Source organism: Salmo trutta, chromosome 5 (genome assembly GCF_901001165.1).
Source record: "Salmo trutta chromosome 5, fSalTru1.1, whole genome shotgun sequence".
Lineage (NCBI taxonomy): Eukaryota > Metazoa > Chordata > Actinopteri > Salmoniformes > Salmonidae > Salmo > Salmo trutta.
The window spans coordinates 61,932,730-62,004,818 of record NC_042961.1 but is presented as its reverse complement, the minus strand read 5'-3'; the positions used below and the strand labels follow the sequence as shown (position 1 = coordinate 62,004,818).

At 43.2% G+C, this 72,089-nt stretch overlaps 3 protein-coding genes across 3 annotated transcripts in view; 2 read left to right on the top strand and 1 right to left on the bottom strand.

Moving 5' to 3' along the window:
* Positions 1 to 15,348, bottom strand: part of LOC115194728 (protein phosphatase methylesterase 1) — a 17,380-nt gene extending 2,032 nt beyond the window's left edge. Inside the window, exons 1-10 of the mRNA XM_029754634.1 lie at positions 14,617 to 15,348; positions 13,698 to 13,866; positions 13,269 to 13,326; positions 12,738 to 12,789; positions 12,483 to 12,637; positions 11,892 to 11,982; positions 11,471 to 11,536; positions 8,254 to 8,407; positions 2,824 to 2,941; positions 1,951 to 1,995 (exon numbers count right to left, since the gene is read on the bottom strand). Of these exons, the coding sequence (XP_029610494.1) occupies positions 1,951 to 1,995; positions 2,824 to 2,941; positions 8,254 to 8,407; positions 11,471 to 11,536; positions 11,892 to 11,982; positions 12,483 to 12,637; positions 12,738 to 12,789; positions 13,269 to 13,326; positions 13,698 to 13,866; positions 14,617 to 14,858 (1,150 nt within the window). The 5' untranslated portion in view covers positions 14,859 to 15,348. The remainder of the gene's footprint in view (positions 1 to 1,950; positions 1,996 to 2,823; positions 2,942 to 8,253; positions 8,408 to 11,470; positions 11,537 to 11,891; positions 11,983 to 12,482; positions 12,638 to 12,737; positions 12,790 to 13,268; positions 13,327 to 13,697; positions 13,867 to 14,616) is intronic.
* An 11,142-nt stretch (positions 15,349 to 26,490) lies between these two features.
* On the top strand, positions 26,491 to 31,164 carry gprin3a (GPRIN family member 3a). Its single transcript, XM_029754905.1, has 2 exons — positions 26,491 to 27,098; positions 27,859 to 31,164. The coding sequence occupies exon 2, from the start codon at positions 27,948 to 27,950 to the stop codon at positions 30,318 to 30,320; it is 2,373 nt and encodes a 790-aa protein (XP_029610765.1). The 5' UTR covers positions 26,491 to 27,098; positions 27,859 to 27,947; the 3' UTR covers positions 30,321 to 31,164.
* A 12,301-nt stretch (positions 31,165 to 43,465) lies between these two features.
* Positions 43,466 to 64,867, top strand: ppm1ka (protein phosphatase, Mg2+/Mn2+ dependent 1Ka). The gene is made up of 8 exons (XM_029754633.1): positions 43,466 to 43,660; positions 44,404 to 44,711; positions 46,625 to 46,797; positions 48,486 to 48,586; positions 58,606 to 58,771; positions 62,297 to 62,441; positions 64,121 to 64,255; positions 64,545 to 64,867. The coding sequence occupies exons 1-8, from the start codon at positions 43,525 to 43,527 to the stop codon at positions 64,674 to 64,676; spliced, it is 1,296 nt and encodes a 431-aa protein (XP_029610493.1). The 5' UTR covers positions 43,466 to 43,524; the 3' UTR covers positions 64,677 to 64,867.
* The last annotated feature ends 7,222 nt before the right edge of the window (positions 64,868 to 72,089 follow it).

Genomic DNA, 72,089 nt, shown 5'->3' with positions numbered 1-72,089 from the left:
AGCTCCTAACCCTAGCTCCTAACCCTAAAACTACCCCTAGCTCCTAACCCTAGCTCCTAACCCTAGCTCCTAACCCTAAAACTAACCCTAGCTCCTAACCCTAGCTCCTAACCCTAGCTCCTAACCTTAGCTCCTAACCCTAAAACTAACCCTAGCTCCTAACCCTAAAACTAACCCTAGCTCCTAACCCTAAAACTAACCCTAGCTCCTAACTCTAGCTCCTAACACTAGCTCCTAACCCTAAAACTAACCCCAGCTCCTAACCCTAGCTCCTAACCCTAGCTCCTAACCCTAAAACTAACCCTAGCTCCTAACCCTATCTCCTAACTCTAAAACTAACCCTAGCTCCTAACCCTAGCTCCTAACCCTAGCTCCTAACCCAAAAACTAACCCTAGCTCCTAACCCAAAAACTAACCCTAGCTCCTAACCCTAAAACTAACCCTAGCTCCTAGCCCTAAAACTAACCCTAGCTCCTAACCCTAACACTAACCCTAGCTCCTAACCCTAGCTCCTAACCCTAACCCTAACCCTAGCTCCTAACCCTAGCTCCTAACTCTAGCTCCTAACCCTAGCTCCTAACCCTAAAACTAACCCTAGCTCCTAACCCTAATTCTAACCCTAAAACTAACCCTAGCTCCTAACCCTAGCTCCTAACCCTAGCTCCTAACCCTAGCTCCTAACTCTAAAACTAACCCTAGCTCCTAACCCTAAAACTAACCCTAGCTCCTAACCCTGAAACTAACCCTAGCTCCTAACCCTAGCTCCTAACCCTAGCTCCTAACTCTAAAACTAACCCTAGCTCCTAACCCTAAAACTAACCCTAGCTCCTAACCCTAAAACTAACCCTAGCTCCTAACCCTAACCCTAACCCTAGCTCCTAACCCTAGCTCCTAACTCTAGCTCCTAACCCTAGCTCCTAACCCTAAAACTAACCCTAGCTCCTAACCCTAAAACTAACCCTAGCTCCTAACCCTAAATCTAACCCTAGCTCCTAACCCTAAAACTAACCCTAAAACTAACCCTAGCTCCTAACCCTAGCTCCTAACCCTAGCTCCTAACCCTAGCTCCTAACCCTAAAACTAACCTTAAATCTAACCCTAGCTCCTAACCCTAAAACTAACCCTAAAACTAACCCTAGCTCCTAACCCTAGCTCCTAACCCTAGCTCCTAACTCTAAATCTAACCCTAGCTCCTAACCCTAGCTCCTAACCCTAAAACTAACCCTAGCTCCTAACCCTAAAACTAACCCTAGCTCCTAACCCTAGCTCCTAACCCTAAAACTAACCCTAGCTCCTAACCCTGAAACTAACCCTAGCTCCTAACCCTAGCTCCTAACCCTAGCTCCTAACCCTAGCTCCTAACTCTAAAACTAACCCTAGCTCCTAACCCTAAAACTAACCCTAGCTCCTAACCCTAAAACTAACCCTAGCTCCTAACCCTAAAACTAACCCTAGCTCCTAACCCTAACCCTAACCCTAGCTCCTAACCCTAGCTCCTAACCCTAGCTCCTAACCCTAAAACTTACCCTAGCTCCTAACCCTAAAACTAACCCTAGCTCCTAACCCTAAATCTAACCCTAGCTCCTAACCCTAAAACTAACCCTAGCTCCTAACCCTAGCTCCTAACTCTAAATCTAACCCTAGCTCCTAACCCTAGCTCCTAACACTAGCTCCTAACCCTAGCTCCTAAGCCTAAAACTAACCCTAGCTCTTCTGGTCTTCAAGTATAGTTTAAACACACACACACACACACACACACACACACACACACACACACACACACACACACCACACACACACACACACACACACACACACACACACACACACACACACACACACACACACAGTCGTTTGGTTGTACACTGTGGGGCAATCTGTATAAGGCTGTGTAGACCCACCTTGTACACTGTGTTGCTCTACAGTCTGTTTAATGCTGTTTAGACCTACCTTGCATTTGGCCTATAGTCAGGTCCCTGTCCAGACGATCTACACCTGGTGACAAACACACATCCTTCGTCATTATTTTACCTCACAGGTTTCTTTTAAAGGGAAACACACTCCAGACATACAAACTACCTCTAACTTCCTTCATACTGGACACAGAGATATACAAACTGTTGGTATCCAACAGTTCGTCTGACTCTCTGGGAATCAGACGTTGCACTATCGTTTTAAGATTACAGCTCTATGACGTATGGCCAAGGTGCAGCCAAAATGGACAACAAATGAGATATACAGGCACGATTCCTGCCTATGGAGTAGGATGTACCCAGTAGGTTACCTGGGGTAAAGACGGATTAGACTGTAGAGTCATGTACCTGGTTACCCGGGGTAAAGACGGATTAGACTGTAGTGTCATGTACCTGGTTACCTGGGGTAAAGACGGATTAGACTGTAGTGTCATGTACCTGGGTTACCTGGGGTAAAGACGGATTAGACTGTAGTGTCATGTACCTGGTTACCTGGGGTAAAGACGGATTAGACTGTAGTGTCATGTACCTGGTTACCTGGGGTAAAGACGGATTAGACTGTAGTGTCATGTACCTGGTTACCTGGGGTAAAGACGGATTAGACTGTAGTGTCATGTACCTGGGTTACCTGGGGTAAAGACAGATTAGACTGTAGTGTCATGTACCTGGGTTACCTGGGGTAAAGACGGATTAGACTGTAGTGTCATGTACCTGGTTACCTGGGGTAAAGACGGATTAGACTAGTGTCATGTACCTGGTTACCTGGGGTAAAGACGGATTAGACTGTAGTGTCGTGTACCTGGGTTACCTGGGGTAAAGTAAAAATGGATTAGACTGTATTGTGACATACCTGCTAACAGGAGGAGTTTGGGCAGGTTACATCCTAGGAACAGATTAGAGATTCCTCTGAACCATCCGTCCCAGTACTTCTCTGCTTTGGACAGGTCTATACGCCAGCTATACACCCCCTGATAACACACCAAAGGGTTAAAACCGTCACCAGGTTAACTAGAAGAACGCACTGAATGCATCGGTCACTTCTGCTTATCCTGGAGTGCGTAAACTGAACAAAAAATCGAAATACTGGTCACACTCAAATGTGAGACCAGCGACATACATGTTCACAGGAGGGAGGATTTTACGGACCTTGTAATAAGTATACACAACGCTGTGTTGAGAATGGATCATTGAACTGTAAAGAGAATATCACGTCCCTTAAAAGAACGTCTCACTCTGAACAAGGAGGACTTTAAAGCTGAATGCTGCTTTTGATGCCACACTGCTAAACTATCAAAGGGGACCGTCACTGGTGCTCGACGAGACTGGAGTCCTCTACATTAGCTGCTGTGGATTCTACCATGAATATGGACCAGGAGACTGGAGGATCTACATTAGCTGCTGTGGATTCTATCATGAATATGGACCAGGAGACTGGAGTCCTCTTTCAGTAGCTGCTGTGGATTCTTCCATGAATATGGACCAGGAGACTGGAGTCCTCTTTCTGTAACTGCTGTGGATTCTTCCATGAATATGGACCAGGAGACTGGAGTCCTCTTTCTGTAGCTGCTGTGGATTCTATCATGAATATGGACCAGGAGACTGGAGTCCTCTTTCTGTAGCTGCTGTGGATTCTATCATGAATATGGACCAGGAGACTGGAGTCCTCTTTCTGTAGCTGCTGTGGATTCTATCATGAATATGGACCAGGAGACTGGAGTCCTCTTCTGTAGCTGCTGTGGATTGTATCATGAATATGGACCAGGAGACTGGAGTCCTCTTTCTGTAGCTGCTGTGGATTCTATCATGAATATGGACCAGGAGACTGGAGTCCTCTTTCTGTAGCTGCTGTGGATTCTATCATGAATATGGACCAGGAGACTGGAGTCCTCTTCTTTAGCTGCTGTGGATTGTATCATGAATATGGACCAGGAGACTGGAGTCCTCTTTCTGTAGCTGCTGTGGATTTTATCATGAATATGGACCAGGAGACTGGAGTCCTCTTTCTGTAGCTGCTGTGGATTCTATCATGAATATGGACCAGGAGACTGGAGTCCTCTTTCTGTAGCTGCTGTGGATTCTATCATCAATATGGACCAGGAGACTGGAGTCCTCTTTCAGTAGCTGCTGTGGATTCTATCATGAATATGGACCAGGAGACTGGAGTCCTCTTTCAGTAGCTGCTGTGGATTCTATCATGAATATGGACCAGGAGACTGGAGTCCTCTTTCTGTAGCTGCTGTGGATTCTATCATGAATATGGACCAGGAGACTGGAGTCCTCTTCTTTAGCTGCTGTGGATTGTATCATGAATATGGACCAGGAGACTGGAGTCCTCTTTCTGTAGCTGCTGTGGATTTTATCATGAATATGGACCAGGAGACTGGAGTCCTCTTTCTGTAGCTGCTGTGGATTCTATCATGAATATGGACCAGGAGACTGGAGTCCTCTTTCAGTAGCTGCTGTGGATTCTATCATCAATATGGACCAGGAGACTGGAGTCCTCTTTCAGTAGCTGCTGTGGATTCTATCATGAATATGGACCAGGAGACTGGAGTCCTCTTTCAGTAGCTGCTGTGGATTCTATCATGAATATGGACCAGGAGACTGGAGTCCTCCTTCTGTAGCTGCTGTGGATTCTACCATGAATATGGACCAGGAGACTGGAGTCCTCTTTTTGTAGCTGCTGTGGATTCTACCATGAATATGGACCAGGAGACTGGAGTCCTCTTTCAGTAGCTGCTGTTGATTCTATCATGAATATGGACCAGGAGACTGGAGTCCTCTTTTTGTAGCTGCTGTGGATTCTTCCATGAATATGGACCATTTTCCCGGGTTGACACTTCCATCCGACGAGAGCTGGAGATCTCCTGCATTTTACTCTACTCCATTGGAGTCGAGTTGGAATCGAGATGGAGGTAGGAGAGTAAGACACTCCCAAAGCATCCTCCACCTGCCTTCTCGTACAGACCTGAGGCTATCAAACCATTTTGCGGGCCCAGACCCCTCTGTCTTTTGGGGCAGCAGGTAGCCTAGTGTTTAGAGTGGTTGCTGGATCGAGCTGAAAGGTTGCTGGATCGAGCTGACAAGGTAAAAATCTGTCATCTGTTCCTGAACAAGGCAGTTAACCCACTGTAGACTGCATCTCGCTGTAGTAGGTTGCATCTCACTGTAGTAGGCAGTAGACTGTATCTCACTGTAGTAGGCTGTAGGCTGCATCTCACTGTAGTAGGCTGTAGGCTGCATCTCACTGTAGTAGGCTGCATCTCACTGTAGTAGGCTGTATCTCACTCTAGTACGCTGCATCTCACTGTAGTAGACTGCATCTCACTGTAGTAGACTGCATCTCACTGTAGTAGTCTGCATCTCACTGTAGTAGGCTGCATCTCACTGTAGTAGGCTGCATCTCACTGTAGTAGACTGCATCTCACTGTAGTAGGCTGCATCTCACTGTAGTAGGCTGCATCTCACTGTAGTAGGCTGCATCTCACTGTAGTAGACTGCATCTCACTGTAGTAGACTGCATCTCACTGTAGTAGACTGCATCTCACTGTAGTAGGCTGCATCTCACTGTAGTAGGCTGCATCTCACTGTAGTAGGCTGCATCTCACTGTAGTAGGCTGCATCTCACTGTAGTAGGCTGCATCTCACTCTAGTAGGCTGTATCTCACTGTAGTAGTCTGCATCTCACTGTAGTAGGCTGCATCTCACTGTAGTAGGCTGCATCTCACTGTAGTAGTCTGCATCTCACTGTAGTAGGCTGCATCTCACTGTAGTAGGCTGCATCTCACTGTAGTAGGCTGCATCTCACTGTAGTAGGCTGCATCTCACTGTAGTAGGCTGCATCTCACTGTAGTAGGCTGCATCTCACTGTAGTAGGCTGCATCTCACTGTAGTAGGCTGTAGGCTGCATCTCACTATAGTAGGCTGTAGGCTGCATCTCACTGTAGTAGGCTGTAGGCTGCATCTCACTGTAGTAGGCCGCATCTCACTGTAGTAGGCTGCATCTCACTGTAGTAGTCTGCATCTCACTGTAGTAGACTGTATCTCACTGTAGTAGGCTGCATCTCACTGTAGTAGGCTGCATCTCACTGTAGTAGACTGCATCTCACTGTAGTAGACTGCATCTCACTGTAGTAGGCTGCATCTCACTGTAGTAGGCTGTATCTCACTGTAGTAGGCTGCATCTCACTGTAGTAGACTGCATCTCACTGTAGCAGGCTGTAGGCTGCATCTCACTGTAGTAGGCTGCATCTCACTGTAGTAGGCTGCGTCTCGCATCTCGCTGAGTCTCATGTTTCAGTTATCTGGATCTCCATTAGCCTTTTGTTTATAGTGTTTGTTTACTGTTAATGTAACTAGCCTAAATATAGATTGATAAAGACATGACACAATCTGATATTTTCTCTACTAAACCTGCTACTTGGTACTGCTGTTTAGTTCTGTTCTCAGTCATTCACATTATTAGTTGTATCGGTATTCTAAGCCAAACTGCTATTCAGTAGTTTTGTTGAAAAACTAGGCTACTACTTTCAGCATTTAGCCTAATTTATTTAGCCTAAAGAGCTGTGTGTACAGCTGAATTCACATAGACTGTTTGTAATAGGTGAATTACCCTATTATTGCTATCTTGTAGCCCAGTGGTCATCAACCGGTCGATCGCCGAACATTTCTGTAAAAAACCTTGCGTATATGTAAATGTTTACATATAGGCTACCGGTAATGTTACCACGGCTACGTTCAGTAGGCTATTGGTAATGTTACCACGGCTACGTTCAGTAGGCTACCGGTAATGTTACCACGGCTACGTTCAGTAGGATACAGGTAATGTTACCACGGCTACGTTCAGTAGGTTACCGGTAATGTTACCTCGGCTACGTTCAGTAGGCTACCGGTAATGTTACCACGGCTACGTTCAGTAGGCTAACGGTAATGTTACCACGGCTACATTAAGTTGCAAAAACTTTCTCGAACATTGCTGATAGAAATTCTATGAATAGAGCCGACGTTATTCCTTATTCAACATGTCAGAGAGGCATGTTTGTTCTACATAGCATTTTCTGTCTGAATGTTCCAAAACATTGCGTCCTGCTGAATGCGGCCCCCAGGTTGTTAGCTAGAACTTGCTAGTGAGGTAACATGGTGTAGCTTAACCGTTTTGTTTAACGGTCCAGTCCGTATGGTGGCCTATAAGGGCCAGAATCAAGCAGTTTTCTCTGAGGAAAAGAGGGAGACTTGGCTTACATTGGTTACACAACCTGTATATGAAATGTAGTAGGAAAAGTGGGAGGGTTGAGAGAGACTGCAAATTCAAAGACCACCTACTTTTCTAGAGCCTACTCAAGAGAAATAAAAACAGACTGTCGTTTTACTATTAAACTCAAGAGAAATAAAAACAGACTGTCGTTTTACTATTAAACTCAAGAGAAATAAAAACAGACTGTCGTTTTACTATTAAACTCAAGAGAAATAAAAACAGACTGTCGTTTCACTATTAAACTCAAGAGAAATAAAAACAGACTGTCGTTTTACTATTAAACTCAAGAGAAATAAAAACAGACTGTCGTTTTACTATTAAACTCAAGAGAAATAAAAACAGACTGTCGTTTTACTATTAAACTCAAGAGAAATAAAAACAGACTGTCGTTTTACTATTAAACTCAAGAGAAATAAAAACAGACTGTCGTTTTACTATTAAACTCAAGAGAAATAAAAACAGACTGTCGTTTTACTATTAAACTCAAGAGAAATAAAAACAGACTGTCGTTTCACTATTAAACTCAAGAGAAATAAAAACAGACTGTCGTTTTCATTTTGCTATAGTTTTTTTCTGGATCTATTCAGTCAGTTAATAGTATCATCAAATATTTTTGTCTACGAAATTAACACGAACTACGTAAGTAAATCCTCTTTCAGTTTTAAAGCACTTCATTGCTGGATCCAACTACACAATACAATGTTTTGGCAATTAAAAATATTGACTGGGGACCTTTTTACTTGTTGAATAGTGGGTTGTAATTTACTGGTTTTCTATTAGATTCTATATTTTGGTTTGATTTTGCCTTTTGATAATGTATATGATAGTGTAGATTTGCTCCCTTGTGAAAGATACCCTCGTCTCAATGGTGAGTCCCCTGCTTAAATAAAGGTAAAATAACAAACAAAATGGTGGTTAGTGTGTGTGTGTGTGTGTGTGTGTGTGTGTGTGTGTGTGTGTGTGTGTGTGTGTGTGTGTGTGTGTGTGTGTGTGTGTGTGTGTGTGTAAAGGACGTTGGTTTCTTACCTCGGGTTCTGGGATGCTCACCTCTGGCGTACCGTCTGGCTTGTCGCTAACGTAGCTCGGGTCAACGTAGATCTCCTCGTTGCCCTCGACGACTGCGTCACTAACAGGGATGGCCTGCTCAGGTGATTCAACAACATCCTCCACCTCTACATGCCTACAGAGTACAGGTGTGACATTTTTGAGACGTCTAAATTGGATCCTTGGCATGTCCAACTCTGATGTCACCCCGTTGAAGTTTAAATTTGAAATGGTTAAAGTGGAACTTCGAGTCTCTTTTTAACCTCGTTTAACTCCTGATTTACTTAATAGAAGGCACATCTCAATAGGTGGTCCAGGTAAGTCATGATACAGATCACAAATTCCCTATGGGAAGTTTGCAGTTGTGCCAAAAAAATAAAAAAAACTATTTTGTTCAGAGTTTTTTAAAATTGTATTTTACCCTTTAGTCTACTTATACTTGGAATATCGCTTTTCAACAGTAAAAGTTCCAAAATCGCTGGAGGACGTCTTTAAGGTTAGGGTTAGGGTAATCTTGTTCCCAGACAATTCTGCCCAAATGCATGAAGAGTCTGGTAGAGCAACGCGTAAAACTTGGCCTTCGTTAGCCAATACAGAAAGACTGGGAGAAAACTCATAGGCATTGGCTTAATCTACCAACCATTATAAAATGGCGTGTTCGGATACTGGAAGCTGATTGGTTAATAGCAGGGAGTTATAGCACTACAATCTCCGTATTCCCCCGGGGTATTCCCAGTTCAAAGTTCCATTAGATGTATCAATGCACATCCACTAGCCCACAGCCCAGCCAGTCAATTTATAAACTTCATCTCCCATGTAAAAACGTGTCTAGACATTATTTCCTCAAGCTACTAGGCTAGCATTCGGATTGCGACAGTTAGGGTTTGTCTAAACCTTGCTGGGTTTCTTTTTCAATCTCCACTGTGCCATGAATATGAACGTGACGAGACTGACAGCTTCTGTGAGCCAATTTATAAGGATCGTTATAATGGATAATTAAATGTCGATAGAGAAAAAAGGTAAAAGAAAGGAAAGCGCACGTAGTTTGCTGTAATTTCAGATGCTTGATGTGATCATGTGTTAGCTTTAGTTGGCTAGCTAGAAAATTAGTAACTAGCCTCTATAGCTACATGCCGATTATTTTTATTTGCATAGCAACCATTGCAGATAGAATGGATAGAATGAACTTCCGAATCTCAGAACTAATGACTGGCTTTTGTTAAAATGTATATACAATTTATTAAAAAGAAAAAACTGAAATATCACATTTACATTAGTATTCAGAACCTTTACTCAGTACTTTGTTGATGTACATTTAGCAGCGATTACAGCCTTGAGTCTTCTTGGGTATGACGCTACAAGCTTGGCACACCTGTATTTGGGTAGTTTCTCCCATTCTTCTCTGCAGACCCTCTCGTGCTCTGTCAGGTTGGATGTGGAGCATCTCTGCACAGCTATTTTCAGGTCTCTCCAGAAATGTTTGATCGGGTTCAAGTCCAGGCTCTGGCTGGGCCACTCAAGGACATTTAGAGACTTGTCCCGAAGCCACTCCTGCATTGTCTTGGCTGTGTGCTTAGGGTCGTTGTTCTGTTGGAAGGTGAACCTTCGCTCCAGTCTGGGGTCCTGAGCACTCTGGAGCAGGTTTTCATCAAGGATCTCCCTGTACTTTGCTCCATTCATCTTTCCGTCGATCCTGACGAGTCTCCCAGTCCATTCTGCTGAAAAACTTCCTTACAGCATGATGCTGCCACCACCATGCTGCACCGTTAGGATGGTGCCAGGTCCTTTAGGTGCATTTTGGCAAACTCCAAGCAGGCTGTCATGTTCCTTTTACTTAGTGGCTTCTGTCTGGCAACTCTACTATAAAGGCCTGATTGGTGGAGTGCTGCAGAGGTGGAAGGTCTCCCATCTCTACAGAGGAACTCTGGAGCTCCTTCAGAGTGACTGTTGGGTTCTTGGTCACCTCCCTGACCAAGGCCCTTCTCCCCCGATTGCTCAGTTTGGCCGGGCGGCCAGCTCTAGGAAGAGTCTTGGTGGTTCCAAACTTCTTCCATTGAAGGATGATGGAGGCCACTCTGTTCTTGGGGACCTTCAATGCTGTAGAAATGTTTTGGTGCCTTTCCACAGATCTGTGCCTCGTCACAATCCTCTCTCGGAGCACTACCGGCAATTCCTTCGACCTCATGGCTTAGATTTTTGCTCTGACATGAACTGTCAACTGTGGGATCCTTATATAGACAGGTGTGCCTTTCCAAATCATGTCCAATCAATTGAATTTACCACAGGTGGACTCCATTAAGTTGTAGAAACATCTCAAGGATGATCAATGGAAACAGGATGCACCTGAGCTCAATTTCAAATTCTCATAGCAAAGGGTCTGAATACTTATGGAAATAAGTTATTTTTGTTTCTTATTTTTAACAAATTTGCAAAACAAAATAATGAAACCTGTTTTCACTTTGTCATTTATGGGGTATCGTGTGTAGATTGATGAGGGAAAAAAAATATTTAATACATTTTAGAATACGTCTGTAACGTAACAAAATGTGGAAAAAGTCCGCGGACGAGGGTAGAAGTTATATTTTAGGGAAGTTTACATTGAATATGAACGCTGTGTTATTTCGTATACTGCTTTTAACAACAACCAGCAACGACAAGAGGGGTTTACTTCTTCAAAGCGGTATCAATAAATTAGCCAGCTAACATTGATAAACAGATGTTCTGGTTCATTAGGAAAGATATATAAATTAAGATATGTGTTTGGGTCAATCAGATTTTGTAAAGTTATTTCTCCGAATATTTAGGCGGCTGTGCAGTATACCCCTCAGGTTCCAGTAAACTAGGATTAGCATGGTTCCATTAGCATGGTTCCATTAGCATGGTTCCATTAAACTAGGATTAGCATGGTTCCATTAGCATGGTTCCATTAAACTAGGATTAGCATGCCTCCATTAAACTAGGATTAGCATGGTTCCATTAGCATGGTTCCATTAAACTAGGATTAGCATGGTTCAATTAGCATGGTTCCATTAGCATGGTTCCATTAAACTAGGATTAGCATGGTTCCATTAAACTAGGATTAGCATGGTTCCATTAGCATGGTTCCATTAGCATGGTTCCATTAAACTAGGATTAGCATGGTTCCATTAGCATGGTTCCATTAGCATGGTTCCATTAAACTAGGATTAACATGGTTTACCTCTTGATCTGTCCCACCATGGATACTCTTGCTGATTCCCGGTTCCTGATCTGACCGCTCTTAACACTGAAGGAGAGAGAGCACACACACACACACACACACAACACACACACACACACACACACAGACAGACAGACAGACAGACAGACAGACAGACAGACAGACAGACAGACAGACAGACAGACAGACAGACAGACAGACAGACAGACAGACAGACAGACAGACAGACAGACAGACAGACAGACAGGAACTGTTGAAAAACAGCACTACCAACACTGTGAAACACTGAAACGTAGCGTAGCATAGCACTCTATGGAACAGACAGATAATAATAATAATAACAATATATGATATTTCTATAGACTGCCTTTTGAAATGCTACCTAACGTTAAGGAGTGGTGCATTGCTGAACGCTCCTCACCTCCACTCTATGGCATGGGCAATAGACTCAAAAGACTTGGGTCGTCCTTTCAGGAAGTTCTGCATGCTGTGTAGCATCTCCATTGCACTGCCTGGAGAGAGAGGGAGAGAGAGAGAGACCCCACAGAGCCCCAGGGCAGCAACACAATTAAACCCAACCAAATCATTAGAAAACAAAATTATAATTACTTGACACATTGGAAAGAATTTATAAAAAACTGAGCAAACTATACTGCTATTTGGCCCTAAACAGAGAGTACACAGTGGCAGAATACCTGACCACTGTGACTGACCCAAACTTAAGGAAAGCTTTGACTATGTACAAACTCAGTGAGCATAGCCTTGCTATTGAGAAAGGCCGCTGTAGGCAGACCTGGCTCTCAAGAGAAGACAGGTTATGTGCAACACTGCCCACAAAATGAGGTGGAAACTGAGCTGCACTTCCTAACCTCCTGTCAAATGTATGACCATATTAGAGACACATATTTCCCTCAGATTACACAGATCCACGAAGGTCTTGAAAACAAATCCAATTTTGTCCCTACCAGTAGTGGGGAGGAGCCTGCTGCTAACAGTATGGACTGGTTCTTACCTTCCACCACGTCTATCACCACCAGTCCTACAGTAGTGGGGAGGAGCATGCTGGAGGCGGTGTGAACAGCGATTGCCCCGCCCATACTGTGACCAACCAGGACGATGGGGGGAGGGGCCTCTCCGTAGCACGCTCGCACCACATTGGCCACATCCCTAAGAGTGGCGGGACAAGAGAGACAGGTGATGTACAGGTAGAGAGGTAGAGGGCACAGGAAGTTATTTCTTTATGTTTTACAGGTGTGTTTCTTCTTACCTAGACATGGTCTGTGTGGAGAGGTCGTCTGACTGACGTACCTGAGTGGAACCTGGAGAGAAGGAGAGGTAAAATACGTCCCGTAAACATTGGGTTTTGAAGTCTTTATGATGTGACTATACAAAATGTGACTGTACAAAAAAAAATATTAAAAAAAAAAAATGTTTTGGTAAAATACGTCCCGTAAACATTGGGTTTTGAAGTCTTTATGATGTGACTATACAAAATGTGACTGTACAAAAAAAAAAAAAAATGTAAAAAAAAAAATTGTACAAAAATTTTATACAAAATGTGACTGTACAATTATACTTTTTTTAAATGCATGAAATGAAATGTATGAAATGTATGCATTCACTACTGTAAGTCGCTCTGGATAAGAGCGTCTGCTAAATGACTAAAATGTAAAATGTAAAATGTGACTATATAAAACACTATGGACGGATCTGAAATGGCACCCTTATTGCCATGACTAGTCCACTACAATCAAATAGAGTGGCATTCTGAGATGACCTTTTTGCTCTCTGAACTCACCGTGACCCCTTAGGTCCATGGCCAGCACCCTGCAGGTCACCCTGCTTGCTATGGCTGTCTGGAGACCCGAGGAGATGGAGCGACAGATAAAACAAGAAAAACGGGTATTATAACAGGAATGGAAATCTGAAATGCTGGTCAGGTGATGAGCCCAGAGTTTATAGATGATGTGGTGATGTGGACAGTTTAGACAGAAACAACAACAAAAAACAGACGTAATTTTTTTTTTACAAGAATGGAAAGTGTATAAGCAGTTTCAAATACTGGTCAGTAAAAACACACACAAAAAAATGATGGATTTATTGTGTAGACAGTTTAGATTAACGGGCCAGGAAGGACTGAACCCTGTGGAACACCATGTAACCTTACAGAGTTGTGAACATTGTTCACCAAGCTGTAGATAGTATTGTAAAGATAGTAAAGACTCACAGTAAAAACAGCCCAGGACAGGGCAGAGTGTCCTCCTCCGTGCAGCAGAACCAGTAGAGGTCCATCAGTTCCGTTCCTGTAGACCCTGAACACATCTCTGGTCTCTGATGGTCCTACTGGGATGTCCTCCGACTGGTCAAAATACTGCCTCCACGACACCGCTGAGTAACTGGTGGAGGACAATACACAGAGTTAGTGTGTGTGTGTGTGTGTGTGGGGGGGGTGTAATGTGTGTGTGTGTGTGTTCAAAATGGGCAACATTAAAAAGCTAATAGTAACACATTGCCTGTGTGTGTGTGTGTGTGTGTGTGTGTGTGTATGTGTGTGTGTGTGTGTGTGTGTGTGTGTGTGTGTGTGTGTGTAGCCTGTCTGTGAAATGTGGATCTGATATGATCGATTATCAATAACTCTTACAAGAACCAATTTTAACGACGGTGAAATATATCATTTATCAGCTTTCTGCCGGTGATTCTATCCCATCCTAGAATGCAGACAGACCCCTCTAGATTAGAACACTAGACTACAACACAGACAGAACCCTCGATAACTCAGAACATTAGAACACAGACAGAACACTTAATCTTAAACACAGAAGACTAGACTATTACACCGACAGAACCCTCTAGAACACAGAACACTAGACTATAATATAGACAGAACCCTCTAGAACACTAGACTAGAACACAGAACACTAGACTAGAATATAGACAGAACCCTCTAGAACACAGAACACTAGACTAGAATATAGACAGAACCCTCTAGAACACAGAACACTAGACTAGAACAGAGACAGAACACTCAAGATTAAAACAACTGAACACTCTAGAACACAAAACCCCCAAGACTAAAACATTTGACAGAATACTCAGGAAACAGAACACTTTAGAACACAGACGGAACCCTCTAGAATATAACTCACTTCTCTGTGTCGAAGCTGTCCTCCCACATCCTCCTGGGTGGCAGTGGACAGGTGTCAGGCTCAGCCTGGGTCTCTGGCTGGGGGTCCTCAGGTACCTTCAGGGGCTCTTCTCCAGGTAGCTGGGGCTCTGCTACAGGCAGCGTAGGGTCTGCAGCAGGGTGTGGTAGCTGGGGGTAATCTGCCAGCTGTGGGGCTCCTAGACCTAGAGAACTAGTCTCCACCTCACTGCGTACCTCTGCCATCGACCAAATGACATCTAACCGTGTGGCACGAAGCCTAAGTACCCACCAAGTACACTACAAGTACCTGACTGGACAATGCGTGGGATTCGTCCCAAATGGCACCCTTTTCCCTATATAGTGCACTACTTTTGACCAGGGTCATCGGGTCAAGCAGCGCATTATTTAAGAAAGAAGTGCACTACATAGGGAATATGCTACCATTTGAGATACAGACCTAGACAGATGGTGCAGACAGGTAGCATCTGGGATAGAGCGTCCTATTGGTTAAGGGCCCTGGGCAGTGTGTGACTTAGCTGACTGCTGACCAATGGTGTACCTCCAGAGAAGGCTGTGCGAGACGGTGTGATGGGCTGGGAGAGAATTCTAGAACTAAGGGATGATTTTAGAATCTAACGTTTGGGAATTAAAGGGGAAATGGGCAGTTGTTACACTTATAACTTCATTTTATATATATCCATTGATTGTTGAAGAATATAACTTATAAATGCCTCATGAGCTTAGTTCAACTGTCACACTTCATGACAACCTGAAATATAAACTTGTTTTACTCCAATGTTTGTAAACAAAGTAAATATAAACAAACACTATATACAAACACTAACAAAACACGGTTAAATGATCATATTGAGCTTTTATTAGTCCTGCAGGGTCACAGCCAGCCGTTATCCTAACTCCTCCTTCTGGGGGCGGGGTCACAGCCAGCCGTTACCCCAACTCCTCCTTCTGGGGGCGGAGTCACAGCCAGCCTTTACCCCAACTCCTCCTTCTGGGGGCGGAGTCACAGCCAGCCTTTATCCCAACTCCTCCTTCTGGGGGCGGAGTCACAGCCAGCCGTTATCCCAACTCCTCCTTCTGGGGGCGGAGTCACAGCCAGCCGTTATCCTAACTCCTCCTTCTGGGGGCGGAGTCACATCCAGCCTTTATCCCAACTCCTCCTTCTGGGGGGTGGAGTCACAGCCAGCCGTTATCCTAACTCCTCCTTCTGGGGGCGGAGTCACAGCCAGCCTTTATCCCAACTCCTCCTTCTGGGGGCGGGGTCACAGCCGTTATCCCAACTCCTCCTTCTGGGGGCGGGGTCACAGCCAGCCGTTAACCCAACTCCTCCTTCTGGGGGCGGAGTCACAGCCAGCCGTTATCCCAACTCCTCCTTCTGGGGGCGGAGTCACAGCCAGCCGTTATCCCAACTCCTCCTTCTGGGGGCGGGGTCACAGCCGTTATCCCAACTCCTCCTTCTGGGGGCGGGGTCACAGCCAGCCGTTATCCCAACTCCTCCTTCTGGGGGCGGGGTCACAGCCAGCCGTTAACCGTATGGGCCCGACGCTCAATTAGAGTTATGTTTCTAGGGTAGATGGGCAGATTTTTCACCTTGTTGGATTCAGGGATTTGAACTAGCAACATATTAATTACTGGCCTTGTACTCTAACTGCCACGCCACCTGCTGGCCATATCATGACCGGTCAGACCTCGCATTCATACCTCCTGTTTATTAGGAATTTCAGAGTGGTTACATTACTCCAGCCCCATCCCTCAGTTTTTTTTTTACCAAAACAGGGGCGGGGAACATGCTTTGTTATTGTTTCTACTGCCCATTGCCCCTTTAATTAAGGATTTAATAAATTGTGAGTATGATTTTTTTTTAATGCCAGATAGATATACAGTTGAAGTCGGAAGTTTACATACACCTTAGCCAAATACATTTAAACTCAGTTTTTCATAATTCCTGACATTTAATCCTAGTAAAACTTCCCTCTCTTACGTCAGTTAGGATCACCACTTTATTTTAAGAATGTGAAATGTCAGAATAATAGTAGAGAGAATGATTTATTTCAGCTTTTATTTCTTTCATCACATTCCCAGTGGGTCTGAAGTTTTCATACATTCAATTAGTATTTGGTAGCATTGCCTTTAAATTGTTTAACTTGGGTCAAACGTTTCGGGTAGCCTTCCACAAGCTTCCCACAATAAGTTGGGTGAATTTTGGCCCATTCCTCCTGACAGAGCTGGTGTAACTGAGTCAGGTTTGTAGGCCTCCTTCCTCGCAAACGCTTTTTCAGTTCTGCCCACAAATTTTCTATAGGATTGAGGTCAGGGCTTGTGATGGCTACTACAATACCTTGACTTTGTTGTCCTTAAGCCATTTTGCCAAAACTTTGGAAGTATGCTTGGGGTCATTGTCCATTTGGAAGACCCATTTGCGACCAAGCTTTAACTTCCTGACATATGTCTTGAGATGTTGCTTCAATATATCCACATAATTTTCCTTCCTCATGATGCCATCTATTTGTGAAGTGCACCAGTCCCTCCTGCAGCAAAGCACCCCCAAAACATAATGCTGCCACCCCCATCTTCACAGTTGGGATGGTGTTCTTCAGCTTGCAAGCCTCCCCCTTTTTCTTCCAAACATAACGATGGTCATTATGGCCAAACAGTTCTATTTTTGTTTCATCAGACCAGAGGACATTTCTCCAAAAAGTACGATCTTTGCCCCCATGTGCAGTTGCAAACCGTGGTCTGGCTTTTTTATGGCGGTTTTGGAGCAGTGGCTTCTTCCTTGCTGAGCGGCCTTTCAGGTTATGTCGATATAGGACTCGTTTTACTGTGGATATAGATACTTTTGTAACTGTTTCCTCCAGCATCTTCACAAGGTCCTTTGCTGTTGTTCTGGGATTGATTTGCACTTTTTCGCACCAAAGTACGTTAATCTCTAGGAGACAGAACGCGTCTCCTTCCTGAGCGGTATTGCAGCTCCGTGGTCCCATGGTGTTTATACTTGCGTACTATTGTTTGTACAGATGAATGTGGTACCTTCAGGCGTTTGGAAATTGCTCCCAAGGATGAACCAGACTTGTGGAGGTCTACAATTCTTTTTTTTTAGGTCTTGGCTGATTTCTTTTGATTTTCCCATGATGTCAAGCAAAGAGGCACTGAGTTTGAAGGTAGGCCTTGAAATACGTCCACAGGTACATGTCCATTTCATGGCCCTAGAACATTCTCATAGTCACACACACACACACACACACACGCACACACATACATTCACACACACACGCACACACACACGCATACACACACACACACACGCACACAGACATACATGCACATACACACACACACAGACATACACACGCACACACAGACATACACACACATACGCACGCACACACACACACACACATACACATGCATACACACACACACACACACACACACACACACACACACACACACACACACACACAGGTGGTTGTGACAGTCATGGCTGGTTTCTAAGCAACAACGGACCTGTTAGTATATACAGGATGATGGCAGAGCGGAGATACACGGACTGGAAATTCATATTACAGACATAATACATTCATTGAAATACATACATCTGCATATCTTTCCATCTCAATGCATAGATAAACATTAAAGAATGAGTATAGGATTTGGGTTGTCACCGTCTCCTCCATCTCCTCCCCTCCGGCGTTCGACTTCGCCGGTATACTATACTAACCACCGGTCCTGGAATCCATCACGTCATCATGATACTCACCTGGACTCACCTGGTATACTAACCACCGGTCCTGGAATCCATCACGTCATCCTGGACTCACCTGGTATACTAACCACCGGTCCTGGAATCCATCACGTCATCCTGGACTCACCTGGACTCACCTGGTATACTAACCACCGGTCCTGGAATCCATCACATCATCATGATACTCACCTGGACTCACCTGGTATACTAACCACCGGTCCTGGAATCCATCACGTCACCTGGACTCACCTGGTATACTAACCACCGGTCCTGGAATCCATCACGTCATCATGATACTCACCTGGACTCACCTGGTATACTAACCACCGGTCCTGGAATCCATCACGTCATCATAATACTCACCTGGACTCCGTTACCTTCCTCCCCTTTTATCTGTCACTCCCTAGGGTTCCTTCCTCAGTCAGTATTGTTCCTGCGTTCATGCATTATCGCCACTGTTATTGTTGTCTTGTTTCATGTTTGTTGTTTTATTAAACATTTCACCTGCTTCTCGACTCACAGCGTCTCCGTTACAGAAATACCGACTCAAAACTATGGAAGCAGCAGGAAAATGTAATAATCTCTCAGACAGTCGACGAACAGGGTTACCTCCTACGTCTCCTACGTCAACACCATGACCAGCTGGCACTACTGGGGACGGCTATGGAGGACGTTCTTCGCAGTTTGCAACGTCTCGAACACCCCCGGGAGGTGTTCCCTTCATCCAGCGGAGGATACTCTAGAACCAACCTACCCAGTGAACCAGCACAACAGCCCATTCAGCCAACCCGCTCAGGTCAGCGATGCCCGTTTGTCCCTCACGGATAAGTATGACGGTACACCACCCAAATGCCGTGGCTTCCTACTTCAGTGCTCCTCTCTACTTTACACACCAGATGGGAACCCCCACCACTGAGATGTCCAAGGTTACCACGATTATTTCTCTGCTAACTGAGCGGGCGTTGGAATGGGATACGGCCGTCTGAGAGAGAATGGAGAGGAGGAGCTAGATTCCTATGAGGGGTTCATGGATATGTTTAAATCTATTTTCGATCATCCCCCGGAGAGCAGAGAGGTGATTGGGTACTGCATTTACGGCAGGGGAACCAGACGGCTGCCGAGTATGCGCTCACCTTCCGGACAGTAGCAGCATTCAGCGGATGGAACGAGCCGACGCTTCACACGCTATTCAGAAGAGGTTTGCGTGAAGAGGTCCAAACGGAACTGGCCTGTTGAGATGACAACCTCTCATTGGACGCACTCATTGTGATGGCAATCTGTCTGGATAGCCTACTTCGGGAGTGTCGGTACTCTCATTGCTTCTCTCCCTCCCTCGGTGAACACTCTGGATCAGAGCCTGAACCCATGGAGTTAGGGGTCACTCGCCTCCCCCGCGGCGGAGCGCCGTTGACGGACACAGCTGGGGCTCTGTTTGTACTGTGGACAAGGAGGGCCCAAGCTCCAGAGGTGTCCGGCATATCGGAATCCGGGATCCACAAGAGCAGAGGGACGGTCACGTGATCTTCCACCCCCCTGGGGCAGGAGTGAGTATTCCATCTTCATCCCAGTCGGCTCTTTTTGGTGTCCATCACACTAGCTGACTGTCCCTCATGTACTGTGTCTACAGCTTTAGTGGATTCCGGTGCCGCGGGGAACTTTATTGACCAGACCCTTGCCTCCTCCCTTAACATCGTCTCATACCCGCTCTGCTCCCCTTTTCCGGTTCAAGTCCTTGACAGTCGGCTTTTAGGATCCGGAACCATCACCATTCATCAGGAGAACATCCCTTTCTTCATTACCAGTCCACAAGATCATCCTCGCGCTTCCCTTGGCTTCAACGCCATAACCCTATCTTCTCATGGTCGAAAGATGAGAATTACAGACTGGTCACCCAAATGCCGGAGGACCTGCTTCCCTCTCCCCTTGTGGTTCCATGTCGATTGAGGGGTCCTAATGGTTGCCCTTCAGCCTAACATCCTGGAGGTATACCAGGACCTGCGGGAGATATTCTCCAAGACTCGCGCCACCTGTCTTCCACCTCATCCCCACCTGGGACTGTACCATTGACCTGCTTGCAGGTTCAGCACCTCCGCGCAGACGCATCTACCCTCTGTCGGTGGCTGAGACCCAGGCCATGGAGGATTACATCCGCACATCCCCTTCCCCTGCGTCGGCTGTTTTTTTTCTCCGTAGCCAAGAAGGATGGAGGGTTACGTCCCTGCATTGACTACAGAGGACTCAACGAAATCACCACAAAGTATCGGTACCCTCTCCCATTGGTGCTGTCAGCCGTTGAACAGCTCTGCGGGGCCTGGTTCTTTACCAAACCAGACCTGCGGTGTGCTTACAATCTCATCCACATCCGGGAGGGGGATGAGTGGAAGACTCTGGTCACTGCGAGTACTTGGTGATGCCATTTGGTTCAGTCAATGCTCCGTCAGTGTTCCAGGCATTCGTTAAGGAGGTGTTCAGGGACATGCTCGGACTCCAGGTGGTCGTGTATACTTAGCTCCTGTGGTCTGTTGGACGTAGATGCGGACATCCGCCAAGCTCTGGAGAGGGAGCCCGCACCCACTAATTGTCCTCCCAAGCGCATTTACATTCCCACTGGGATAAGGGACCGGCTGCTGACCTTAGACGCACACAGCTGTCGACGCTGGACATCCAGGTATTTCTTGCACTAGCCAATCCATCTCTGGGAAATATTGGTGGCCCACCTTAGCGCATGATGTCACTCACAACGTCAACTCCTGTTCTGTATGTACTCAAACAAAATCCCCCCAGAACGTTCCATTGCGGAAACTCCTTCCCCTTCCCGCGCCTGGTCACATCTTTTCATTGACTTTGCAACTGATCTCCCCTCCTCTGACGGTTTCACCACCATTTTGGTGGTTGTGTATAGATTTTCAAAGTCATGTCATTTAATCCGTCTTTCTGGTCTCCCTACTGCTCTCCAGGTCACCGAGGCACTCTTCCAGCAGGTCTTCTGGCATTATGGCCTTCCGGAGGACATCATCTCTGACCGTGGCCCCCAGTTCACATCACGGGGAATGGAGAAGCTCGGGGTCACGGTCAGCCTCACTTCCAAGTACATGCCTCAGTCCAACGGGCAGGTTGAGAGGATGAACCAGGAGCTGGGGAGGTTCCTGAGGAGTCACTGTCAAGACCAGCAGGGAGGGTGGGCGCGATTCCTTCCGTGGGCAGAGTACGCCAGGAACTCGCTACGTCACTCCTCCACTGAGTTGACCCCCTTCCAGTGTGTTCTAGGATTTCAGCCGACCCTGGCCCCGTGGACTCTGGGCCAGACCGAAGCGCCTGCGGTTGATGAGTTGTTCCAGCACGCAGAAGAAGTGTGGAGCGACACTCACGTGAGACTCCAGTGCACCCTGTCCACCGTTAAAAGGAGCAGGCAGACCGCCACCGCAGTGCAACACCTGTGTTCCAACCTGGGGATTGCGACTGGCTTTCTACCAGGAACCTCCCACTCCTTCTGCCCTGCAAGAAGCTGAGCCCCCGGTTTGTGGGGCCGTTCATTGTTCTCCAGAGGGTCTGCGAGGTGACGTACAGGTTACAACTGCCCAGTCTCTACCGTATCTCACCCTCTTTTCATGTCTCCCTTCTCAGGCCGGTGGTTCCTGGTCCCCTTAGCTGATGCTGTCCCCCACGACACCCCTCCACCCCCCCTGGACATTGAGGGCAGTCCGGCGCATGCTGTCAGATCCCTATTGGACTCCCGGCGTCGTGGGGGTCGGCTCCAGTACCTGGTGGACTGGGAGGGGTACGGCACAGAGGAGCAGTGTTGGGTTCCGGTGGGAGCCTCCCTCTGGATGGTGTCGTCCTGCAGCGAGAGTACCTGGTGGACTGGGATGGTTATGGCTAAGAGTATAGTATACTGACGTCGCCGGTATACTAACCACTGGTCCTGGGATCCATCGTTACGCACACCTGCAGATCATCATGATACTCACCTGGACTCCATTACCTTCCTGATTACCTCCCCGTTTATCTGTCACTCCCTTGGGTTCCTTCCTCAGTCAGTATTGTTCCTGGGTTCATGCATTATCGCCACTGTTATTGTTGTCTTGTTTCATGTTTGTTGTTTTATTCAACGTTTCACCTGCACCTGCTTCTCAATTCACAGCGTCTCCGTTACAGTGGTGTGATTTGGGCTGGTTTTGATAAGCCAATAGGTTAAACGTCAAGCTGGTGTGATATGAGTAATAATAGATTTATATAAACTACAGCATCTAGAAGGTCTAGGGGGTTAGTTTAGGTTCTATTGATGTTACAGTGTTACTTCCTTACTTCCTTCCTGTTTCTTCTGCTTAGGGGGAAATGTAATTTATTTATTACAAAGCTAAACGTTTGAATACCAAATAGTCAAGTTGCCGAATTAATTATGCATTCAACTCAAGAGGGGAAGAGAATAGGAAAAATGTCAGACAGTTAGAATTTAAAATAATAAAATAAAATAGAACGGTCCTATATTGATACGCAAGATAAGTAGCACCAGTGGCGACCCGTCATTCAGGGCAGGTAGCGCAGAGCCCCACCTGTTTTGAGCCCCACCTGTTCAGCAAAAAAATATATAATATACACAGCACCTGTCAAAAGATTGGACACACCTACTACATTGTAGAATTATAGTGAAAACATCAAAACTATGAAATACCACATATGGAATCATGTAGTTACCAAAAAAGTGTTAAACAAATCAAAATATATTTTATATTTGAGATTCTTCAAAGTTGGCACCCTTTTCCTTAATGACAGCTTTGCACACTCTTGACATTCTCTTAACCAGCTTCACCTGGAATGCTTTTCCAACAGTCTTGAAGGAGTTCCCACATATGCTGAGCACTTGTTGGCTGCTTATCCTTCACTCTGCAGTCCAACTCATCCCAAACCATCTCAATTGGGTTGAGGTCGGGTGATTGTGGAGGCTAGGTCATCTGATGCAGCACTCCATCACTCTCCTTCTTGGTCAAATAGCCCTTTCACAGCCTGGAGGTGTGTTGGGTCATTGGCCTGCTGAAAAACAAATGATAGTCCCACTAAGCGCAAATCAGATGGAATGGCGTATCGCTGTAGAATGCTGTGGTAGCCATGCTGGTTAAGTGTGCCTTGAATTCTAAATAAATCACAGACAGTGTCACCAGCAAAGCACCCCCACACCATCACACCTCCTCCTCCATGCTTCACGGTGGGAACCACACATGCAGAGATCATCCGTTCACCTACTCTGCGTCTCACAAAGACATGGCGGTTAGAACCAAAAATCTTGAATTTGGACTAATCAGACCAAAGGCCAGCTCTCCACCGGTCTAATGTCCATTGCTCGTGTTTCTTGGCCCAAGCAAGTTTATTACTTTAATTGGTGTCCTTTAGTAGTGGTTTCTTTGCAGCAACTCAACCATGAAGGCCTGATTCACACAGTCTCCTCTGAACAGTTGATGTTGAGATGTGTCTGTTGAGATGTGTACTTGAACTCTGTGAAGCATTTATTAGGGATGCAATCTGAGGTGCAGTTAACTCTAATGAACTTATCCTCTGCAACAGAAGTAACTCTGGTTCATTCTTTCCTGTGGCGGTCCTCATGAGAGCCTGTTTCATCAAAGCGCTTTGATTGTTTTTGTGACTGCACTTGAAGAAACCTTCAAAGTTCTTGACATTTTACAGATTGACTGACCTACTGACCTTCATGTCTTAAAGTAATGATGGACTAATTTCTCTTTGCTTATTTGAGCTGTTCTAGCCATAATATGGACTTGGTCTTTTACCAAATAGGACTATCTTCTCTTTACCACCCCTACCTTGTCACAACACAACTGATTGGCTCAAACACATTAAGAAGGTTAGAAATTCCACAAATTCACTTTTAACAAGGCACACCTGTTAATTGAAATGCATTCCAGGTGACTACCTCATGAAGCTGGTTGAGAGAATGCTAAGAGTGTGCAAAGCTGTCATCAAAGGATGGCTACTTTGAAGAATCTCAAATCTCAAATCTTTTTTGATTTGTTTAACCCTTTTTTTGGTAACTACATGATTCCATATGTGTTATTTCATGTAGAAAATAGTCAAAATAAAGAAAAACCCTTGAATGAGTGTTTGTGTCCAAACATTTGACTGGTATTGTTTATGATATTATTTTGTGCTGCCTGATTTGCATGTTATTTTGGCATTAATATGTGTCACATATCAGTTTGAAGCAATGTAAAACATAATAATCATGGAGTTAATAAAAGTACAAATTTAGTCTCTTTTTTTGTTTTCTTGAGTAAGGCAGCTCCAAACTGCAGGTGTTTCAGCCTAGCTCAGTGCTTTCTGTGGTGGTGGGGCAGCCAGCAGAAAATATGTAGAGTAGGGGTTGGTAATGTTCTATAGTTGCGCCATGATTGGCTCAGTGTTCTGTCACTCATGCGGACAATACGTCACCGCAAAAATCTACGGGCGGAGCTCTAAAATTCAAGCCCCTTTGGGTGCTGCCATAGATTTACATTAGAAGTGTCCATCCAAGAAGGCTCAAGGTCATTGGCCACAGATAAAATTATATCAAATCACATTATATCTACCGTAGCTTTTATTGGACTGTACATGTTAACGTCATACTTTCCAAAATCTTAGCTAGCAAGCTAGACAAGTAATCATCATCATGAATCAAATTGACAATCTACTGGCAAATCCTTTTCAATCCTTGAAAATAAATGATAGGTAAAACGTATCGGTGCTCATCGGCCGTTGGACATAAACATTACACAAGTTGGAAATCGCAAATTCAACAATGAGTGGTTTGGAAGGAATCAGTGGCTAACTGCAAGCGTTGCAAAGCAATCATTAGCCTGCTATTCAGGGAAGTAGGTGTGTGGTCCAAGTCTGGGTCTAAGGGTCTCTTTTCCAAGCTTTCAAGGATAAACATTCACACGCCATGGGCCAGAAAAGATTGAATACTTTGGCCTTGCTGTCAATCCAGCATGACTTCTGCCGCGTTCAAAACAACTGGAAACTCAGAACTGGGAAATCTCAGGCTTCAGTGAGTTCAAGACAACTGGGAACTCGGCAAAAAACTAGCTCCGACTGGGAAAACAAGTTTTGAACTGTCATCCAACTCGGAATTCCAAGTCGGGAACTCAGGAATTTCTAGAGCTCCAACCTGAAGATCACTGACGTCACGATTCAACCTTGTTTTTTCAGAGTTCCCAGTTGTCTTGGAATCACCATAAATGCAGAGAATGCCAGACTTTGATGACATTGTTTGATGACAAAATTTGCCCACAAGGATCTCTGTGAGCACAGCACAACAAGGTGAGTCCAAAAATGTATTGTATGCTGCTGCATTAATGATGTAATATGCCAGGGAGATTTGTATACTGTAGCTAAGAAAGTAATATTAAGTGTATGTTGTGTAGTAAGCTCTTAGGAGGCCATGTGCTTCACCCTAATAATTTGGTCCCTTTCCCCCTCATAACTTAACCTATTGTTCTGACTTGGTGATGTACATGTAGCCTATAACCTGTTTAATTAAGAGAAATTGTATCATCGAATATTGTAAGAGCTTTCATTGTGTTTATATGCCCCCTTTATTTATCATACGGTTCTGACTTGGTGTACAGGGAGAATACTGTAAGAACGGCCCATGTTCTGAATTCTGTCGCTGCCATTCAAAAGTGCTGAACAAATAGTTACATTGACTACGTCCGTGTCTTAATAGAAATTACGGATAGCCTTTTATCCGCTTATCTTCCCCTTAATGCCATAGTTTGTACATCTCAACTGTCAGTAGAAACCACAAGACAGCCATACCAGCTATGTTTTCTTTTTAAAGGTAGTAAATGGGTCTGAATGAACGGTTTCGCTGCCAGACAAGGCTCACTAATAGCCAGGTGTAGCAGTGGTAAGGATTCATTCCATGGTGCTGGAAAGAAAGCTCTGCTGTTGGGACAGCTTTATGTAGACCCTAACAATTTGTGGGCACCGTTTGTCACCGTTATAGTGCAATTAATGTATTGTTTAGTGTTGTGTCGCGGCTTTGCTAGGATGCATTTACAACATTTTGGGGAGCTTGCCCCAACACGATTAACATGCTAAAATCGCCAATGTGTAGCACCAAGACCCCTTAAAAATGATCAATACACTTCTTGTGTAGGTAATACTAAACCCTCCTATTAGGAAACCCCGATGGTTAAATAGATTATAGAATATGTGAGACGCGCGACCTAGATAGCTCGGGTTCTCTTCTATTTTCCGCTCTCTGCCCCGTGATGTTTTCCTGTATCCATCCTTGAAGGCGTGGTGGCACCCCGCCGCTCTCTCTCGCTCTCTTTCTCTCTCTCTCTCTCTCTCTCTCTCTCTCTCTCTCTCTCTCTCTCTCTCTCTCTCTCTCGCCTCCCTCCCGACTCTAGGATCTCCCATCTCCATCTCTGTCTCCGCCCCAATGAATGCATCGTTTCATTCATTCATCTATCTACTGTATGCAAAGGGAAGCGAGTCGCGTTCGCTGACAAATGAACGACGCACCAAGAAGGACACGCATTGCAAGTGTATCGTTAATCGCTGTGACAAAAACTAACAAACGATTCAAAATAATCGTTGATTTCTGCTAAATAACTGCAAGAAAACGCGATCTTTCTAAGGCGTTCTGTGCCTCCCAATAGGCTGATATGGATCCCTTGCCAAGGTCGACAGTAACTTCAGGTAGTGGAATTCGAGCGGGGAGAAAGGTGCGTATGTATGGAGGCGTGTGGTTTAGTTTATTACCAGTTGATTGTGTGTAAAGCTGTTTCCGTTTCCGATATAAACGTTAATTTAGATTAATATATGTTTTATATAACTCACAGTATGTTTCAGGGATGTTTATATATAACCTATAGCCTATAGACGAGGTGAATATAAGGGCTGGTGTCAATGATGGTCCTGATAAGCTTTAGATTTGCAGGAAGATACCCCAGGAGAGGAGGGGAGGGGAGGGGAGAGGAGATGAGGAGAGGACAGGAGAGAAGGGGAGAGGAGGGGAGGGGAAAGGAGAGGAGATGAGAGGAGATGAGGGGAGAGGAGGGTAGAGGACAGCAAAGGAGAGGAGGGGAAAGGAGAGGAGGGGAGGGGAGAGGAGAGGAGAAGATGGGAGGGGAGAGGACAGGAGGGGAGGGGAAAGGAGAGGAGGGCAGGGGAGAGAAGTGGACAGGAGAGGACAGGAGAGGAGGGGCGAGGAGATGAGGGGAGAGGACAGGAGAGGAGAGGAGATGAGGGGAGGTGAGGGGACAGGAGAGAAGGTGGAGGGATATTTAGTTTTGTCACATCTGTATTTCAGAGTATCATAGTCCTGTCACTGCTCTGTTTTTATCCAAGCAAATATTGAAAATGTGTGTTGAGAGAAATCATATCTATTTTCCTATTTCTAACTTTGAAATAATAACACATGTATTGTTCTGCAATTCAAGTAGGCCTATTGACTATAATATACATTTGGTAATTCTTCACCAGGTTATCAATGTGAAGATCAACCATTGACTCCAACCAATCAATTCACTTCTAACTGTACCTGAGGGGTTCTAGAAGACAACGCCATTGCCATGGAAACGCCCCCGGGTTCCAAGCGGAGGACGGTGGTCGCACAGATGGAGTCGCCCCGCGCAGGGGGCGTGGCTATGCTTGCCGTCCTCGGCAACACAGAACCCAACGCCAACCGGGGGGTGGAGCCTAAACTCAATCTCCAACTGTCGCCAGGTGAGGCCTCGCCCCATGTCGCCGCGGATACCAGGAAGTTGAATGGAGGACGTGGAAGTGGCACCTCCCCTTCCTGTATGAGGGCTGATTGCACGGGAAAGGAGGGATCATGGCAGAGCAAAGGAGGGAGTATAGATGGGAGAGGAGGAGGGGTATTAAAACCACTAACAACGCCTGAGAGAGAGGAAGTTAAGAAAAGCAGGATCCCTATGGCTCTCTCCTTGAAGACGGACACACACTCCTCACACACCACACACACTACCACTACCAGCAGCGACCGAAGGCTGAGGTCTCCCAACATCAAACACACCACGAGCCCTAAAACACACACACACCGAACAGAACACACCTGGGATGCCAGCTCCAAAGTAGAACACTCCAGAACCCATCACTTGTCTGCGGTGAGCTCCAAACCCTCGGCTTCCAGAACCGTGCAGGGTTCTAAGGATCCTCAGAAGGGTTCTAGTTCTAAAGGTCCTACTCCACCACCTGCCCCTCTGGCCACCTCAAGCCCCAAATGTAGAACCACCGTTGACGTGATGCTCACATCAACCACCTCTGACATCATCACAGGGGGACGAGCTTCGGACTCTGACCTGTCCATGGAATCACTAGGGGTCAAGGTCAACACACCCCATAATTCTCCATTCCTGACCCCTGACCCCTTTGCCACGGCAACGGACAACACAGAGACGACTCTAGAAAACGCAGCTCGCCGACTGGAATCCAAAATGGCCGCCCAAGTCTCAGAGGGGTCGTCGACAGGGACGATGACATCACAGAGTGGCACCCGTCTGTTAGGAGGGGGAATGGCCGGAGGACCTACGCTATCCCAGAAGGCCATGCAGCAGAGTGACACGGCGGCAACGCGCGAGGCCCTGGAGAGGGACGTCAACCCCCAAGAGTATCGCTGGGGTGACGGGCGTAGCCATGACGATTGCGCGGGCGGGTTGCCGCGGGAGACCAAGCCACATGGAGCCCCGCTGGGAGACCCGAGTCACGTGGCAGACGGAAATGTCATCGCCATCACCGGCGGCAACGACGATGAAGCGTCGTCAAGCTCAACAGAAAAGGGGAAGAAAGAAATGGGAAGAAAGGAGGAGAAGGATAAACACCAGCCTCCAGGGACCGGGAGCTCCAGAGTGCGTAAAGAGGCCGGCACCATGACTAACCCCAGCGAGGTGAGGCGTTCCTGGGGTGAGGCTCGGAGGGAGGTGGGGGTTCAGGCTGTAGTGGAGGTGTGTGACCGCTCCGCCACTACCAGCCCCCGCCTGCTCACCCTCTCCCTACGCTCTCAGAGAGACAGAGACTCGAGGTCCAATGGGCTGACAGCTGGGGGTCAGAGGGGGAGTGTCCTTGTCTGTGACCTCTGCATGGACCAGCAGGTCAGAGGTCAGGGGTTAAATGGAGAACTGGGGCCTTTGATTGGTTTACAGAGCTGTCAGTCAAGGTTGGTCACACCGCAGAACCAGGAGGCGGGACTGAATGCAGTAGCCCCGCCCCTGTGCTGCATTCCTATTGGCCTAGCCCCATTCCAACACATCTGTCAGATAGACATTGAGCTCTGCAGCCAATCAGAGCTCCCGAACAGTAACGATAAGCTGCCGACCACCAATGAGGAGCTGCCGACCAGTGTCACAAACGACAAGCACCATAAACCATCCGAGACCCACAGCAAAACTAAAACCAGACAGACAGGCAATTCAGGTACCAAGACTAGCCACAAACACAGAACCCACTCCTCTCCTTCACATTCCTCCTCTCACCGGACCCACAGACACAAACCAGGCAGAGACAAACAGAAACCAGGGTTGGAATGGAACCAGACTGGATCGGACCTGTTCCAGGCAGAGCCAGCCCCAGTGAAGAGTACCACCAAACTGACTGCTGAGAACCCAGAACGAGCTGGTGACCCCGAACAGGAGAGGAAGGACTCTGGGCCGGTGCAGAACGTGGTTTGGGACGAACAGGGGATGACCTGGGAGGTGTACGGCGCATCGGTGGATCTAGAGAGTCTGGGTTTCGCCATCCAGTCACACCTGCAGTGCAAGATCCGAGAGCACGAGAAACGCATCGGAACACTACGGAAGTCTGTCTCCCAAGAGGTTCCCTCTCCGGGAGCGAAGAAGTGGAAGGAGAAGAAGAAGAGGAACGTTTTCCGGTCAATATGCCGACCGGGATGCTGCAGGAAACCTCCAGCGTCGCCCGCAGGGAAGTGATAGAACCTCGGAATGTTTGGAATGTTTACAGACGAACATTCTAATCTAGATTTGTAGATCCATTCTATAACATCACCCGCCAGGAAGTGAGAGAATTTTCGGGTAATGTTGGTGGGCATTCCAGAATGTTCACGGATGGATATTCTAGAACAACATTATAGTCACAGGAGGTTGGTGTCACTCTAATTGGGGAGGACGGACTCGTGGTAACGACTGGAGCGGAGTCAGTGGAACGGTATCAAATACGTCAAAACACGTGGTTTCCATGGTTTCCATGTTGTTCGATGCCGTTCCATTTGCTCCTTTTCCAGCCATTATTATGAGGGCTCCTTCCCTCTCGGCAGCCTCCACTGTTTCTAATCTAGAACATTCTGTAACGGCAAACCTGTTCCTGTATTTGATTACGAGGATACATTTTCTACAGTTGTTCTTGGAGTTTGTTCTAGGAGGTGGAGAAGAGATATTCAATCCGTCAACTGTTGGTAGCAAAGGAAAAAAAAAAAAAAAAACTATGGACACTTTCACGCATTATTACGACACCACGTATCTGGTGTTTAGCAAAGACAGTAGCCATACGAACAGCAAGGTTATGTCCCAGATGGCACCCTGTTACACCCTATTTATAATGCGCTACTTTTGACCGGAGCCCATAAAGGGAATAAGGGGGCCGTTTTGGGACACGGACCATGATCTATACTGTATCACTGCATCATTGAATGAAGACGATGAGTTTGTAGCTAAAACAGAAAAAAGGCATTACAATTATATGATTCTCAATTATGCATGAGTGTAGCTACATTTTACATTTTAGTCATTTAGCAGACACTCTTATCCAGAGCGACTTACAGTAGTGAATGCATACATTTCATAAAAAAAATTTCCCCCGTACTGGTCCCCCGTGAGAATCAAACCCACAACCCTGGAGTTGCAAACACCATGCTCTACCAACTGAGCCACGCAATACACAATACACTGTTTATCGACATCAGCTGTTTTTCACTGTGGAAAAGAGACTCAATATACTATATTCATATCAGCTGTTTTTCACTGTGGAGAGAGACTCAATATACATTCATATCAGCTGTTTTTCACTGTGGAAAAGAGACTCAATATACTATATTCATATCAGCTGTTTTCACTGAGGAGACCATAGGTGGTATTTTGTATAATAGTTTTAGACTAACACTAACAGAAATACATGAATAATACATTTTACTATGACACAATGGAATACACTGTATTAGTACTGTATAGGAATGCAGCAAGAACACTGTACCAAGAACACTGTAGTATAGGCCTTCACGAGTGCTTGAAGCGTCACGACAGACCCGGGTTCGATCCCAGGCTGTGTCACAACCAGCCGTGACCGGGAGTCCCATAGGGCGGCGCACAATTGGCCCAGTGTCGTCCGGGTTAGAGGAGGGTTTGGCCGGGAGAGGCTCATCTTGCTCTTGCGACTCCTTGTGGCGGGCCGGGCGCCTGCAGGCTGACTTCCAGTCGTCAGTTAAACAGTGTTTCCTCCAACACGTTGGTGCGTCTGGCTTCCGGGTTAAGCGGGGAGGGTGTTAAGAAGTGCGGTTTGGTGAATCACGTTTCGGAGGACGTATGTCTCGACCTTCGCCTCTCTCCCGAGCCCGTTGGGGAGTTGCAGCGATGAGACAAGATTGCAATTGCATATCACGAAATTGGGGGGTAAAATAAAACAACAACAACAAAGAACACTGTAGCAACAAATAACTTTATTTATCTTATATTTGATCACATTCCAAGACTTAGATATAACTTTATTAATATTTTACTGTTATGTGATCACATTCCAAGACTTCAAAATAACTTTATTAATATTTTACTGTATGTGATCACATTCCAGGACTTCAAAATAACTTTATTAATATTTTACAGTATATGATCACATTCCAAGACTTCAAAATAACTTTATTAATATTTTACAGTATATGATCACATTCCAGGACTTCAAAATAACTTTATTAATATTTTACACTATATGATCACATTCCAGGACTTCAAAATAACTTTATTAATATTTTACAGTATATGATCACATTCCAAGACTTCAAAATAACTTTATTAATATTTTACACTATATGATCACATTCCAGGACTTCAAAATAACTTTATTAACCTCATACAGTATATTCTAGCACTCCGTGTTAGCTAACTCATAGTAGCTCTACTCTGTATTTTACAGTTGGGTTGCAAAATTCCATTAACTTTCCCAAAATGTCCCAGGTGTTCTAGAAATCCTGCTTGGAAGATACCATGAATTTAAATGGAATTAACAGTCCTCTAACCAGGATTTCTGGAAAATGTGGGCTGTGGGATAACGAATGTAATTTTGATGGCCTATTTCCAGCTAGTTGTAATACAACAGGACAGATTGCCTCAGCATTTCAGAAGCTTTTACCTCCCTGCTTTTACTGTTGGTTAATATTTCATCTACTTCCTCTGTTAGAATCCCCATGCCGACACACACCACACACACACACACACACACACACACACACACACACACACACACACACACACACACACACACACACACACACAGTATATACCACGCCACAGAGCTTTTATTCTGCACTTAGAGGCCTTGCGAAGGGGGGGTGGGTGGAGGTTAGGAAGTTGTACTGAGTGTCGTGACGGGGATCAGTGAGATGAAAAACGCATGTCTCTTGTCTCTCCCACAGGACACGGTGTCTAATACTGGGTCATACTTTAGACTCTTGATGTAATTGCAACACAGTTAGCTCTGAGAGGATTTGATTGGTATTAGCAATATGGGCAAACTTCCAACCTAGCCTATCAGAGGGCAAGGTGGAAGCTATTACCATATTGCTTACACCTGTCAAATCCACTCAGATCTCCATAAGTGAATGGGCCGTAGGGTTTAGGGGTCCATTTGGTGATTGGGCCCTGTGTATTAACACTGTCATACTGATAGAGGGGGGGGGGGGGGGGGGGTCACCCCCTGTTTCTTTTAGGACTTTGAGAGCTATTTATTGTTCTATTTATATACTCTATCCACTACGGTCACATGATTTGAATTTATCTGAAAAAAAACTAAAGTCTTTCAAAATTGGAAGAAACCCCTGTGTTTGTTCATTGTTTCATTGCATGCGGAATACGTGCCCTACTTCTATTTGGAAAGGTATATGGAAATTCTCTGTTTTTCCTCGCTCTGTCTCTCTCTCTCTCTCATGCTCTCTCTCTGTCTCTCTCTTCTACCCTCTACCCCTGTTTCTTTCTCCCTCCCTCCCTCCCTCCCTCCCTCATAGTGGAGCTTTTACAGAACTAACTAGTTGTTCTGCTGTTTGAATCACAGAGGCCTGTTTGAATCACAGAGGCCTGTTTGAATCACAGAGGCCTGTTGGAATCACAGAGGCCTGTTGGAGTCACAGAGGCCTGTTTGAATCACAGAGGCCTGTTTGAATCACAGAGGCCTGTTTGAATCACAGAGGCCTGTTGGAATCACAGAGGCCTGTTGGAATCACAGAGGCCTGTTGGAATCACAGAGGCCTGTTTGAATCACAGAGGCCTGTTTGAACCACAGAGGCCTGTTTGAATCACAGAGGCCTGTTGGAATCACAGAGGCCTGTTGGAATCACAGAGGCCTGTTGGAATCACAGAGGCCTGTTGGAATCACAGAGGCCTGTTGGAATCACAGAGGCCTGTTTGAATCACAGAGGCCTGTTTGAATCACAGAGGCCTGTTTGAATCACAGAGGCCTGTTTGAGTCACAGAGGCCTGTTTGAATCACAGAGGCCTGTTTGAATCACAGAGGCCTGTTTGAATCACAGAGGCTGTTTGAATTATTCACACTGTATTCAAGTAACGGTGCATGTTCACAACAGGAAAAGAAGTAGAGCAGGGATATTTTATTTAAAGGGAGACCAGCTGGAGAAAGGCTTGATGGTGTTCCCAGATCACACACTATAGCCAGAGGAGTCATTCTATAAGGAATCAGTATAGCCAGATGAGTCATTCTATAAGGAATCAGTATAGCCAGATGAGTCATTCTATAAGGAATCAGTATAGCCAGATGAGTCATTCTATGAGGAATCAGTATAGCCAGATGAGTCATTCTATAAGGAATCAGTATAGCCAGATGAGTCATTCTATAAGGAATCAGTATAGCCAGATGAGTCATTCTATAAGGAATCAGTATAGCCAGATGAGTCATTCTATAAGGAATCAGTATAGCCAGATGAGTCATTCTATGAGGAATCAGTATAGCCAGATGAGTCATTCTATAAGGAATCAGTATAGCCAGATGAGTCATTCTACGAGGAATCAGTATAGCCAGATGAGTCATTCTACGAGGAATCAGTATAGCCAGATGAGTCATTCTACGAAGAATCAGGTATAGCCAGAGGAATCATTCTATGAGGAATCAGCATAGTCAGAGGAATCATTAGATAAGGAATCAGTATAGCCAGAGGAATCATTAGATGAGGAATCAGTATAGCCAGAGGAATCATTAGATAGGGAATCAGTATAGTCAGAGGAATCATTCTATGAGGAATCAGTATAGCCAGAGGAATCATTCTATAAGGAATCAGTATAGACAGAGGAATCATTCTATAAGGAATCAGTAAAGCCAGAGGAATCATTCTATGAGGAATCAGTATAGTCAGAGGAATCATTCTATAAGGAAGCAGTATAGCCAGAGGAATCATTCTATAAGGAATCAGTATAGTCAGAGGAATCATTCTATAAGGAATCAGTATAGTCAGAGGAATCATTCTATAAGGAATCAGTATAGCCAGAGGAATCATTCTATGAGGAATCATTATATCCAGAGGAATCATTCTATGAGGAATCAGTATAGTCAGAGGAATCATTAGATGAGGAATCAGTATAGTCAGAGGAATCATTAGATGAGGAATCAGTATAGTCAGAGGAATCATTAGATGAGGAATCAGTATAGCCAGAGGAATCATTAGATAGGGAATCAGTATAGTCAGAGGAATCATTCTATAAGGAATCAGTATAGTCAGAGGAATCATTAGATGAGGAATCAGTATAGTCAGAGGAATCATTAGATGAGGAATCAGTATAGCCAGAGGAATCATTAGATAGGGAATCAGTATAGTCAGAGGAATCATTCTATAAGGAATCAGTATAGTCAGAGGAATCATTCTATAATGAATCAGTATAGCCAGAGGAATCATTCTATAATGAATCAGTATAGCCAGAGGAATCATTCTATGAGGAATCAGTATAGCCAGAGGAATCATTCTATGAGGAATCAGTATAGCCAGAGGAATCATTCTATGAGGAATCAGTATAGCCAGATGAGTCATTCTATAAGGAATCAGTATAGCCAGAGGAATCATCTCCTTTCTGTGCCAGAGTCAGTCTGATAAGACTTGATTGTTCCCGTGGGGGGAAATGTGTTGCAGTATCACGTTCACGTTTAAAATGCTGTTAAATACTCATAGCACATGGTTAAAATGTCTAATACCTTCATTCCATGGACATGCTGGGATGTGAACAACTTTACTGACAAGAGGATGTGACTCCCTCTAGTGGACAGAAACAGACGTGAAATCAAACTTTATTAGTCACATCCCCCCGAATACAAGTGTAGACTTTACCGTGAAATGCTGAATACAACAAGTGTAGACTTTACCGTGAAATGCTGAATACAACAAGTGTAGACTTTACCGTGAAATGCTGAATACAACAAGTGTAGACTTTACCGTGAAATGCTGAATATAACAAGTGTGGACTTTACCGTGAAATGCTTATTTACGAGCCATTAACCAACAGCGCAGTTCAAGAAGAAGAAAATATTTACCAAGTAGACTAAAATGAAAAGTAATAATAAAAAGTAACACAATAACAATAATGAGGCTCTATACAGTCAATGTGGAGGCTATATACAGGGGGGTACCGGTACAGAGTCAATGTGGAGGCTATATACAGGGGGTACCGGTACAGAGTCAATGTGGAGGCTATATACAGGGGGTACCGGTACAGAGTCAATGTGGAGGCTATATACAGGGGGGGTACCGGTACAGAGTCAATGTGGAGGCTATATACAGGGGGTACCGGTACAGAGTCAATGTGGAGGCTATATACAGGGGGTACCGGTACAGAGTCAATGTGGAGGCTATATACAGGGGGTACCGGTACAGAGTCAATGTGGAGGCTATATACAGGGGGTACCGGTACAGAGTCAATGTGGAGGCTATATACAGGGTGTACCGGTACAGAGTCAATGTGGGAGGCTATATACAGGGGGTACCGGTACAGAGTCAATGTGGAGGCTATATACAGGGGGTACCGGTACAGAGTCAATGTGGAGGCTATATACAGGGGGTACCGGTACAGAGTCAATGTGGAGGCTATATACAGGGGGTACCGGTACAGAGTCAATGTGGAGGCTATATACAGGGGGTACCGGGTACAGAGTCAATGTGGAGGCTATATACAGGGGGTACTGGTACAGAGTCAATGTGGAGGCTATATACAGGGGGTACGGTACAGAGTCAATGTGGAGACTATATACAGGGGGTACCGGTACAGAGTCAATGTGGAGACTATATACAGGGGGTACCGGTACAGAGTCAATGTGGAGGCTATATACAGGGGGTACCGGTACAGAGTCAATGTGGAGGCTATATACAGGGGGTACCGGTACAGAGTCAATGTGGAGGCTATATACAGGGGGTACCGGTACAGAGTCAATGTGGAGGCTATATACAGGGGGTACCGGTACAGAGTCAATGTGGAGGCTATATACAGGGGGTACCGGTACAGAGTCAATGTGGAGGCTATATACAGGAGGTACCGGTACAGAGTCAATGTGGAGGCTATATACAGGGGGTACTGGTACAGAGTCAATGTGGAGGCTATATACAGGGGGTACCGGTACAGAGTCAATGTGGAGGCTATATACAGGGTATTACGGTACAGAGTCAATGTGGAGGCTATATACAGGGTATTACGGTACAGAGTCAATGTGGAGGCTATATACAGGGTGTACAGGTACAGAGTCAATGTGGAGGCTATATACAGGGGGGTACCGGTACAGAGTCAATGTGGAGGCTATATACAGGGGGTACCGGTACAGAGTCAATGTGGAGGCTATATACAGGGGGTACCGGTACAGAGTCAATGTGGAGGCTATATACAGGGGGTACTGGTACAGAGTCAATGTGGAGGCTATATACAGGGGGGTACCGGTACAGAGTCACTGTGGAGGCTATATACAGGGGGTACCGGTACAGAGTCAATGTGGAGGCTATATACAGGGGGTACCGGTACAGAGTCAATGTGGAGGCTATATACAGGGGGTATCGGTACAGAGTCAATGTAGAGACTATATACAGGGGGTACCGGTACCGAGTCAATGTGGAGGCTATATACAGGGGGTACCGGTACCGAGTCAATGTGGAGGCTATATACAGGGGGTACCGGTACAGAGTCAATGTGGAGGCTATATACAGGGGGTACCGGTACCGAGTCAATGTGGAGGCTATATACAGGGGGTACCGGTACCGAGTCAATGTGGAGGCTTTATACAGGGGGTACCGGTACAGAGTCAATGTGGAGGCTATATACAGGGGGTACCGGTACAGAGTCAGTGTGGAGGCTATATACAGGGGGTACCGGTACAGAGTCAGTGTGGAGGCTATATACAGGGGGTACCGGTACAGAGTCAATGTGGAGGCTATATACAGGGGTACCGGTACAGAGTCAATGTGGAGGCTATATACAGGGGGTACCGGTACAGAGTCAATGTGGAGGCTATATACAGGGGAGTACCGGTACAGAGTCAATGTGGAGGCTATATACAGGGGGTACCGGTACAGAGTCAATGTGGAGGCTATATACAGGGGTACCGGTACAGAGTCAATGTGGAGGCTATATACAGGGGGTACCGGTACAGAGTCAATGTGGAGGCTATATACAGGGGTATCGGTACAGAGTCAATGTAGAGACTATATACAGGGGGTACCGGTACCGAGTCAATGTGGAGGCTATATACAGGGGGGTACCGGTACCGAGTCAATGTGGAGGCTATATACAGGGGGTACCGGTACAGAGTCAATGTGGGAGGCTATATACAGGGGGGTACCGGTACCGAGTCAATGTGGAGGCTATATACAGGGGGGTACCGGTACCAGAGTCAATGTGGAAGGCTATATACAGGGGGTACCGGTACAGAGTCAATGTGGAGCTATATACAGGTGGTACGGTACCGAGTCAATGTGGAGGCCTATATACAGGGGGTAACCGGGTACAGAGTCCATGTGGAGGCTATATACAGGGGGGTACCGGTACCGAGTCAATGTGGAGGCTATATACAGGGGGTACCAGTACAGAGTCAATGTGGAGGCTATATACAGGGGGTACCGGTACAGATCAATGTGGAGGCTTATATCAGGGGGTACCGGTACAGAGTCAATGTGGAGGCTATATACAGGGGTACCGGTACAGAGTCAATGTGGAGGCTATAATACAGGGGGGTACCGGTACAGAGTCAATGTGGAGGCTATATACAGGGGAGTACCGGTACAGAGTCAATGTGGAGGCTATATACAGGGGGGACCGTTGGTACCAGAGTCAATGTGGGAGGCTATAATAACAAGGTGTTACGGTAACAGAGTCAGTGTGGAGGCTATATACAGGGGGTACCGGTACAAGAGTCAATTGGGGAGGCTATATAAAGGGTGTACCGGTACGCGATCAATGATGGAGGCTATATACAGGGGGTACCGGTCCAGAGTCCAATGTGGAGGCGATATACAGGGGGTACCGTCAGAGTCAATGTGGAGCTATATACAGGTGGTACCGGGTACCCGAGTCAATGTGGGAGGCTATATACAGGGGGTACCGGTACAAGAGTCAATGTTGAGGCTATATACAGGGGGTACCGGTACCGAGTCAATGTGGAGCTATATACAGTGGGTATCGGTACAGAGTCAATGTAGAGACTATATACAGGGGGTACCGGTACCGAGTCATGTGGAGGCTATATCAGGGGGTACCGGTACCGAGTCAATGTGGAGGCTATATACAGGGGGTACCGGTACAGAGTCAGTGTGGAGGCTATATACAGGGGGTACCGGTACCGAGTCAATGTGGAGGCTATATACAGGGGGTACCGGTACCGAGTCAATGTGGAGGCTATATACAGGGGGTACCGGTACAGAGTCAATGTGGAGGCTATATACAGGTGGTACCGGTACCGAGTCAATGTGGAGGCTATATACAGGGGGTACCGGTACAGAGTCAATGTGGAGGCTATATACAGGGGGTACCGGTACCGAGTCAATGTGGAGGCTATATACAGGGGGTACCGGTACCGAGTCAATGTGGAGGCTATATACAGGGGGTACCGGTACAGAGTCAATGTGGAGGCTATATACAGGGGAGTACCGGTACAGAGTCAATGTGGAGGCTATATACAGGGGGTACCGGTACCGAGTCAATGTGGAGGCTATATACAAGGTGTTACGGTACAGAGTCAATGTGGAGGCTATATACAGGGGGTACCGGTACAGAGTCAATGTGGAGGCTATATACAGGGGGTACCGGTACCGAGTCAATGTGGAGGCTATATACAGGGGGTACCGGTCCAGAGTCAATGTGGAGGCGATATACAGGGGGTACCGGTACAGAGTCAATGTGGAGGCTATATACAGGTGGTACCGGTACCGAGTCAATGTGGAGGCTATATACAGGGGGTACCGGTACAGAGTCAATGTGGAGGCTATATACAGGGGGTACCGGTACCGAGTCAATGTGGAGGCTATATACAGGGGGTACCGGTACAGAGTCAATGTGGAGGCTATATACAGGGGTACCGGTACAGAGTCAGTGTGGAGGCTATATACAGGGGGGTACCGGTACAGAGTCAATGTGGAGGCTATATACAGGGGGTACCGGTACAGAGTCAATGTGGAGGCTATGTACAGGGGGTACCGGTACAGAGTCAATGTGGAGGCTATATACAGGGGGTACCGGTACAGAGTCAATGTGGAGGCTATATACAGGTGGTACCGGTACCGAGTCAGTGTGGAGGCTATATACAGGGGGTACCGGTACAGAGTCAATGTGGAGGCTATATACAGGGGGTACCGGTACCGAGTCAGTGAGCAGGGGTACAGGATAGTTGAGGTAATCTGTATATGTAGGTGGGGGCGAAGTGACTATGCACAGGTAACGAACAAACATCGGTGGCGATTTTTTATGAATTGTTCAGCAGTCTAATGGCTTGGGGGTTAGAAGCTGTTGAGGAGTGATCATACTATCATTATAAATCTCACAGAGACAGGCAGGGATCATACTATCATTATAAATCTCAAAGAGACAGACAGGGATCATTCTATCATTATAATCTCACAGAGACAGACAGGGATCATTCTATCATTATAAATCTCACAGAGACAGACAGGGATCATTCTATCATTATAAATCTCACAGAGACAGACAGGGATCATACTATCATTATAAATCTCACAGAGACAGACAGGGATCATTCTATCATTATAAATCTCACAGAGACAGACAGGGATCATTCTATCATTATAAATCTCACAGAGACAGACAGGGATCATTCTATCATTATAAATCTCACAGAGACAGACAGGGATCATACTATCATTATAAATCTCACAGAGACAGACAGGGATCATTCTATCATTATAAATCTCACAGAGACAGGCAGGGATCATTCTATCATTATAAATCTCACATTATAAAACTCACAGAGACAGACAGTGATCATTCTATCATTATAAATCTCACAGAGACAGACAGGGATCATTCTATCATTATAAATCTCACAGAGACAGACAGGGATCATTCTATCATTATAAATCTCACAGAGACAGACAGGGATCATACTATCATTATAAATCTCACAGAGACAGACAGGGATCATTCTATCATTATAAATCTCACAGAGACAGACAGGGATCATTCTATCATTATAAATCTCACAGAGACAGACAGGGATCATTCTATCATTATAAATCTCACAGAGACAGACAGGCGAGTGCTACAGTTAAAGGGTAAACACACCAGAGGAGGCTGGTCGTAGGAGCTATAGGAGGACGGGCTCATTGTAATGGCTGGAATGGAATACATGGAACGGAGTCACATGCGTATTTTCCATATGTTTTACGTGTTTGATACTGTTCCATTCCATTCCAGCCATTACATTGAGCCCATTAGAAAACAAAGGGAAAGAGGGAATCCTAGTCAGTTGTCCAACTGAAAGCCTTCAGTTGAGATGCGGGGGGGGGGGGGGGGGGGGGGGGGGGGCTGCCTTAATCGACATCCACGTTTTTGGCGCCCGGGGAACAGTGGGTTAACTCTCTTGTTCAAGGGTAGAACAACAGATCTTTTGGACCTTGTCAGCTCGGGGGATTCGATCCAGCAACTTTTTTTGGTTACTGGCCCAACGCTCTAACCACATAAAGTACTTGGTGATGGAAAGACCGCTGGCAGAGATGCACTGTCGACACGGGACAAACTCACCTGAAGGGAGCGGAAAGACGGGGTTAGAGAGGGAAGAGAGAATTTCAATTGCTTATCTATTTCATTTGCTTTGGCAATGAATGTTTCCCATGCCAATAAAGCCCTTAAATTGAATTGAGAGAGAGAGAGAGAGAGAGAGAGGTCAAGTCGCCCTGACCACAAATACAAATTCCATCTAGACAACGTTCTCCTAGAGCACACAAAAAACGATACATACCTCGGCCTAAACATCAGCGCCACAGGTAACTTCCACAAAGCTGTGAACAATCTGAGAGACAAGGCAAGAAGGGCCTTCTATGCCATCAAAAGGAACATATAATTTGCCATACCAGTTAGGATCTGACAAAAAACACTTGAATCAGTTATAGAACCCATTGCCCTTTATAGTTGTGAGGTCTGGGGTCCGCTCACCAACCAAGAATTCACAAAATAGGACAAACACCAAATTGAGACTCTGCATGCAGAAATCTGCAAAAATATCCTCAGTGTACAAACGGAAAACACCAAATAATGCAGAGCAGAGCAGAATTAGGCCGATACCCGCTAATTATCAAAATCCATAAAAGAGACGTTAAATTCTACAACCACCTAAAAGGAAGAGATTCCCAAACCTTCCATAACAAAGCCATCACCTACAGAGAGATGAACCTGGAGAAGAGTCCCCTAAGCAAGCTGGTCCTGGGGCTCTGTTCACAAACACAAACAGACCCCACAGAGCCACAGGACAGCAACACAATTAGACCCAACCAAATCATGAGAAAACAAAAAGATAATTACAAAAAAAATAAATAAATAACAAAAAAACAGAGCAAACTAGAATGCTATTGGTCCCTAAACAGAGAGAACACAGTGGCAGAATACCTGACCACTGTGACTGACCCAAACTTAAGGAAAGCTTTGACTATGTACAGACTCAGTGAGCATAGCCTTGCTATTGAGAAAGGCCGCTGTAGGCAGACCTGGCTCTCAAGAGAAGACAGGCTATGTGCACACTGCCCACAAAATGAGGTGGAAACTGAGCTGCACTTCCTAACCTCCTGCCAAATGTATGACCATATTAGAGACATATATTTCCCTCAGATTACACAGATCCACAAAGAATTTTAAAACAAACCCGATTTTGATAAACTCCCATATCTACTGGGTGAAATACCACAGTGTGTCGTCACAGCAACAAAATGTGTGACCTGTTGCCACAAGAAAAGGGCAACCAGTGAAGAACAAACACCATTGTAAATACATATGTTTATTTATTTTCCCTTTTGTACTTTAACTATTTGTACATAAGTATAACACTGTCTATATACATAATATGACATTTGAAATGTCTTTATTCTTTTGAAACTTCTGTGAGTGTAACGTTTACTGTTCATTTGATTGTTTATTTAACTTTTGTTTATTATCTATTTCACTTGTTTTGGCAATGTAAAGATATGTTTCCCATGCCAATAAAGCCCTTTGAATTGAATTGAGAGAGAGGGTGGGGTAGAGAGAGAGAGAGAGAGGGTGGGTGGGGTAGAGAGACAGAAAGGGTGAGATAGAGTGAGAGATGGTGGGGGGGGGGGCGAGAAAGAGAGCAAGGGTAAGGGGGGACAAGAGAGACTGTATGGCGCAAATAGACCTGGCACACGGCCAAAACCACACACACCCCTGTACCCTATTGGACGCGTGTATTTGTGTTGTTTGAATGATGATTGGTGCGTCAGGGCACCATTTAAAATGCATTGAGCAAAGCCCCTCGAGACCGGTTCAGAGCTGGGGACAATTTTCACCTGCACGTCGGGAAGGGCCTATTAAGCTACCATTCCAGCAGAACTGTAAAAGTGAGTTGAAATGTCAGTTTTTTGTTTAATAGTTTCTGACAATACTATTCCGATGATTTACTATGAGGTACAATTAACTGTCTAGTCTACCTGGCTCTTTCTCCTGTTCTACAGTTTCTGATGATAGCAATTGTGTTTTTCTTTGACCACATACAACTAAATACATCCCTGCATATAAAATAATAATAATAACAAATAAACATTAGATGCCAGAGTATTCTCTAGTGGTCTTTTTTTTAATGAAAATAGAATAAACCCCGCCTACCTTATTATTATTATTATTATTATTATCATGACACCCCTCGTCCTATTTGTCCCGTACATGACACTTGTTTTACATTTTTCACACATAGGCTAGTTGTTCTGTTACAGCCTCTGGCTGTGTCTAGACTTTACAGTTCATGGAGCTTTAGTATTGTAATGACAGTGTCACGTTGAAAAGTCACTGAGCTCTTCATTAAGGCCATTATACTGCCAATGTTTGTCTATGGAGATTGCATGGCGGTGTGATCGATTTTTATACACCTGTCAGCAACAGGTGTGGCTGAAATAATCCACTCATTTGAATGGGTGTCCACATGTCGTAGTTGTGATGTATATTTGGACTGTAAAAGTGGGCCCCATTTTTTACTGCCATACACATCTCTCTCTCTCACTCGCTAGCTAGCTCTCTCTCTCTCCCTCTAACCCCCCATCTCTCCCTCCTCTCTCTCTGACTGTGATCTTCATCTTGTATTTTCCAGGGAGAGACCCTCCGTCGAACCTCTACTCCAGATCCGTTTCAAACAGTCCAACCGTGATCATGTCTTCGACTATGTTCATCAACCTGGTACGCTGCGTTCGGTCTCCGTTCGGAGCCTTTCTGACTGCACGGTCGCTCCAAGAAGCCTCCCCCAGTGCGGTCCAGGTCCGGTGGAAGTGTACTGCTCGGTTTGTCTCTGACGCTAGCGGTCGACCGACCACCTGGGACTCGTTTGGGATCTGGGACAATAGGATAGAGGAGCCCATTCTGCTGTCTCCCAGTATACGTTATGGGAAACCAATCCCACAGGTATGTGTTATATACAGTCGGGTCCATAAATATTTAATATTTTGACCAAGTTATTATCATTTTGGCTCTGTACGCCACCACAATGGATTTGAAAGTGCAGACTTTCAGCTTTAATTTGAGGGTATTTACATCCAAATCGGGTGAACGGTGTAGGAATTACAGAACTTTTTATATGTGGTCCCCGCAATTTTAGGGGCACAAAAGTAATTGGACAAACTAACATAATCATAAATTAAATTGTGAATTTTAATACTTGGTTGCAAATCCTTTGCGGTCAATGACTTCCTGAAGTCTGGAACCCATAGACATCACCAGATGCTGGGTTTCTTCCCTGGTGATGCTCTGTCAGACCTTTACTGCAGCTGTCTTCAGTTCCTGCTTGTCCTTGGGGCGTTTTGCTCTGTCAGACCTTTACTGCAGCTGTCTTCAGTTCCTGCTTGTTCTTGGGGTGTTTTGCCTTCAGTTTTTGCTTTCAGCAAGTGAAATGCATGCTCAATTGTATTCAGGTCAGGTGATTGACTTGGCCCCATGCAGAACATTCCAGTTCCTTGCCTTAAACAAGAGGAATTGAGTTGTTTTCACAGTATTGCTTCGGCTTCATTAAACATTTTAGAATTCATCCTGCTGCTTTTGTTAGCAGTCGCATCATCAACAAATACAAGGGAACCAGTTCCATTAGCAGCCATACATTCCCAAGCCATAACACCGCCTCCACCATGCTTCACAGATGAGGCGGTATGCTTCTGATCATGAGCAGCTACTTCCCTTCTGCATACTCTTCTCTTCCCATCATTCTGGTTGATCTTTGTCTCATCAGTCCATTGGATATTGTTCCAGAACTGTACAGACTTTAAAAAAAAAAAATGTTTTTTATTTTTTTGGCATACTCTAATCTGGACTTCCTGTTTTTGAGGCTTACCAATGGTATACATCTTGTGGTAAAACCATCTGTATTTACTTTGATGAAGTCTTCTCTTGAATGTTGAGTTTGACAGACAGATACGTCTACCTCCTGTAGGGCGTTCTTGATCTGAACAACTGTTGTGAAAAGGTTTTTTTTCTTCACCAGGGAAATCATTTTTCTGTCATCTACCACAGTTGTTTTCCGTGATCTTCCGGACCTTTTGTTGTTCCTGAGCTCACCAGTGCGTTCTTACTTTTTAAGAATGTACCAAAGAGGTTGATTTGGTCAAACCTAATGTTTTTTTTTACTATCTTTCTGATGGGTTTGTTTAGATTTCTCAGCGTAATGATGGTTTGCTTCACTGGCAGCGACAGCTCTTTGGACTTCATATTGAGGGTGAACAGCAACAAATTCCAAAATGCAAATGCTACACACTGAAATCAACTGTAGACCTTTTATCTGCTTACCCGTAAACGAACTAATGAGGGAATAACACACAGCTGGCCATGGAACAGGAGAGCAGCCAATTGTCCGATTACTTTTGGTCCCTTAAAAAAGTGGGGTTGGGGGGGAACCACATATATAAAAACTGTATGGGAAACATATGTTAACATGGTCGAAGCAAGTGAAATAAATAATAAACAAAAGTGAAAAAAAAAAACAATACAAATAAACAGTAAACATTACTCACAAAAGTTCCAAAAGAATAAGAACATTTAAATGTCATATCTCTCTCTCTGTCTCTCTCTCTCTCTCTCTCTCTTCCCCCCCACTCTCCTCTGTCTCTCCCTCTCTCTCTCCCTCTCTCTCTCTCTCTCTTCCCCCCCCACTCTCCTCTGTCTCTCCCTCTCTCTCTCCCTCTCTCTCTCTCTCTCTCTCTCTCTCTCTCCCTCTCTGTCTCTCTCTCTTCCCCCCCCACTCTCCTCTCTCTCTCTCTCTCCCTCTGTCTCTCTCTCTCTATTTCTCTCTCTCTCTTTCCTCTCTAACCCTGTCTCTCCGCTCCCTTCAGGTGAGTTTGTCCCGTGTGGGCACTGCGTCTCTGCTGGGTCATCGGAGGGAGAATGAAGACAGATTACAGGTGGTTCGACTCAGTGACAACATCCTGTACTTGGCTGTGTTCGATGGACACGGAGGACCACATGCCGCAGAATACTGTCACACCTACATGGAGAAATACATTAGGTACTCGCTCTCGCTCTGACTCCATCTCTCTGTCTCAATTCAATTCAAAGGGCTTTATTGGCATGGGAAACATATGTTAACATTACCAAAGCAAGTGTAATAGATAATAAACAAAAGTTAAACAATAAAAAATGAACAGTAAACATTACACTCACAGAAGTTCCAAAAGAATAGAGACATTTCAAATGTCATATTATGTCTATATACAGTGTTATACTGATGAGCAAATAGTTAAAGTACAAAAGGGAAAATAAATAAACATAAATATGGGTTGTAGTTACAATGGTGTTTGTTCTTCACTGGTTGACCTTTTCTTGTGGCAACAGGTCACACATCTTGCTGCTGTGATGTCACACTGTGGTATTTCACCCAGTAGATATGGGAGTTTATCAAAATTGGGTTTGTTCTCAAATTCTTTGTGGATCTGTGTAATCTGAGGGAAATATGTGTCTCTAATATGGTCATACATTTGGCAGGAGGTTAGGAAGTGCAGCTCAGTTTCCACCTCATTTTGTGGGCAGTGTTGCACATAGCCTGTCTTCTCTTGAGAGCCAGGTCTGCCTACAGCAGGTTTGGGAATCGATTCCTTTTAAGTGGTTGTAGAATTTAACGGCTCTTTTCTGGATTTTGATAGTTAGTGGGTATCGGCCTAATTCTGCTCTGCATGCATTGTTTGGTGTTTTACGTTGTACACTGAGGATATTTTTTGCAGATTTCTGCATGCAATTTGGTGTTTGTCCCATTTTGTGAATTCTTGGTTGGTGAGCGGACCCCAGACCTCACAACCATAAAGGGCAATGGGTTCTATAACTGATTGAATTATTTTTAGCCAGATCCTAATTGGTATGTTGAATTTGATGTTCCTTTTGATAGCATAGAAGCCCTTCTTGCTTTGTCTCTCAGATTGTTCACAGCTTTGTGGAAGTTACCTGTGGCGTTGATGTTTAGGCCGAGGTATGTTTAGTTTTTTGTGTGTGCTCTAGGGCAACGGTGTCTAGACGGAATTTGCATTTGTCGTCATGGCAACTGGACCTTTTTTTGGAACACCATTATTTGTCTCTCTGAGATTTACTGTCAGGGCCCAGGTCTGTCAGGGCCCAGGTCTGTCAGGGCCCTGGTCTGTCCGGACCCAGGTCTGTCAGGGCCCAGGTCTGTCAGGGCCCTGGTCTGTCCGGACCCAGGTCTGTCAGGGCCCAGGTCTGTCAGGGCCCAGGTCTGTCAGGGCCCAGGTCTGTCCGGACCCAGGTCTGTCAGGGCCCAGGTCTGTCAGAATCTGTGCAGAAGATCTTGGTGCTGCTATGGGACCTCCTTGGTTGGGGACAGAAGCACCAGATCATCAGCAAACAGTAGACATTTGACTTCAGATTCTAGTAGGGTGAGGCCGGGTGCTGCAGACTGTTCTAGTGCCCTCGCCAATTCGTTGAAGGGAGTGGGGCTTAAGCTGCATCCCTGTCTCACCCCACGACCCTGTGGAAAGAAATGTGTAATTTCTTTTGTTGCCGTACACTTGTTGTTTGTGTGCACAGATTTTATAATGTTGTGTGTTTTTCCCCCAACACCCCTTTCCATACATTTTTATAGCAGACCCTCATGCCAAATTGACTCTCTCTCTCTTGCTCTCTTGCTCTCTCGCTCTCGCTCTCTCTCTCATCATGTCATTGACATGTATGTCGGTGTTGTGTCTGTAGAGAGGCCCTACAGCAGGAGGATGACCTGGAGAAGGCTCTGACCCAAGCCTTTCTGGAGGTGGACAAAGCCCTATACACACACCTCAGTTACTTTGGCAACGGTAAGACACACACACACACACACTTACACTCTCTTACACACACACACACACACTTACACACACACACACACAACGCCTCCACTGATGAAGTCTGACAATCAATCAAATTTCAATAAAGCCCTTTTAACATCAGCCGATGTCACAAAATGCTCTTAAACAGAAACCCAGCCTAAAACCCCAAACAGGAAGCAATACAGATGTAGAAGCACCGTGGCGAGGAAAAACTCCCTAGAAAGGCAGGAACCTAGGAAGAAACCTAGAGAGGAACCCGGCTCTGTGAGGTGGCCAGTCAGTGTACAACAATTCTTAGTGCAATCGCGGTAAAACACTTTTGAAATAAGTTTTGTCAAATTTATTTCTGAAACAGTTTTTGGCTTTTTATTTGTGGGGGGATCCCAGATCTCCATTGTTACCTGATTTATTTCTCTGCTCCTTCAATTGACTATATGGTCCAATATGTTACACTATAGATGGGCTATATGGTCCACTATGTTACACTATTACACTATAGATGGGCTATTTGGTCCACTATGTTACACTATTACACTATAGATGGGCTATATGGTCCACTATGTTACAATATTACACTATAGATGGGCTATATGGTCCACTATGTTACAATAATACACTATAGATGGGCTATATGGTCCACTATGTTACAATAATACACTATAGATGGGCTATATGGTCCACTATGTTACACTATAGATGGGTTATATGGTCCACTATGTTACACTATAGATGGGCTATATGGTCCACTATGTTACACTATAGATGGGTTATATGGTCCGCTATGTTGCACTATAGATGGGCTATATGGTCCACTATGTTACACTATAGATGGGTTATATGGTCCACTATGTTACACTATAGATGGGCTATATGGTCCACTATGTTACACTATAGATGGGCTATATGGTCCACTATGTTACAATAATACACTATAGATGGGCTATATGGTCCACTATGTTACACTATAGATGGGTTATATGGTCCACTATGTTACACTATAGATGGGCTATATGGTCCACTATGTTACACTATAGATGGGCTATATGGTCCACTATGTTACACTATAGATGGGCTATATGGTCCACTATGTTACACTATAGATGGGCTATATGGTCCACTATGTTACACTATAGATGGGCTATATGGTCCAATATGTTACACTATAGATGGGTTATATGGTCCACTATGTTACACTATAGATGGGCTATATGGTCCACTATGTTACACTATAGATGGGCTATATGGTCCACTATGTTACACCATAGATGGGCTATATGGTCCACTATGTTACAATATTACACCATAGATGGGCTATATGGTCCACTATGTTACAATAATACACTATAGATGGGCTATATGGTCCACTATGTTACAATATTACACTATAGATGGGTTATATGGTCCACTATGTTACAATAATACACTATAGATGGGTTATATGGTCCACTATGTTACAATAATACACTATAGATGGGCTATATGGTCCACTATGTTATAATAATACACTATAGATGGGCTATATGGTCCACTATGTTACACTATAGATGGGCTATATGGTCCACTATGTTACACTATAGATGGGCTATATGGTCCACTATGTTACACTATAGATGGGCTATATGGTCCACTATGTTACACTATAGATGGGTTATATGGTCCGCTATGTTACACTATAGATGGGCTATATGGTCCACTATGTTACACTATAGATGGGTTATATGGTCCACTATGTTACACTATAGATGGGCTATATGGTCCACTATGTTACACTATAGATGGGCTATATGGTCCACTATGTTACAATAATACACTATAGATGGGCTATATGGTCCACTATGTTACAATAATACGCTATAGATGGGCTATATGGTCCACTATGTTACACTATAGATGGGTTATATGGTCCACTATGTTACACTATAGATGGGTTATATGGTCCACTATGTTACACTATAGATGGGTTATATGGTCCACTATGTTACACTATAGATGGGCTATATGGTCCACTATGTTACAATAATACACTATAGATGGGCTATATGGTCCACTATGTTACACTATAGATGGGTTATATGGTCCACTATGTTACACTATAGATGGGCTATATGGTCCACTATGTTACACTATAGATGGGCTATATGGTCCACTATGTTACACTATAGATGGGCTATATGGTCCACTATGTTACACTATAGATGGGCTATATGGTCCACTATGTTACACTATAGATGGGCTATATGGTCCACTATGTTACACTATAGATGGGTTATATGGTCCACTATGTTACACTATAGATGGGCTATATGGTCCACTATGTTACACTATAGATGGGTATATGGTCCACTATGTTACACTATAGATGGGTATATGGTCCACTATGTTACACTATAGATGGGCTATATGGTCCACTATGTTACACCATAGATGGGCTATATGGTCCACTATGTTACAATAATACACTATAGATGGGCTATATGGTCCACTATGTTACAATAATACACTATAGATGGGCTATATGGTCCACTATGTTACAATAATACACTATAGATGGGCTATATGGTCCACTATGTTACAATATTACACTATAGATGGGCTATATGGTCCACTATGTTATAATAATACACTATAGATGGGCTATATGATCCACTATGTTACAATAATACACTATAGATGGGCTATATGGTCAGCTATGTTACACTATAGATGGGCTATATGGTCCACTATGTTACACTATAGATGGGTTATATGGTCCACTATGTTACACTATAGATGGGCTATATGGTCCACTATGTTACACTATAGATGGCTATATGGTCCACTATGTTACACTATAGATGGGTTATATGGTCCAATATGTTACACTATAGATGGGTTATATGGTCCACTATGTTACACTATAGATGGGTTATATGGTCCACTATGTTACACTATAGATGGGTTATATGGTCCACTATGTTACACTATAGATGGCTATATGGTCCACTATGTTACAATATTACACTATAGATGGGCTATATGGTCCACTATGTTACACTATAGATGGGCTATATGGTCCAATATGTTACACTATAGATGGGTTATATGGTCCAATATGTTACACTATAGATGGGCTATATGGTCCACTATGTTACACTATAGATGGGTTATATGGTCCACTATGTTACACTATAGATGGGCTATATGGTCCACTATGTTACAATAATACACTATAGATGGGCTATATGGTCCACTATGTTACAATAATACACTATAGATGGGCTATATGGTCCACTATGTTACACTATAGATGGGCTATATGGTCCACTATGTTACACTATAGATGGGCTATATGGTCCACTATGTTACAATAATACACTATAGATGGGCTATATGGTCCACTATGTTACAATAATACACTATAGATGGGCTATATGGTCCACTATGTTACACTATAGATGGGCTATATGGTCCACTATGTTACAATAATACACTATAGATGGGCTATATGGTCCACTATGTTATAATAATACACTATAGATGGGCTATATGGTCCACTATGTTACAATAATACACTATAGATGGGCTATATGGTCCACTATGTTACAATAATACACTATAGATGGGTTATATGGTCCACTATGTTACACTATAGATGGGTTATATGGTCCACTATGTTACACTATAGATGGGCTATATGGTCCACTATGTTACAATATTACACTATAGATGGGCTATATGGTCCACTATGTTACAATAATACACTATAGATGGGCTATATGGTCCACTATGTTATAATAATACACTATAGATGGGCTATATGGTCCACTATGTTACACTATAGATGGGTTATATGGTCCACTATGTTACACTATAGATGGGTTATATGGTCCACTATGTTACACTATAGATGGGTTATATGGTCCACTATGTTACAATAATACACTATATGGTCCACTATGTTACAATATTACACTATAGATGGGCTATATGGTCCACTATGTTACACTATAGATGGGCAATATGGTCCACTATGTTACAATAATACACTATAGATGGGTTATATGGTCCACTATGTTACAATAATACACTATAGATGGGCTATATGGTCCACTATGTTACACTAATACACTATAGATGGGCTATATGGTCCACTATGTTACAATAATACACTATAGATGGGCTATATGGTCCACTATGTTACACTAATACACTATAGATGGGCTATATGGTCCACTATGTTACACTAATACACTATAGATGGGCTATATGGTCCACTATGTTACAATATTACACCATAGATGGGCTATATGGTCCACTATGTTACACTATAGATGGGCTATATGGTCCACTATGTTACAATAATACACCATAGATGGGCTATATGGTCCACTATGTTACACTATAGATGGGCTATATGGTCCACTATGTTACAATAATACGCTATAGATGGGCTATATGGTCCACTATGTTACACTATAGATGGGCTATATGGTCCACTATGTTACAATAATACGCTATAGATGGGCTATATGGTCCACTATGTTACACTATAGATGGGCTATATGGTCCACTATGTTACAATATTACACTATAGATGGGCTATATGGTCCACTATGTTACACTATAGATGGGTTATATGGTCCACTATGTTACACTATAGATGGGCTATATGGTCCACTATGTTACACTATAGATGGGCTATATGGTCCACTATGTTACACTATAGATGGGCTATATGGTCCACTATGTTACACTATAGATGGGCTATATGGTCCACTATGTTACAATAATACACCATAGATGGTCTATATGGTCCACTATGTTACAATAATACACTATAGATGGGCTATATGGTCCACTATGTTACAATATTACACCATAGATGGGCTATATTGTCCACTATGTTACAATAATAGACTATAGATGGGCTATATGGTCCACTATGTTACACCATAGATAGGCTATATGGTCAACTATGTTACACTATAGATGGGCTATATGGTCCACTATGTTACAATAATACACTAGAGATGGGCTATATGGTCCACTATGTTACACTATAGATGGGCTATATGGTCCACTATGTTACAATAATACACCATAGATGGTCTATATGGTCCACTATATTACAATATTACACTATAGATGGGCTATATGGTCCACTATGTTACAATAATACACTATAGATGGTCTATATGGTCCACTATATTACAATATTACACTATAGATGGGCTATATGGTCCACTATGTTACAATATTACACTATAGATGGGCTATATGGTCCACTATGTTACACTATAGATGGGCTATATGGTCCACTATGTTACACCATAGATGGGCTATATGGTCCACTATGTTACAATAATACACTATAGATGGGCTATATGGTCCACTATATTACAATATTACACTATAGATGGGCTATATGGTCCACTATGTTACAATAATACACTATAGATGGGCTATATGGTCCACTATGTTACAATATTACACTATAGATGGGCTATATGGTCCACTATGTTACAATAATACACTATAGATGGGCTATATGGTCCACTATGTTACACCATAGATGGGCTATATGGTCCACTATGTTACAATAATACACCATAGATGGGCTATATGGTCCACTATATTACGATATTACACTATAGATGGGCTATATGGTCCACTATGTTACAATAATACACTATAGATGGGCTATTTGGTCCACTATGTTACAATAATACACTATAGATGGGCTATATGGTCCACTATGTTACAATAATACAGTATAGATGGGCTATATGGTCCACTATGTTACAATAATACACTATAGATGGCTATATGGTCCACTATGTTACAATAATACACTATAGATGGGCTATATGGTCCACTATGTTACAATAATACACTATAGATGGGCTATATGGTCCACTATGTTACAATAATACAGTATAGATGGGCTATATGGTCCACTATGTTACAATAATACACTATAGATGGGCTATATGGTCCACTATATTACAATATTACACTATAGATGGGCTATATGGTCCACTATGTTACAATAATACACTATAGATGGGCTATATGGTCCACTATGTTACACCATAGATGGGCTATATGGTCCACTATGTTACAATAATACACTATAGATGGGCTATATGGTCCACTATGTTACAATAATACACTATAGATGGGCTATATGGTCCACTATGTTACAATAATACACTATAGATGGGCTATATGGTCCACTATGTTACAATATTACACTATAGATGGGCTATATGGTCCACTATGTTATAATAATACACTATAGATGGGCTATATGATCCACTATGTTACAATAATACACTATAGATGGGCTATATGGTCCACTATGTTACAATAATACGCTATAGATGGGCTATATGGTCCACTATGTTACACTATAGATGGGCTATATCGTCCACTATGTTACAATAATACACTATAGATGGGCTATATGGTCCACTATGATACAATAATACACTATAGATGGGCTATATGGTCCACTATGTTACAATAATACACTATAGATGGGCTATATGGTCCACTATGTTACACTATAGATGGGCTATATGGTCCACTATGTTACACTATAGATGGGCTATATGGTCCACTATGTTACACTATAGATGGGCTATATGGTCCACTATGTTACAATAATACAATATAGATGGGCTATATGGTCCACTATGTTACACTATAGATGGGCTATATGGTCCACTATGTTACAATAATACACTATAGATGGGCTATATGGTCCACTATGTTACAATAATACACCATAGATGGGCTATATGGGCCACTGTGTTACAATACACTATAGACAGGAAGTTAACTTGGCCCCAGACAGTAATACACTGTGTATCCAAACAGGAGGTTAACTTGGCCCCAGACAGTAATACACTGTGGAATCAAACAGGAGGTTAACTTGGCCCCAGACAGTAATACACTGTGTACCCAAACAGGAGGTTAACTTGGCCCCAGACGGTAATACACTGTGTACCCAAACAGGAGGTTAACTTGGCCCCAGACAGTAATACACTGTGTACCCAAACAGGAGGTTAACTTGGCCCCAGACAGTAATACACTGTGTACCCAAACAGGAGGTTAACTTGGCCCCAGACGGTAATACACTGTGTACCCAAACAGGAGGTTAACTTGGCCCCAGACAGTAATACACTGTGGAATCAAACAGGAGGTTAACTTGGCCCCAGACAGTAATACACTGTGTACCCAAACAGGAGGTTAACTTGGCCCCAGACGGTAATAGACTGTGAATCCAAACAGGAGGTTAACTTGGCCCCAGACAATCATCTGAGATCCAGTTTCAGTCTTGGGATTCTTGTTGTTGTTGTTTTAACTGCTGTGTAAGTGTTCTGTTACGTTGACATTTGCGTTATAGAGCAGTATAGTATATAGTATAGTATATTATAGAGCAGTATAGTATATAGTATAGTATATTATAGAGCAGTATAGTATATAGTATAGTATATTATAGAGCAGTATAGTGTATTGTATAGTATATTATAGAGCAGTATATTTTGTATAGTATATAGTCTAGTCTAGTATAGAGCAGTATAGTTAGTTAGTATTGTATACAGTATAGTATATAGTAAACTATAGTATATTGTATAGTATAGAGCAGTATAGTTAGTGTAGTATATAGTATAGTACAGAGCAGTATAGTTAGTAGTGTATATAGTATAGTATAGTTAGTATGGTATATGTATTGTATAGTTAGTATAGTTGGTATAGTATATAGTGTAGTATAGTATATAGTATAGTTGTATAGTATATAGTATAGTATAGAGCAGTATACTTAATGTAGTGTAGTATATAGTATGGTATATAGTATAGAGCAGTATAGTTAGTATATTATATAGTATAGTAAATAGCTGTATAGTTAGATAGTATGTAGTATAGTATTGATCAGTATATTTAGTATAGTATATTGTAAAGTATAGTATAGAGCAGTATAGTATAGTATAGAGCAGTATAGTTAGTATATAGTATATGGTATAGTATAGAGCAGTATAGTTAGTATATTATATAGTATAGTATATAGCTGTATAGTTAGTATAGTATGTAGTATAGTATAGATCAGTATATTTAGTATGGTATATTGTAAAGTATAGTATAGAGCAGTGTAGTATAGTATAGTATAGTATAGTATAGCGCAGTATAGTTGGTATATAGTATATGGTATAGTATAGAGCAGTATAGTTAGTATATAGTATAGTACAGTGCAGTATAATTTGTATAGTATATAGTATAGGGCAGTCTAGTTAGTATAGTAGATAGTATAGATCAGTAAAGTTAGTATAGTATAGTATCGAGCATATTACAGTCCATTACCATTGGCGAAAATCTGATATCAACTTTGGAGGGGACAATTACATTAAATTTTCTCAAGAGCAATTCCTGAGGGGGACACCAAAAGTAGTGCTGTAACACATAGCCTACATTGTAATATGGTAAATGTATATTGAGGAACCAAAGAAATAAGGTGTTTGTCGTACTCCTAACTACCGGTACCCAAAACTACACAACTAATCACAACAGCAATACCATTGCCTTTAACAAATCTTAGTTCAGTCACCAGTTTAAGTTGAGTGGGGGTATCCATGGCATTTTCCAATTATGTTCCTATTTTACAAGTCAAAAAAATTGAGAACCTTTCATAATGTTGCCAAACAAAGACTCAACAAACTTACCTGAGACTCCTTGTCTCTGCCAGTCTGTCCCTCCATATCTGTCCCCAACTCTGCTGTCTGTGTGCCATCTGTTGCCTGCTCTGCCTAATGACATCATTGTGAAACATTTCCATTAGAATTTCATTTCTTTCTTATGAACATTTTATCAACTAGTCTTTGAGATATTAGGCTACTAGGGTTCTTACCTTGCGTTTTGGTGTATTGAAAAATACTCTGATGTCCGTCTTTTATTTTTCTGCCATTTTTCTACCTGGCTGGCTGGCTGGCTACACACACACACACACACACACACACACAGTGTGTAGGTTATTTACAGTAGGAGATGGGCTTCTATCATCTTCAATCATTCTATTTGGCCTTCGATCTAAAAGGTAGCTAGCAAATGTGAAACGGATTAAAATGACAAGAGTTGACAGCTGTATGAGTTCACCATTTACACAACATATGCTGCAACCTTTTGTAATTTTAATAGTTTGTTTCATATTGGCTGGCTTCCAACAATAGCTGAATTTTCAAAGCTAGCGAGCACCAATTCAGTTTCAGTGGTGTTTGCTATAATCTTTGCTACCCGGGTTAAATAAAGGTGAAATAAAATAAATAAATAAAAGTTCACTTGCGACAATTTAACTTTTGCAACGAGACCATTAAATATATTTAAGACAATGGTAGAAGAGAGTGTAGTTCTGTTCAGTTTGGATTTCAGTTTATCGCTAACCTTATCACAGGGACTTTGAAGCACTAACTTACATCATCTGCATGCTGATTCCATCTTTGACAACGCCACATAAATGGAATAGGTACTAGCTAGCTTAATAGTTAATATATGCGCGCTAGCTCTGCATATTCAGCTAGTGTGTGTGCGCAATTGACTGGATTAACCGCACGTCAGTTACGTAGCAAGCTAAGGAACTGGCAGTGGATCAAACCATTGTGAGGAAAAGGGTGGGGGGGTCGCAATCTTTTGAAACGTAAAAACGCGCTATTAAGTGTCTATAATCAGCACAATTGCTTTCATTGCGTATTATTAATATTATTTCAATTACGTAGTTATGTTTCAGTGATATATTGGGGGGGACAAATCATGTTTTTCCCAGGATGGGGGGGTCGTGTCCCCCCCGTCCCCCCCGGGATTTCCGCCCCTGTCCAGTACCATGTGTGACTACGTGACTGCTTGCATTATTGTACTCAATTGGACACTAGGCTACTCCACCTGCCTCTGTCTAACACCTCTCTCTCTCTCTCTCGCTCTCTCTCTCTGTGCCTCTCTGTCCCTCTCCACTCTCTCTCTCTCTCTCTCTGCCCCAGCTTCCTTCCTGACTGCGGGGACCACGGCGACAGTTGCCGTGGTACGAGACGGTGTGGAGTTGGTGGTTGCTAGCGTGGGGGACAGCCGAGCGTTGCTATGCAGGAAGGGGCGGGCCAAGAAACTCACAATTGACCACACCCCCGACCGGAAGGACGAGAGACAGAGGTTTGCAACTGAACCTATACATATATTGTAGAAGTTAAGAGAGAGAGAGAGACAGAAAGACAGAGAAATAGAGAGAGAGAGAGAGAGAGGACTGGAGCTGGACCAAGTACATACCTGGGGGGCTGGTTTAAAGGGAGGACTGGAGCTGGACCAAGTACATACAGTGCATTCTGAGAGTATTCAGACCCCTTCCCTTTTTCCACATTTTGTTACGTTACAGCCTTATTCTAAAATGTGTTAAATCTTTTTTTCCCTAATCAATCTACACACATAAATGACAAAATTAAAACAGGTTTTTTATTCATACCCTTTGAGCTCATGTGGATCATGTTTCCATTGATCATCCTTGAGACCTTTCTACAACTTCATTGGAGTCCATCTGTGGTACATTCAATTGATTGGACATGACTTGGAAAGGCACACACCTGTCTATGTAAGGTCCCACAGTAGACAGGGCATGTCAGAGCAAAGACCAACAATGAGGTCGAAGGAATTGTCCGTAGAGCTCCGAGACAGCATTGTGTTGAGGCACAGATCTGGGGAAGGGTACCAAAACATTTATGCAGCATTTAAGGTCCCCGAGAACACAGTGGCCTCCATCATTCTTAAATGGAAGAAGTTTGGAACCATCAAGACTCTCCTAGAGCTGGCCGCCCGGCCAAACTGAGCAATCGGGGGAGAAGGGCCTTCGTCAGGAAGGTGACCAAGAACCTGATGGTCGCTCTGACAGAGCTCCAGAGTTCCTCTGTGGAGATGGGAGAACCTTCCAGAAGGAAAAACATCTCTGCAGCACTCCACCAATCAGGCCTTTATGGTAGAGTGGCCAGACGGAAGCCACTCCTCAGTAAAAGGCACATGACATTCCGCTTGGAGTTTGCCAAAAGGCACCTTAAGATTCTCAGACCATCAGTAACAAGATTCTCTGGTCTGATGAAACCAAGATTGAACTCTTTGGCTTGAATGCCAAGCATCACGTCTGAAGGAAACCTGGCACCATCCTAACGGTGAAGCATGGTGGTGGCAGCATCATGCTGTGGGGATGTTCTTCAGCGGCAGGGACTGGGATAAATCAAATAAAATGTATTTATAAAGCTCTTCTTACATCAGCTGATGTCTCAAAGTGCTGTACAGAAACCCAGCCTAAAACCCCAAACAGGAAGCAATGCAGGTGTAGAGGCACGGTGGCTAGGAAAAAACTCAGTAGAAAGGCCAGAACCTAGGAAGAAACCTCTTCACTGAACTTGGACAGTGAAGAGACCTCTGGTGGCATGTCTTGTGGGGTACGCATGGGTGTCTGAGCTGTGTGCTAGTCATTTAAACCCGATAGAGTAACAGGCTGATTGGTCGGCTATTCGAGCCAGTAAAGGGGGCTTTGCTATTTTTGGGTAGTGGAATGACTTTAGCTTCCCTCCAGGCCTGAGGGCACACACTTTCTAGTAGGCTTAAATTGAAGATGTGGCAATATCGTTTGCTGTTAGAACCAGCAAAGGTCGCTTTACCACTCGTGGGTAGCAGAATGATTTAGACTTCCCTCCATGCCTGAGTACAAATACTTTCCTTTAGGCTTAGGGGTGCTGGACCAAGTACACACTTGAGGGAGTGGGGTTGGGGACGATATTTGTGCCAAGTATTTACTTAAAATGGGGTGATGGGGGGGTGGTGAATGTTATGTATGCCTGGTCTCTCTCCAACGACTAAACACAGCAGTGGTGTTGTGAAATAGTCTAGGGTCTGGCTAATGCAAACGTTCTAAACCCAGACTAACATTCAAAGATTTAACATTTAGAAAGATTATGATGTGACTAGAACTGGACCCAGTACATATGAGGACTATAATGTGACTAGAACTGGACCCAGTACATATGAGGACTATAATGTGACTAGAACTGGACCCAGTACATATGAGGACTATAATGTGACTAGAACTGGACCCAGTACATATGAGGACTATAATGTGACTAGAACTGGACCCAGTACATATGAGGACTATAATGTGACTAGAACTGGACCCAGTACATATGAGGACTATAATGTGACTAGAACTGGACCCAGTACATATGAGGACTATAATGTGACTAGAACTGGACCCAGTACATATGAGGACTATAATGTGACTAGAACTGGACCCAGTACATATGAGGACTATAATGTGACTAGAACTGGACCCAGTACATATGAGGACTATAATTAGACTGACCCAGTACATATGAAGACTAATGTGACTAGAACTGGACCCAGTACATATGAGGACTATAATTTGACTAGAACTGGACCCAGTACATATGAGGACTATAATGTGACTAGAACTGGACCCAGTACATATGAGGACTATAATGTGACTAGAACTGGACCCAGTACATATGAGGACTATAATGTGACTAGAACTGGACCCAGTACATATGAGGACTATAATGTGACTAGAACTGGACCCAGTACATATGAAGACTATAATGTGACTAGAACTGGACCCATATTATACCCATATTTCATATTGAAGGTCATGCCAGAGTTGTTCTCTCACCCAGGATCAAACGTAACGGTGTGGTTGTGTAACGTCAGTGTCTAACTCTGGTCTCTTTCTTTTTTCCTCGCTCTCTACCCCCCACCCTCTCTCCCTCTCTCTCTCTCTCTCTCTCTCTCTCTCTCTCTCCCTCTCTATCCCCTCGCTCTCTTCCTCTACCCCCCACCTGTCTCTCTCTCTCTCTCCTCTCTCTCTCCTCATCTCGTCTCCTCTCTCTCTCTCTCCCTCTATCCCCTCGCTCTCTACCCTCCCACCTCTCTCCCTCTCTCTCTCTCCCTCTCTCTCTCTCCCTCTCTATCCCCTCGCTCTCTACCCCCCACCTGTCTCTCTCTCTCTCTCTATCCCCTCGCTCTCTACCCTCCCACCTCTCTCCCTCTCTCTCCCTCTCTATCTATCCCCTCGCTCTCTACCCCCCCACATCTCTCCGTCTCTATCCCCTCGCTCTCTACCCCCCCCACCTCTCTCCCTCTCTCTCTCTCTCTCTCTCTCTCTCTATCCCCTCGCTCTCTACCCCCCACCTCACTTGCTCTCTCTTCTCTCTCTTTCTTCCTCCCTCTCTCTCCCTCCCCCTCTCTTTCTCGCCCCCTTCTTTCTCTCCCCCTCTTGCTCTCTCTCTCACTCTCTCCCTCTCTCCCTCTCTCCCCTCTCTCTCCCTCTCTCTCCCCCTCTCTCTTTCTCTCCCCCTCTTGCTCTCTTTTCTCTCTCTTTCTTCCGCTCTCTTCCCCCCTCTCTCCCCTCTCTCTCTCCCCTCTCTCTTCCCCCCCTCTCTCTCCCTCCCCCTCTCTATCTCCCCTCCCCTTTCTCTCTCTCCCCTCTCTCTTTCTTGCCCCCTTCTTTCTCTCCCCCTCTTGCTCTCTCTCTCTCTCTCTCTCTCACTCTCTCCCTCTCTCTCTCACTCTCTCCCTCCCTCCCTCCCTCCCTCTCTTTCTCTCTCTCTCTCTCACTCTCTCACTCTCTCCCTCTCTATCGCTCGCTCCCTCTCTCCCTCGCTATCTTCCCTGCAGGATAAAGCTGAGTGGAGGGTTCGTAACGTGGAATAGTCTTGGTCAGGCTAACGTTAATGGGAGGTTAGCGATGACTCGCAGCATCGGAGACTTTCACCTGAAGAACACTGGAGTCATTGCCCTACCAGAGACACGACGGATCAACGTGAGTTATTAACAGGTTATTAAAATGAATAAACATCAGATTTAAATTTCATACCATACCGTCATATTACCAACTCAACATCATCAACTCAGATTCAAGCTCTGAAAACTAGACTATAATGGTGATAATGGTGATGGTGGTGGTGGTGGTGGTTATGATGGTGGTGGTGGTGGTGGTGATGATGGTGGTGATGGTGGTTGTGATGATGGTGGTGATGGTGGTGGTGGTGGTTGTGATGGTGGTGGTTGTGATGGTGATGGTGGTGGTTGTGATGGTGATGATGGTGGTTGTGATGATGGTGATGGTGGTGGTGATGGTGGTGATGGTGGTTGTGATGGGGGTGGTGGTGGTGATGGTGGTGGTGGTGGTTATGATGGTGGTGGTTGTGATGGTGATGATGGTGGTTGTGATGATGGTGATGGTGGTTGTGATGATGGTGATGATGGTGGTGATGGTGGTGATGGTGGTGATGGTGGTTGTGATGATGGTGGTGATGGTGGTGATGGGGTGGTGGTGGTGATGGTGGTGATGGTGGTGATGGTGGTGGTAAGGGTGGTGTTGGTGGTTGTGATGATGGTGGTGATGGTGGTGATGGTGGTGATGGGGTGGTGGTGGTGATGGTGGTGATGGTGGTGATGGTGGTGATGGTGGTGATGGTGGTGATGGTGGTGATGGGGTGGTGGTGGTGATGGTGGTGATGGTGGTGATGGTGGTGGTAAGGGTGGTGTTGGTGGTTGTGATGATGGTGTTGATGTTGGTGGTGATGTTGGTGGTGATGGTGGTGGTGGTTGTGATGATGGTGTTGATGGTGGTGGTGATGGTTGTGATGGTGGTGATGATGGTGGTTGAGGTTGATGGTGGTGATGATGATGATGATGGTGGTGATGATGGTGGTGATGGTGGTTAAGGTTGATGGTGGTGGTGATGGTGATGGTGGTGATGATGGTGGTGATGGTGGTTGAGGTTGATGGTGGTGATGGTGGTGATGGTGGTTGTGATGATGGTGGTGATGGTGGTGATGGGGTGGTGGTGGTGATGGTGGTGGTGATGGCAGTGATGGTGGTGGTAAGGGTGGTGTTGGTGGTTGTGATGATGGTGTTGATGTTGGTGGTGATGTTGGTGGTGATGGTGGTGGTGGTTGTGATGATGGTGTTGATGGTGGTGGTGATGGTTGTGATGGTGGTGATGATGGTGGTTGAGGTTGATGGTGGTGATGATGATGATGATGGTGGTGATGATGGTGGTGATGGTGGTTAAGGTTGATGGTGGTGGTGATGGTGATGGTGGTGATGATGATGGTGATGGTGGTGATGATGGTGGTGATGGTGGTTGAGGTTGATGGTGGTGATGATGGTGATGGTGGTGATGATGGTGGTTGAGGTTGATGGTGGTGATGATGGTGATGGTGGTGGTGATGGTGGTGATGATGGTGATGATGGTGGTTGAGGTTGATGGTGGTGATGGTGATGGTGGTGATGATGGTGGTGGTGATGGTGGTGATGATGGCGGTGATGATGGCGGTGATGATGGCGGTCACAATGACAATCATGATAATGACGATGAAGCTCAGAATTATAAAATTGTTATTATTTTATATATTAAGCTGCAACACCAATCATGATAATGATGATGAAGCTCAGAAGGATAATGATAATATTGTTATTATTTTATATATTTAGCTGCAACACCACCAAGACACGTTCCTGGTTCTGACGACAGACGGGATCAACTTCATCATGAATGACCAGGAGATCTGTGATGTCATCAACCAGTGCCATGACCCCACAGAGGCAGCAAACGTAATTGCACAACAGGTGAGTGTGTGTATGAGAGAAAGAACATAAGAAAGACAGACAGAGAGCGAGAGAGACAGAGAGAGACAGAGAGAGAGAGAGAGAGAGAGAGAGAGAGAGAGAGAGACAGAGAGAGACAGAGAGAGACCCTTTCTCCTCCTGATTTGAAGTGGGTTTAACAAGTGACATCAATAAGGGATCACCTGGTCAGTCTGTCATTGAAAGAGCTGGTGTTCTTAATGTTTTGTACACCTCAGTGTGTGTGTGTATGTATATATATATTTAGATATATTATGTGTGTGTGTTTCAGGCTCTGCAGTATGGTTCAGAGGACAACAGTACAATCGTGGTGCTTCCGTTTGGAGCCTGGGGTAAACAGGAGAGCAGTCTGTCTGGCTACTCCATGAGCAGAAACCTGGCTTCGAGTGGCCGTTGGTCCTGAGAGAGAAAGAGAGATACTGGATGCACACACTCATGGACACACACACACACACATGGACACACACACTCATGGACACACACACTCATGGACACACACACTCATGGACACACACACTCATGGACACACACACTTAGGACACACACACTTAGGACACACACACTCATGGACACACACACACACACACACACACATGGACACACACACTCATGGACACACACACTCATGGACACACACACATGGACACACACTCATGGACAGTATTATATAGTATTAGTTTTATATATATATATATATTTATACATATAGTATTATATATTTATATATAGTATTATATATTTATATATAGTATTAGATATATATATTTATACATATAGTATTATATATTTATATATAGTATTATATATATTCATACATATAGTATTATATATTTATATATAGTATTATATATTTATATATAGTATTATATATATATATTTATACATATAGTATTATATATTTATATATAGTATTATATATATTCATACATATAGTATTATATATATATTTATACATATAGTATTATATATTTATATATAGTATTATATATATATTTATACATATAGTATTATATATTTATATATAGTATTATATATATATTTATACATATAGTATTATATATTTATATATAGTATTATATATTTATATATAGTATTATATATTCATACATATAGTATTATATATTTATATATAGTATTATATATACATTTATACATATAGTATTATATATTTATATATAGTATTATATATATATTTATACATATAGAATTATATATTTATATATAGTATTATATATATATATTTATACATATAGTATTATATATATTTATATACATGGAGTGTTATTGTGGGTCAGCTCGTATCACAAACATTCTACTCTATAGGCTATGTGTTTTTGCTGTTAAGTTATTGTAGTTTCTCTGGTACCTGTAAGTTATACCAAGGATTGTTATTGCTATTTGATTTTGGAATTTTAAGACCCTTTAAAGTTTAAACATATATTTATATATATATGTATATACATACTGTATATATTTGATGAACATTTTTATTTGGCCTTACTGCTATTAGCCCATACAAACTGAATAACAGATTCACTACATGAAACAACAGATAGTCCCCCCCAAAAAAATAAATATCAAAGGGAAGTTTGTTCTGAAATGTCTGTCCAATATCTGAGAGATATAGGTATTTATATATATATATATAAATATAGTATTTAAGCCCATATTTTTGGCACTAAAACAGTCTCCGTATGTACTTCCATTCATTTATTTCAACTGGTACCGTGGGACTTTCAGACGAGTGAGTCCTATTAGCCTAAACCTTTATTAGCCTATAAAACTGTTCGGACGCCACAGGCTCTTTTTTGTGATAAGACCGATTTTCGGAATGTCTCATGGTCTGACAAACACCGCTCTATAGCTCTGCCACCTTTCACCGCAGACGCGAAAGTGCGAAATCGCCTGGATGCGGTGGATTGAGAAGCATCCCAATGCCAAAAAATCTCTAATGGGGATTTTTTTTTTTTTATATGCATCGACTATAGGGGGATAATAATTGCACTGCGACATTAAATGGAGCCTGAATGTTTATTAATATAAAAGGGGATTACAACAGTAGTTAAACAGTAGTTATATTGGATGGTGTGTATAGACAGTAGTTATATTGGATGGTGTGTATAGACAGTAGTTATATAGGATGGTGTGTATAGACAGTAGTTATATAGGATGGTGTGTATCGACAGTAGTTATATAGGATGGTGTGTATAGACAGTAGTTATATAGGATGGTGTGTATAGACAGTAGTTATATAGGATGGTGTGTATCGACAGTAGTTATATAGGATGGTGTGTATAGACAGTAGTTATATAGGATGGTGTGTATAGACAGTAGTTATATAGGATGGTGTGTATAGACAGTAGTTATATAGGATGGTGTGTATAGACAGTAGTTATATAGGATAGTGTGTATAGACAGTAGTTATATAGGATGGTGTGCATAGACAGTAGTTATATAGGATGGTGTATATAGACAGTAGTTATATAGGATGGTGTGTATAGACAGTAGTTATATAGGATGGTGTGTATAGACAGTAGTTATATAGGATGGTGTGTATAGACAGTAGTTATATAGGATGGTGTGTATAGACAGTATAGACTGTAGTAATATAGGATGGTGTGTATAGACAGTAGTTATATGGGATGGTGTGTATAGACAGTAGTTATATAGGATGGTGTGTATAGACAGTAGTTATATAGGATGGTGTGTATAGAGGGTATAGACAGTAGTTATATAGGATGGTGTGTATAGACAGTATAGACAGTAGTTATATAGGATGGTGTGTATAGACAGTAGTTATATAGGATGGTGTGTATAGACAGTAGTTATATAGGATGGTGTGTATAGACAGTAGTTATATAGGATGGTGTGTATAGACAGTATAGACAGTAGTAATATAGGATGGTGTGTATAGACAGTAGTTATATGGCATGGTGTGTATAGACAGTAGTTATATAGGATGGTGTGTATAGACAGTATAGACAGTAGTTATATAGGATGGTGTGTATAGACAGCATAGACAGTAGTAATATAGGATGGTGTGTATAGACAGTAGTTATATAGGATGGTGTGTATTGACAGTATAGACAGTAGTTATATAGGATGGTGTGTATAGACAGTATAGACAGTAGTTATATAGGATGGTGTGTATAGACAGTATAGACAGTAGTTATATAGGATGGTGTGTATAGACAGTATAGACAGTAGTTTTATAGGATGGTGTGTATAGACAGTATAGACAGTAGTTATATAGGATGGTGTGTATAGACAGTAGTTATATAGGATGGTGTGTATAGACAGTATAGACAGTAGTTATATAGGATGGTGTGTATAGAGGGTATAGACAGTAGTTATATAGGATGGTGTGTATAGACAGTAGTTATATAGGATGGTGTATATAGACAGTAGTTATATAGGATGGTGTGTATAGACAGTAGTTATATAGGATGGTGTGTATAGACAGTAGTTATATAGGATGGTGTGTATAGACAGTAGTTATATAGGATGGTGTGTATAGACAGTATAGACTGTAGTAATATAGGATGGTGTGTATAGACAGTAGTTATATGGGATGGTGTGTATAGACAGTAGTTATATAGGATGGTGTGTATAGACAGTAGTTATATAGGATGGTGTGTATAGAGGGTATAGACAGTAGTTATATAGGATGGTGTGTATAGACAGTAGTTATATAGGATGGTGTGTATAGACAGTAGTTATATAGGATGGTGTGTATAGACAGTAGTTATATAGGATGGTGTGTATAGACAGTAGTTATATAGGATGGTGTGTATAGACAGTATAGACAGTAGTTATATAGGATGGTGGGTATAGACAGTAGTTATATAGGATGGTGTGTATAGACAGTAGTTATATAGGATGGTGTGTATAGACAGTAGTTATATAGGATGGTGTGTATAGACAGTATAGACTGTAGTAATATAGGATGGTGTGTATAGACAGTAGTTATATGGGATGGTGTGTATAGACAGTAGTTATATAGGATGGTGTGTATAGACAGTAGTTATATAGGATGGTGTGTATAGACAGTATAGACAGTAGTTATATAGGATGGTGTGTATAGACAGTAGTTATATAGGATGGTGTGTATAGACAGTAGTTATATAGGATGGTGTGTATTGACAGTATAGACAGTAGTAATATAGGATGGTGTGTATAGACAGTAGTTATATGGGATGGTGTGTATAGACAGTAGTTATATAGGATGGTGTGTATAGACAGTATAGACAGTAGTTATATAGGATGGTGTGTATAGACAGTATAGACAGTAGTTATATAGGATGGTGTGTATAGACAGTATAGACAGTAGTTATATAGGATGGTGTGTATAGACAGTAGTTATATAGGATGGTGTGTATAGACAGTATAGACAGTAGTTATATAGGATGGTGTGTATAGACAGCATAGACAGTAGTAATATAGGATGGTGTGTATAGACAGTAGTTATATAGGATGGTGTGTATTGACAGTATAGACAGTAGTTATATAGGATGGTGTGTATAGACAGTATAGACAGTAGTTATATAGGATGGTGTGTATAGACAGTATAGACAGTAGTTATATAGGATGGTGTGTATAGACAGTAGTTATATAGGATGGTGTGTATAGACACTATAGACAGTAGTTATATAGGATGGTGTGTATAGACAGTATAGACAGTAGTTATATAGGATGGTGTGTATAGACAGTAGTTATATAGGATGGTGTGTATAGACAGTAGTTATATAGGATGGTGTGTATAGAGGGTATAGACAGTAGTTATATAGGATGGTGTGTATAGACAGTATAGACAGTAGTTATATAGGATGGTGGGTATAGACAGTATAGACAGTAGTTATATAGGATGGTGTGTATAGACAGTAGTTATATAGGATGGTGTGTATAGACAGTAGTTATATAGGATGGTGTGTATAGACAGTATAGACAGTAGTTATATAGGATGGTGTGTATAGAGGGTAGTTATATAGGATGGTGTGTATAGACAGTATAGACAGTAGTTATATAGGATGGTGTGTATAGACAGTAGTTATATAGGATGGTGTGTATAGACAGTATAGACAGTAGTTAAACAGGATGGTGGGTATAGACAGTATAGACAGTAGTTATATAGGATGGTGTGTATAGACAGTAGTTATATAGGATGGTGTGTATAGACAGTATAGACAGTAGTTATATAGGATGGTGTGTATAGACAGTAGTTATATAGGATGGTGTGTATAGACAGTAGTTATATAGGATGGTGTGTATAGACAGTAGTTATGTAGGATGGTGTGTATAGACAGTAGTTATATAGGATGGTGTGTATAGACAGTAGTTATATAGGATGGTGTGTATAGACAGTAGTTATATAGGATGGTGTGTATAGACAGTAGTTATATAGGATGGTGTGTATAGACAGTAGTTTTGTACCTGTTTGCCTTCCCTGTGGCTCAGTTGGTAGAGCATGGTGTGTGCAACGCCAGGGTTGTAGGTTCGATTCCCACGGGGGGCCAGTACAAAAAAATGCATGAAATTAAACGTATGAAATGTATGCATTCATTACTGTAAGTCGCTCTGGATAAGAGCATCTGCTAAATGACTAAAATGTAAATGTAAAATGTAGACAGTAGTTATATAGGATGGTGTGTATAGACAGTATAGACAGTAGTTATATAGGATGGTGTGTATAGACAGTAGTTATATAGGATGGTGTGTATAGACAGTATAGACAGTAATTATATAGGATGGTGTGTATAGACAGTAGTTATATAGGATGGTGTGTATAGACAGTAGTTATATAGGATGGTGTGTATAGACAGTGGTTATATAGGATGGTGTGTATAGACAGTATAGACAGTAGTAATATAGGATGGTGTGTATAGACAGTAGTTATATAGGATGGTGTGCATAGACAGTAGTTATATAGGATGGTGTGTATAGACAGTAGTTATATAGGATGGTGTGTATAGACAGTAGTTATATAGGATGGTGTGTATAGACAGTAGTTATATAGGATGGTGTGTATAGACAGTAGTTTTATAGGATGGTGTGTATAGACAGTAGTTATATAGGATGGTGTGTATAGATAGTAGTTATAAAGGATGGTGTGTATAGACAGTAGTTATATAGGATGGTGTGTATAGACAGTAGTTATATAGGATGGTGTGTATAGACAGTAGTTATATAGGATGGTGTGTATAGACAGTAGTTATATAGGATGGTGTGTATAGATAGTAGTTATAAAGGATGGTGTGTATAGACAGTAGTTATATAGGATGGTGTGTATAGACAGTAGTTATATAGGATGGTGTGTATAGACAGTAGTTATATAGGATGGTGTGTATAGACAGTATAGACAGTAGTTATATAGGATGGTGTGTATAGACAGTAGTTATATAGGATGGTGTGTATAGACAGTAGTTATATAGGATGGTGTGTATAGACAGTAGTTATATAGGATGGTGTGTATAGACAGTAGTTATATAGGATGGTGTGTATAGACAGTAGTTATATAGGATGGTGTGTATAGACAGTAGTTTTGTACCTGTTTGCCTTCCCTGTGGCTCAGTTGGTAGAGCATGGTGTGTGCAACGCCAGGGTTGTAGGTTCGATTCCCACGGGGGGCCAGTACAAAAAAATGCATGAAATGAAATGTATGAAATGTATGCATTCATTACTGTAAGTCGCTCTGGATAAGAGCATCTGCTAAATGACTAAAATGTAAATGTAAAATGTAGACAGTAGTTATATAGGATGGTGTGTATAGACAGTATAGACAGTAGTTATATAGGATGGTGTGTATAGACAGTAGTTATATAGGATGGTGTGTATAGACAGTATAGACAGTAATTATATAGGATGGTGTGTATAGACAGTAGTTATATAGGATGGTGTGTATAGACAGTAGTTATATAGGATGGTGTGTATAGACAGTGGTTATATAGGATGGTGTGTATAGACAGTATAGACAGTAGTAATATAGGATGGTGTGTATAGACAGTAGTTATATAGGATGGTGTGCATAGACAGTAGTTATATAGGATGGTGTGTATAGACAGTAGTTATATAGGATGGTGTGTATAGACAGTAGTTATATAGGATGGTGTGTATAGACAGTAGTTATATAGGATGGTGTGTATAGACAGTAGTTTTATAGGATGGTGTGTATAGACAGTAGTTATATAGGATGGTGTGTATAGATAGTAGTTATAAAGGATGGTGTGTATAGACAGTAGTTATATAGGATGGTGTGTATAGACAGTAGTTATATAGGATGGTGTGTATAGACAGTAGTTATATAGGATGGTGTGTATAGACAGTAGTTATATAGGATGGTGTGTATAGACAGTAGTTATATAGGATGATGTGTATAGACAGTAGTTATATAGGATGGTGTGAATAGACAGTAGTTATATAGGATGGTGTGCATAGACAGTAGTTATATAGGATGGTGTGTATAGACAGTAGTTATATAGGATGATGTGTATAGACAGTAGTTATATAGGATGGTGTGTATAGACAGTAGTTATATAGGATGGTGTGTATAGACAGTAGTTATATAGGATGGTGTGTATAGACAGTATTTTAATTTAAAAGTCTACCCTACAGTTAAAGTCAGAAGTTTCCATACACTTAGGTTGGAGTCATTAAAACCTATTTTTTCAACCACTCCACAAATTTATTGTTAACAAACTATAGATTTGGCAAGTCGGTTAGGACATCTACTTTGTGCATGACACAAGTAATTTTTCCAACAATTGTTTACAGACATTATTTCACTTATAATTCACTGTATCACAATTCCAGTGGGTCAGAA

Excerpts from the sequence above, each read along its gene's own strand:
- gprin3a (XM_029754905.1), top strand. The coding sequence starts at position 27,948 with ATGGAAACGCCCCCGGGTTCCAAGCGGAGGACGGTGGTCGCACAGATG.
- ppm1ka (XM_029754633.1), top strand. The coding sequence starts at position 43,525 with ATGATGATTGGTGCGTCAGGGCACCATTTAAAATGCATTGAGCAAAGC. Across the intron at positions 48,587-58,605 it reads CCTCAGTTACTTTGGCAACG|CTTCCTTCCTGACTGCGGGG; the intron begins GTAAGACACACA and ends TCTCTGCCCCAG. Across the intron at positions 64,256-64,544 it reads CAAACGTAATTGCACAACAG|GCTCTGCAGTATGGTTCAGA; the intron begins GTGAGTGTGTGT and ends TGTGTGTTTCAG.